At 39.4% G+C, this 72089-nt stretch overlaps 1 protein-coding gene across 1 annotated transcript; it reads right to left on the reverse strand.

Moving 5' to 3' along the window:
• Positions 1-10460: 10460 nt before the first annotated feature.
• On the reverse strand, positions 10461-54601 carry LOC150091353 (uncharacterized). The gene is made up of 5 exons (XM_090390082.1): positions 54540-54601; positions 32708-32751; positions 22578-23174; positions 16592-16813; positions 10461-10658 (listed from the first exon to the last, which is right to left on the reverse strand). Exons 1-5 carry the CDS (start codon positions 54598-54600, stop codon positions 10461-10463), a joined length of 1122 nt encoding a protein of 373 aa, XP_090246208.1. The 5' UTR covers position 54601.
• Positions 54602-72089: the final 17488 nt, after the last annotated feature.

A 72089-nucleotide genomic window follows, 5' to 3' on the forward strand; every position in this document is an offset into this window, starting at 1 on the left:
TGATTCAACAAGATGTCGGAAGCGTTCGGGAGGAATGGCGAACCAAGCTGTGTGTAATGCAGTCAGCAATGCAGGTATGGAGGTGATTGGTGTACCCAGACGCCTGATATGCCTTTCCATAGTGTCCCACAAGTGCTCTATGGGATTGATATCGGCGGAGTTCGGAGGTCAATCGATATGCTGAAAGTCAGAACTGTGTTCCTCAAACTATTCCTGCACAAGTGCCCGATGGCTCGGCGCATTGTCATCTTGGAACACACCATCACCATTCGGGAAAAAGTGTAACATATCGGGTTGTACACAGTCAGCAAGCAGTTGACGATAGCGGAGACCACTAATACGTTGTTCCACATGCACGAGGGGTTCAAGTTCCTGCCAGTGAAACATGCCCCACACCATACAACCGCCTCCACCGGCCTGTACTTTTGATACCATGCATGATGGATGAAGAGCCTCATGTTGTTGACGCCAAATCCGTACACGACCATCCACGGTGTGGAGTAAATAATATGACTCATCCGACCGGAATACCTTTTTCCAGTTTTCTAACGTCCAACTTGCATGCTCTTTGCACCAGGCGAGTGTTTCACGCCGATGAACCTTGGTTAGCAGAGGATGCCGTAGGGGTCATCTGCTGGTATGGCCCATACGTGCGAGTGTGCGACGCATGGTCATGCTAGATGTTGTTTCGGGTTGGTCCACGTTGTTATTGGGTAGTCAACTCTTCAACAGTGCTGCGCCTGTACGAGTCGTCGGACCCGGCGCTCATCTCTAACATCAACCTTTCGCTGACCTTTGCAGTTTTGCCGTCGGGTCGTTGTTTGACCATTTTGACGCCAGTCCTGGTACACGTTGACTACGGCGGCTCTCGAACACACCAGCAGTTCAGCCGTTTGGAAAATCGAGGCGCCACCCTCGTCGAACACCCACAATCTGTCCTTTATCAAAGGCCGATAAATCCTTCCTTTTACCCATTACCTCGGAATTTTACTACCTACTGAACCACTGACACCTTATCTATGTTACTTAGGTCGACTAACTCCGCACTTTCGTACCTCACGTGGTCAACGGATCGCATTCAGTTTTCATAGGAGTGGTCATAATTCAGTGATCACTCAGAGTATATGCTTCATCATGTGTTGCCCTGAAGTGTTGTTTTCTGCACTGCTCTTTGTCTCGGATAATCGCAGTTACGTCTGTCGTGAACCAATGAGGGAATCTGTTCCTGTAATTTTTATTGAGAGTTACGAAGTCTTGGATGATAGAGGAGATTGTGCTATTAAGATGATCGGTGATTGCGTCAAGATCATTACTCTGTTGGTAGGAAAACCAATCGGTGCAATCAAGTTCACGTCCTAATAATTGCCAGTCTGCTCTCCTAAAGTTCAGCTTGGCTGGAACGAGAGTAGTGCATCTACTTTTCTGTAATGTGTTTATTTGGCAGCTTAAAGCCTAGTGATTAGACTCCCATTCACAGAGCTCCCATTAGAAAACTCCGATTCACATACTGCGTTCCTAGAAGAGTATCCTTCATGTTTCTAAAGTAAGTAGTCTGGAGGAGCCAAATTTTAAGAGTGCATGGGTAGGGAAGTACTATAAAATAAAGTTCGTGCCACATTTTGTGTTTTTTTTTTCAAATGCAAGGTAGATTTCATTGCCGACGAGGGTTGAATTTTCACACCCATTTGGTGTTTTTAAAAGTTTTCTTCCACGAACATAACCTTTATGAGCAAACGATTATGTTTGTGAAAATTACGGTTTCGGCAGTTAAAAAAAATGGGAAAAAAAAACACGAGTTTCCTAACTCGCTTTCGAACAGCAACTAACGGGTGAACGATCATTAGACGTATACACTGTTTTTTTACAAGAGGTAATAAAATGGAAAAGGAATCGCTTGATACTCACTTTTGTTACAGCGAGTGAGTGAACTTACTTTTGGACTGCACTTCGATCTTTCAATTTAAAGCTGCCATAGCCGAGTGGTCAACCTAGAGGGTACAGACGTGCACTCACTTGAGTGCCCATGGTTCAGGCTCACTTGTCTGATAAATACGATGATATTCTTGTATTCTCTATTTCTTTTGAACTCCTCTGACCTTATGTGGTCGTCCTGGAGTATGAAAATTTTTTTATTTATAATTTTGGTTGTTTCTTCTGGGAATTCTTATACAGAGTGTTAGAAAAGTTCTCAACTGCACCCGTTATTCGGAATCGGATCTGTACAGCAGGAAGTTTCCTTTTTTAAATAGCGGAATTTACATGCAACATGTGACCACTTAGCTGATTTTTTTAAAATCAGGATGTTCAACAATTGTATGGGGAGACATTATAGGATTGATGTTTCTGTAGGTATCCTCCAACAGCAGTTAATACTTCTCATGTCACATATGCGCAAAAACCACGGCTTCTTCGAACATCTTTGCATGGTCGAAATGTCTTAATTATATCTTAATCTTAATTTATTAATTTTAATAAATATCTTAATTTTAATAATCAGATATGTACATGGCATTACTGATTGGTGTGACGAACCGTAACGATGTTCCAGTGAATTCTGAGCCCTGCACCTCTGTCCTTTTTTTTCCGAATTGCTTCCTTCGAAGGATACCGTAGTGTATGTGAATAATAATAACCAGTCACCATTTGTTTCTGTCATTTTTTATAAACTAAATCTTCTGTTCCACGTTCCAATCAACTCTAACAGCTGCCCTTGGTTTTGAATTTTTATATTTAGCCTTGACCATAATCATGCCATTCTTAAAGTTCTTCAACCATCTGGAAAACGATGCTCTGCGTAATGCACCCATTCCATAACACTTGCTGGATACGCTTAGGCATCTCAGGGCAGCTTTTTACTCAAGCTTCGCTTAAAATTCAGTCGCACATCACCTTAAAAATATCTTTTGCATGGTTAAACATACTTTTCTTTCCGCATAGTTGCTAGCACAAAAATTAAGTTTAACGATAACACCTACACTACTAATGCAGTACCCCTGTTACTGCCACATGTTATTGCAGTGTCTTCCGCGCTGAAATGTAGCCAGTGTCAGAAAATTTCAAACGAACCTTATAGAGACAAGATATAGTCTTCTTGTATAATGAAACAAAGTTGTAAATTCCGATCTCTGTGAAGTGTTTTCACAGAGGCAGAAAAACGCACAATTTTTTAAGCAAGGAATTTTTTTTTTTTTTCTTTTTCTATGATGATACTTCTAAAATGCAAAGCCAAACTTAAGACTTGGGTTGAATTATATATTATATTCTTAATTGAACTGAACCTTTCGAAGCTTAAATGCTTCGCGAGCCTCTGCTCTTCAGTTGGATAATTAAATGTTTTTAAAATGAAAAACTGATCAAAAATGAATTATGATGTTAGTTTTTGGTTTTTTAGCCCAATAGTTTAATTGCAAAGTTTTTTTTTTTTATTTTTTGCGAAAGTTTTCTTCATTCTTTCTTTCTTTTTTTTTTTTTTGAAAACTTTTTTTGCATATTTGCTTGTTTTCTTGCAATAAATGTCAGTTCGTGATAAAAAAAAAAAAAAAAAAACAAGGAATACCCTGGAGTCAAAGAAATTCCGAGTAATATTCGTGATGACCTCATCAAACCAGAATAAAAGAAAGACTGAAGGAGATAAAAATCGAACGAGCAAATTACAAAACAAGGACAATGTTTTCAGCAGTAAAATAAATGCACCTTTTGAATTGTAACAAATGGCTTCTCTCCCATGACGAAACAGAATTGTGATTTTGATAAAGCAAAGGAATAATTTTAAAATTTCCTTATAGATAAAAAGTAGTTCTCGTAAACTGTTTTTGACAGGTCAACTAATCAAAGTTTTAACTAAATTATATAGCAACAGTAAACAAAATGCAAGCAGGATATACACTTATTTAGAAGTTCAGAATTTAGGAGACAGTTGAAAGAGGTAGCTGTAAATAATATATACAGGGAAACTGAAGGCATCTTTATAAATTCCTTCCTAAATTCAAGAAAAACCGAATGAGGCAGAGATATAATTATTTGGAGAAACTATTTTTCTCTACATTATTTTTAGCAATGAGAATAAGTTGCATTCCCGTGCACGTAAGCTTACAAGTTATAACGATAAGAGGCGTACCACTTTATTTATGTTTTAAGTTGTTTGTGTATTTGTATCATTGCTGAGCCAAGTCTAAAATAGCACTTTGAGATGAACGTCTAATATAGTTATATGAATAAGATGCCATGAAAATATTCAGGATCTGATTTATTCAGGAAGAGAAACAAATGGCATGTGTGTCGCACTGTCAATTCAGTTATGTATATAATGATACTTAATATGTATTCAAAGTATCAAAACCCAATACGCCTTCTGCTAATGATTTTTTCAATTTTTATATGGCAGTGGTGGTGTACACAAATATAATTTTCGAGCTTTGACATCGTTCCCTTGCATAAAGGCTTAATTTAAAGGTAATTATTAAAAATTAAATTCCATTACTACAAAGTTTAGTTACCCTTTAATCAAAAACATAGCAGGAAGTAATTAGCATCACTTTAATACTTAATTAAACGAGTAAATCAAACTACGTAAATAAAAATTGCAAACCGGATGAAGAAAAATGTAGCGCAGACAAAAATAAAAGTGTAAATTGAAGAATAAAAAAGCCTGGCATCGTAATAACATCCGATAACCTGGAGAACCATCTCAGAGTGGAATGTAAATGAGATGTTGACAGTAAGAACTGGTGATTGTAATGCGTACTTTTATCCGAGCCTTGGGAATGTGGAAAGTTTGAGATAGGTCCGTAAATTCTTAAAGGATGAAATTTTAATTATTTGAATAATTTTAAACTAGTTTGTGTCCTTATTTCAACTCCATTTTTTAGTTTCACGCTCTATTGCGGATTTCTTCCTCCCTCTTTTATAGCAATCTCAAACGAATGCCGTCTGCCTTTAAAATGCTTGCCATCAAAATTTTCTCTTGCTTTTTCCTTTTACACCTACTTCCTACTTAACTCTTTTTTAAAAATCATTTTTAGTTTTCATTTTGTGTTTCCTTTATAGTCTTTCCATTGTTCGTGGATTTTTTTTTTTATTTACTCTCATTATCTCTAAAAGGTTCTCTGGCTTGTTTGGTTTCCTGTCATTTTCTCTCTTTTTATTTTATCATAAAACTTCACTTCCATAAAGCTTTTTAAAATTCGTATCAGACTTCCTGTTTGTTTTACACTTTTTCGAACACACACCTGATTTGGTCTCACTTCGAACTTAAACCTTTGTTTTTCAATAACGCTATTAAACAACCAGTGACTTATCAGTTTTCATGTGAAGCAAGAATACACGAACCTTTATTTAGGACGAAACAGTTTATATACTTTTTTTTGATGCATTTGCGACTCGCAAGATTGTAATTAAGTTTTAACATGTATTAAGAAATGAAATGATCAAAATGGCTTTTCAAAACTGGGTAGAAGCTGTATTTACATATTATTTTCCCAGAACTGACTCTCAGCAATATCAAGTACAGGTGTTCACAATTGCTCTGGAAGGTAGAGGGGGGTCTGTGCGCCGAACCGCGTTCCCTCCATTTATACGGTATATTAATAATAATTACATTATTTTTTTGCACCATATATTAATAATAATTTTAAAAAATGAATTGAATAAATTTCTAAAATTAGACGTGTGGCCTATTTTATTATATAGCTTTAGTGGGCCGAATAAACATTCAGTGGCATCATTGAGCTCACAGACTATTGTTTGGGCATTATTGTTATACTGTATATTGTCCTACGAAAAGTTTGCACATCACTAGTGCGTGCGCGCGCGCACACACACACACACACACACACACACGTTTTCTTTGCCCCTTCTTTAATTTGATCCAAAATTAATGAAAAAGTGGAATGTATCGATATAGCTTGCCTCAGCATTTCAGGATGTTTAAGAAAATTACATATATTTTTTCAGCATTCTGAAAGCTAGTGATTAGTGGAGTGAATTTGAACTGAACGTTTAACTTTTTTTATACAGTTCACCACAAATTGCCTCGGTATTGCACTGCTCCAGTGGACCGATATAGTATATTCCAATTTATTTAAAGTGTATACCATTACATCAGTTGCGACCCTTTTTGAGGTATTTTCGGTAGGTAAGTAGGCACTGTGAAGACGTGAACAGTCCACCATTTGGCGTAGTATTTTTATTTAGAGAAGTGCAGTACCGAGGGAACTCATGGTGAAGTGCCAACACAATATGAGATCAATGTACTGAATAGCAAACCTTCTTTGCTCATTGCTACGTAAAGAATGAGGCTGTGTACAGTAGTTCTCGTCGCATGAGGCTTTTGCCCTAAATTTGCTTAACTTTCTTAAAGGCAATCTATCATGTATCTCACATTCTGTGAATATATCGCATCACTGGATCATTCAGGTTTTCACAGTACTTTCTCACTGGTGGGATTCCAAAACCGATCGAAATCGCCGTAGTAGATCATGTGAGGTTTATAGTGTTAAATGTGGATTCATTTTTTTCCAACTGCCCACTTTACTCTTCTTTTGTTCTTGAATTTATTCAATCTCTCTATTCTTCTACTGTTTGAAAACCTAGGGTTGAAATGAGTGTTTCATTCCTGAATGAAACTGGTCAAAATACTGATGAGATACATACCTTTAGAAGATACGCTGAAATTGGTTTATTGTTTCATGTCTGTCTCTCTTTCCTATCTGCGAACTGTTTTTGCTTTCTGTTAGAGACTTTTTTTTTTTTTTTTTGATTTAAAGTTCTTTTTATCCCTAAATTAAAATCGCAGTATGAATAAAATGGCATACACTTTAAATAAATAGCGATATACTTTTCCATTGGAGCAGCGTTTTTTATTTAGAGTATTGCAATATCTGGACAACTGGTGAAGTGCCTCCACAATATGAGATTGATGCACTAAATAACAAAGCTTCTCACCACTACGTACAAAATGAGGCTATGCCCTACTTGTACGATAATGTTAAGTGTCTAATTTAATATAGTCACAAAAACGCTCCAAAACGCTAGCCCTTATCAACCACCAGTAAGGAATCAAAAGGTATCGAGGCTAAAAGTTAAAGAGGTACATTCCTAATGTTAGAAACAAAATAAGACGAATTTGATTTAATGCGTCTTCGGGGATGGGGAACGTAACCCTATAACTCCCCCCCCGCCCTGATGTGGATGAGGTGAGTAACGTTTCATTTCAGCTAGCTAGGAATAAATGCAGAAAGCCTGTGGCTTTATTTGCAGACCCACTACTTGTTTAAGCCCTCCCGTTATGAAAGATTGCTTTATTCCGTTAACAGCAAACAACCTTCACAAAATACAAGTGTGAATGCATAATGCATAGCACCAGGTGGGCCAAACAACAAAAGAGAAATGGCTACTGCAACAGCTTCAGTTTTCCACCTCCCAACGTTTCTCGTCACCTTAGCACGATTCTCATTATCAAAATAAATTCGCTGCAAAAGACAAGCCGACATGGATGAACAATAGTTAGCCAACAGCATTAACGCAGGGGGCCGTGCTTTGCATGGCAATGACCTCACACTGCAATGTCCTAGTTAGGGAAAATAACCAAAGGGAATATTTATTTAGCCATTGTCTTTTAATATTCACACTTTAATGCAACTAGACAGTTCCCCCCACCTAGTTTACATTAGGGTCGTTAGTAATAATGAAAGTTTTTAGTTAATAAGACCAAAATGGGTTTTCGAAGCAGTCTACAAATGCAATCGACGGAACCACTCGGTTAAGCTGATAACGAAAGAAAATTTGAGCTCAAAGGATTAACAAAAGCCCCTTTTTTCTTTTTTTTTTTTTCTATGCCACTTACCATTGTTTCAAAGATAAACAATCACTCTACCTCGTGATTGTCACTGCGTAACACACAGGTTTATATAAACGCTTAGCGTATTAGTGTTAACTATATAAAAGTAACATTATGCTTTAGTTTATTGAACCATTGCTCTGACTGCATGCACTAGCGTAACTTACTCGTGTCAGTAGCGGTCTGCGCTGTATTTAAATTTTTCTAAAAATTAACCATTCAAATACTGTACTGTAATACTGGTTGCTGTTAGCAGCATTTAAAGAAGGGGAAAAAAAGACTTAAATTACACGGATACTTATACAGCACTTAATTTTGTGCACTTTTAATAACCGTGCACGATTGAATCTGCAAAATTTAAGGGTATTATCCTCATGTCTGAGTGTGAAAATGCCTATATGTTACTAGCTGTCGTGTCAGAAAAAGAGAGCTAGGCGAAGTGCAAGACTTATCTTAAAAATGACCGTTGTACCTTAAGAATATTAATACTTAGTTTGCTGTAGGTTTTTAATTACATTACAACAGCAGATATACGGTGTTAAGGGAACTTCACTGACATCTGTCATAAATCATTGCCTTTCGGAAGCCAGTTCTTTAACAAATAGTGCCATAAATATATTAGTCATATGTAATCTGTATAAAATCATTTTCCTCGGGGTTTTTGGTAGCAGCAAGGTGTAATAGTGTGAACAGACATGCATATTTCCCCCCTTCTCAATATAATCCTGTCCTGTTGACCATCGATAAAATCAAGAAAACGAGCCATCACTGATTAGGTACATCCTCCTAAGGGAAGGGTGGTGTAAGGGTCATTATTAGAACTGCAGCTGAAGTCCGTAAATGTCACATCTGAAAAATGAATGGACGAAGTGTCGAAGAAGTCGCCCTCCAAAGTATTCTAAACACATCCTTATTTTCATTATACCCCCCTCCAAGCCGCCTTATGATTAGATAGACGCGAAAGATATATAAAGTAACGAATTATCTAAATGGAAACTTTATATATCTAATCATAAGACTAACAAGAGATTATTATTGCTTTGCATCCCCCTGCTGGTTCTAAATATATTTTCATGCTGCACTTTGTCTTCTCATCCCCTTCCCCCTCTACAAATCAAGAGTTGTTTTCCTGTGAATACAATGTAGTATTGGTATTTATGCATATTCCAACGTAATAAAATTTAGACTAAGCGTGTGAATGAATCTAATAGAGATGGTGGTTTTAAAGTAACGGGTGATAATCCGATATACTGATAAATTTATTTCAGTAGTTAGATTTAACATGTGGTCCACACCGCATCGGGACCAACATTTTGACCAATGCACACTCTAAATTCATAAGTGTTTTATATTCCTACTTTTCCATTTTGATTTGCTTGATTGACAGATGTAAAAAAAGATTACATCCTTAATGGATCTTCATAGTTGTGGTCCCCTAACGAAGTTTACTGTGATGTTCCACTATGCTTTACTTTCTTCCCAGCATTGATATTTTAATTCCTATACGCCATTAAACCCCCATAACAACAACAATATTTTAATTCATTAATGTTCTCCTCTGGCCTTTCATAAGAGGAATTGTTTATTAATTGAATTTTAAAATGTCTGCAATTCTGCCCAAACACGATAGGAGGGAATATATGATGAGTCTTGCCGATCAATTCGGCCCTGGAGAGGTTGTGCAAGGCTCAAGGGGTAGAATTTTTCTCAGCCTGGTCTGTGCTTGTTAAAAGGAGAGATTGCTTCTATAGGGATGGGATACACTTAAATAGAAAAGGTGCGAATAAGTTAGACACGAAATAAATTGTGATAGATATTTTGTGTTTCTCCTTGTATTTATGTTTATAAATGTCCACGTACCTTGTAAAAACCATAATATTATCGCCCACATAACGACAGCAAGCTTTATTAGATACAACAAAAATACAATAGGTGATATAAATTACATTCAATATATAGATCTGTAAACACAACTCACAGAGCTGTCAACACAAATCTGTTAATCTTGGCTGTCTTCCAATGCAGCTATGGAAAAAGATATTTTCTGTCTTCAGTTATCCAGAAAATCACGGAATCTTCAGGTGACCAAAGGTTTCATTGCTAATGAGGGTGTCTATAAATAACTGAATGCATGGCACAAACAGGCTGAGAATAGACCACACGAACCTAAAAATGAATTAGTGTACAAAATGGTGAGTACTGATTCATATATGATCAGTTTTCCTTTGCTTTGACGCCTTAAACTTGTGATTGCACAAGTTTATTTTGAAATAGTTGTTATCGAACGTGTAACTAATAAAAAAGGTAGGCCTTTATTGACCAATAAGGGCTTTTAGTGGCTTATGGTTATTATAAAGAATGGCGTACTGTATGTTTATATTTCGAGAGGAATTAAACGTTTAAATCAGAACTTAGCGTTTTGATTAATTACATGTCCCCTCCCCCCTTTTTTTTTGAAAGTGCTGTGTATAGGGGAAGAAATATATAAAATATCTTATGTGGGAGTGAGTGCAGTATATACGAGGTTGGAAATACTGTTTTATACACCTTCCTAAATATGGAGCATCGATCATTGCTCACTTTCTTAGCTTGTTTGTGCCATCTTTTTGGTATAGTAAACAAGTCAATAAAACGTATAGATATCCTCTAATGACCACGTATCTCTCGATAGCCTTCTTGAGCGTTGATTGATAATTTCATCTTTGTCACATATGACGTTGTACCACCAATCGCAGACTCCTCGCGCTTCGTTGAATATGGTTCCATTGGGACACAGGAAACTGTAGCGATGAGGGCTGTTTCCGGGACACATGTGCCAGATCTGAAATACATCGAATATAGTTTATTACCTGTTTACTAGATTCCAGTACTTAAGCCTAATATTTTTGAACGAGCAATAAATGGATAAAAGTTATTCTGACTGTAGTTCTGCATATGGCTCCAGGTAGAACTTAAGCAGTAAACCCAGATATTCATTAAATGGACTTATTTGCTAAATAAAGATATGAAAACTCCACAGGGAAATTCGTCTCTCTCCCAACACGCATGCTACAGACCAGCACACGTACGTCGACGGTATCTCCCAGTGGACGTCTGTTATGACCTGAGCCGCGGGGAAAACATGCCTGACACAGTAATCGAGAGCAACGTCCTTTAGAACTGCATATCCGTGGGATGAGGGAACAAGATGGCTATGTGGGCGTCAGGTGATGACTGGTTTCCTATGTAATCATAGAATAAAATCTTAAGAATGCATCTGATTTTAGCTAAGTGATTTTAGAGCGATGAGATGGTAGCGAGCACACTCCTTTCGCTCGAGTTTCTGAAGGTCAAAGAGTTCAGTCAAATCCCTTCTGGAGTTTTCATCTTCTCTCTCTCTCTCTCTCTCTCTCTCTCTCTCTCTCTCTCTCTCTCTCTCTCTTTCTCGCTCACACAACGTGTATCACATCAACGAAAAGTTTTTCATTTTCCTTTCTCACAACTCAAGGGAAGGTAACTCCCTCCCGTGTGTAGTGTTCGTAAGGGTCATTCATCATTCCTTGTACTTGTCAGGAACGTGAACTTAACAAATACTTCCTTATGCAGAAGTGCTTGTATAGAAGAATTACACACCGCAGGGAAATAAAAGGTACACTTTGCTTGGTAGAGGTCACTCCATTTCTCTTATCTTTACATACTGAAGAAATGCATAATCTGTATTTTACTTTTTAATGCTAAAAGGATTTTCTTACTCAACTTTTAAAAAAGCGGATTTCAGATTCAGTGCAAATAATTAACTTCAAAAAAGTTAGGATGTGACGTGAAAAGTTATAATATGTATAAACAAGTTGTGAAACGTGTAAAGGTCTCTGCTCTATTTATAAAAGAATATTTCAGTTTGTTTATTGTGCTGCTAGTGAACATCGTATCGACGCGGGACGTATAACTATCCCATGTTATTCAAAATTGAGTGTTTCGAAAACATATTCAGTGCTTAAATAACATTACATTAATGATGAAATTTATCACTTTCCAGAACTATTAAAGTGGTGTTCTTCCCCTCCTCCCCCATTAAATGTGCGATTTTGAATGTTGAATTTAAACGCGGAAAGTCTGTTAGCAGTGTCAAAGAAAAACTTCTGTGGAAGTTCGGTAAGTGACGTCTTTAGCATTACTCATACAGTACTCCAATGCAAACTACTGCTGTAGTTAATTAATTTGGCGAAATGTGTGTTTTGATTACAAACAGTTTATTTTATTTACTTTCGAGTAGGCTGTAGCCCTGTGGTTGTAATACGAAAAGGAACTTTTCGTATTACAACCACAACCATACGAAAAGGAACTTTTCGTATTACAACTTTCAAATTTTCCTTGCAAATAATATGCACCACCCATTTAAAATTTTTCTTTACATTTCAAATCAATTTATATGGAGAAAGTTCAAGACTAACTTCAAGATGGCATTTTTATTTCGATTAGCCATCTTGAAACAAGATTGAAATCAGCTTCACTATTCATCAGGTGGAAGTAGGCTTGATTAGTTCTACTTGGAACATGTTCTTTTATTACGTTGATATTTATAACTTAAATTGTTACGCTTGTATATCAGCTCTCAAGTAACACATAAAAGGATATTTTTGCTGTGTCTCATAGAACAAATATATATGAAAATAAATCTTAAATAACTAGTAAAACACATTTAACAAATTGATTTGAATTTTGATTTTTAACTAAAATTAGTTAATTATAAGCCCACTTTTCATTTGGAAAAGAAGGCCGTCATTAGGCACACTTAACTAAAGCGAGTAGCCTTCAGAACAGCCTAGATTCGTCGGGGAATGGACTCAACGAGGTTTCGAAAGCGTGCTACAGGGATGCTGGTCCATCGTGATTAATTCGCTTGCGAACTTGGATGGTTGCGTCTCTCTACTCCTAAGAACTCGTTCCACCTCATTCCACCGAGACTCAAATGAGATCTGGTGGCTGTGAATGCCATTGCAGTAGGCTGAATTCACCCTCATGTTCCTCGAACCAATTCTTTACAATTATGCACTTGTGACATGGCGTATTATCCTGTTTAAAAACCATCTGCAGATGGATATCTGCAGATGGGAAAGAATGTGCCTCTTCAGAGAAAGCGTGCAGAACTGTGGCATCCAAATGATGCTCCACTGGTATTAAGGGGCTCAATGTGTGCATCACAAAAACACTTCCGAAACCATTACACAGCTACAAGCACCATCATTGACACTTTGCAGGAAGATCCATCAGTTCATGCTGTTTTCGCCATATGCGGTCCTTGCATCAGTTTTTCCAGTTCTCCCCTGTCCATTGTTGTTGGTGGTGGTGGTCCTGAGCTTGTTATAACCATATTTTCTTATACCTTCTTGTTTTTTGCTGACAGAAGCGAAACGGGGTTCGATTGCGTTGACGGCTGCGATATCCATTCGTGACAAAGTATGACGTGTTGTGCATTCGGAAATAGCTCTTTGATTACCACTGTTATTGTGGGGTGTTATTTGATTGACTGTAGTCTTGTCGGCCTACGTTGGCCTCTCTCATCGATGAGCTATTTCTGACCACAGGATCTCTGCTGGCTGGATGTTATGTGGTTATTAGACCAGTCTCGATAGTGCATATCTGCTTACTTGTTTTATATCACGCGGTATGAACATATGATGCCGTTACGGTAGGAGCGCTCCATTTCATGAAAATGATAGTTGTCCCTTATAAAACGCCCTCCAGGTCCTCTTGGGCGCTCTCCCCATGGACCTGGAGATCGTCCGCTGTGGGTTGCTTTATCAACTATCCAAAGGCAGAGCAATCACCTGCCTAGACTATACAACTGATCCGGTGAACGATCGTAAACTTGAGAAAAAACGCCTTCTCTCCCACCTGCAGCAGGCCTGGCAAACCCGCTGGACGACTTCGACAAAAGGGGGAACTCACCCGAAGATTCATACCGGATAATTAACTAGTGTTTCCCAAATGCTCAAAATGGTTTTCACCGACACTGCTGACATCTTACCTACTCACTGGACACGGCGCAATAAGAGCAAAACGCTCCAGTTTCGGATTGAGTGACACCGCTCTCTGCCACTGTGGACAGCCAGAGACGTGGGAGCAACTCATGCACCACTGCCAACGGCGCCTCCGTAGCCAGGTGGGCAGGAGCAGCAGTGTGTAGCACACGCTTCTTGATTAGACCGGGGTTCGAGCCCGTGACCACCAAATACGGAGGATGCGGAAAGGTTCAGGGAATAACCACCGCATATCCCCGGAGCAATATGGCCTTAACTAGCTAATGCTCCTAAAAAACCAAATAACAAACAACAACAACCACTGCCAACTATACGAAGACCTTCGTTGCCTCTTAATAACCAGAATACGTTTCTCGCCAATAAACCAAGAACAATATCACTTGGAGAGCGAGAACAATTATAAAGCCTTAACGCAGTTTGCGCAGGATCTTTTTACTAGAAGAAGGATATACGCACAACCTTAGCAGGAATTTTCCTACAAACCAACCATACGTCATCCAGAATAAAGATCCTTAGATGCCTCAATCAAACAAAAACCTAACAGCTACAATCTGAAGAACAACAAATCGTTAACTTAACCTGGATGTGACCACTGGCTTAAACTGGAGCCATTATCTGAACTTGACCACTCACACGGATGGGACAACATGTCCCAGGAATGACATAGGAAGACCCGACAAAGACATTGTACAGTTTGCTGCCGAAACGTCATTTGGCGATCTGAACTGGGTACCCTCACCCGGTTCACTTTCCATCCCTTAGCAGGGGGGATGGTTATCTGTACCCTTCCCCCCTGCCACCCCTATCTTCGCCTGGAGAGACATGGGCCTGCCCCACCGACTTTTGGGATTATCTTCACTATTGACCCCATATTTCTGTCTCTCACCGCCCAGTCTTCATCCCCCTTCCCTCTCTAGCTACTCACGACTAGCGTTTGACCCTTGTCAAAACTACACAAGCCCCACACTCAAAAATTTTTACCTCTACCCCGAATAACTTATATCTCTTTCAGCCTGACCCAATTTCTAGCGTTCATCCCTCCTCCCATTTTTTTTGATAGGTCCTAGCCACTGAAATCTCAGGAAATTAGGTGGCAGGACCTGCCAGAGTAAATAGTAAATCTCTAAAATACTGGTGTACCTGGTCTGCCTCCACGAGGTATAGTGTGGGTAACGGTGGGTCCCATTTGGTACCCAACGGCTAAAAGACCAGATGAACAAGGGTACAAAACATTACACACCACAATATCCATACACTTTTAAACATCTGTCCTCTACAGTGTTCTGTATCACACCACAATATATACTACGCGGAGATGGGGGAAACCCCTGGTGCCGTTAGACCCTAAACCCACTATATAATATGTCCCTTATAAAGTGGCCACTCAGTGTAATACTGCATTTACCTGTTACCCATATTCACTTAATTGTTTTCTTCATTTAAAAAATATAAATGAACTTTAATAATTTAAATGATTGCTTATTTCTGAAATCAATGAATCATTGAATTGTTCGGTGATTTTACTATTTGATGCTTTCCGACGATTGTTGTCGATGGACTTACTAAAGAGATGCCAGTCTGGTTTAAAACATACTTGACAAGAGAACTGAAATGAATAAAAATCATGGTTTTTTATAGATTATTTTGTAAACCAATTAAAATAGATACCGATTGAATGATTAAATTCGTAATTTTTTTTTTTTTTTGTTACTGCTCCATACCTGCAATTTAATTGTACCTCATATAATATTTTAAGATTTAATAACGTTAAAACAATGTCTAATATTACCAGAATTGTAATGAAATAATAAAAGAATACGAAAATTGAAAATTATTACAAGTAGTTTGTACAAGTGCTATCACCAGCTCATAAATCTACAATGCTAGTCCATCCCTGTGTAAACTGACTGTAGAAAAAGTATTTGTAAAACAAATTATTTAACAAGTTAAATAATATAGTTAAGTTATATGATTATAAAATGGATTTAGGCAAATGCATGATACTGCAGGTTAATGTTACTAGCTTTTAAAACTTCACGTAAATTTATTCTTTGTGAAATATGCAACTAGCTATGAGTGTATTACAATGAAACAACAACATCCACCATAACAACATACATCAACGTTTTTCTGGAGAGGAAAAAAAAAAAAACATTCTAGAATTGTTAGGTCCAGCTGATGCCAGAATGCGTTTTCTCTAATATTACATCGCTGTTATAAAGTTCTATTGATTGTTACAATAGTATTAAATATTTCCTTCAATAACGTGAATTATAAAATGCGCATGCGCAGTACACTCCAAAAGTAATTCCTATAATTTTTTTTACATATTTTTTACTATATTTACTTTATAGCATTATTACTTATATACTGTGCGGTTATATCCTTTCTAACATGTTATTATGCTGATATCGTCTTCCAACAGGTGGTGCTGCTGTAATAGTTAGCAAACATGGCTGCGTCCATGATGTTCTTCGGAAACAGCTGTAGCCTCATTATTATTGGTATGTAAGAAGACTACAGAAGGCGTGCAAAGCTGATGCTGTCGACTGCAGCGCAGTTGGACGCTGGATAAAGCAGATAATTTCAGCATGCACAGGTAATAGTGCTATAGAATAATTATATTTTTGTTAAAAAAAAAAAAAAGACAGTTTAAATACATACTTTTGGGGGCGTTCGTACTATGGCTACAAATCGCATGTTGAAACTGACTTTAAGACTTGCTCTCCCTTACCTGACACCCTGTTTCCGGATCTGCATACATCCCCGCACCAGGTCTTGTTGCACATTCGAAGTTAGTTGATGGAATGCTGTTATGAACAGGATAATCTTTTCCTGGTTCTCCTTTCCTTGCCGAAGCAAACTTACTAATGGATTTTGATTGACTTTCTTGCCTCTTAGAGTCCCGGAAATTTTTGTACAGTTTCTGTTGTTGTTGTTGGGACTGTTGAGTAGGCTAAAGAATAAACAGAATGCAATTACTCGAATTGGTGAGACAATGTATTTTTAATTAATACCTGTACGTACAATTGATTCCCTAACTTCATAAGAATTTCTTAATGTCTTGATTTTGCAGAATATAAGGTAGAGTCAAGAAAATTTTCAACAAGCAATGCTCGCTGTATATATGTACCCATGTAGAAAAGGTTCTTCTCTCGGGATTCACTTTTATCTCCATGAAGCTGAAAGTTTTGTGCCAGACCAACCCTTCAGGAGTGATGCTGAAGGTATCTGTTAAGTCAGTGTATCGTAAAAGACCAGTCGTTTTTATAAGACATTTATGCTACTATCCACGGATTCAGAAAAACTGCCACAATCAGGAAAGTGTTTAGGTACCATAACAATTCCCCGGCTCGTGAATCCCTTCTTACAACTGTCTGGCAAAGCATGCAGTTTCTGTTTTTTCGCTAATCACTCTTGTCCCTAGACTTTGCCTTGACTAATTCTTTGTTTTTGTTAGGATGAAACATTGATTTAACTTTGGAGAGGTGGTGCAGCTTGTTGGGACAACGGAACTCAAAGCGATCGCAGGCTGAGGTCTCCTTTCAGCTCGGGCTGAACTGTATAGTAACAGAAAGAAATACAGAAATACGATGAACGAGGGGTGCTGTGGTGCAAAACACTATCATTTAAAGTAAATGAATACGTGGCGAAGTTTGAAAATACTGTATTTTGAAAGAGTTTTAAGATAGGCTGCCGTAGCCTAGTGGTCAGGCGCGTAGGTGCATAAGTACACGTGCCTTGAGTGACCGGGGTTCAAGCCCGTGGCCGACCGGGCTAGCCGAGTGGGTAAAAAGTACCTGCCTGGCAACCCAAAGGTCGCGGGTTCGATTCCCGCCTCGGGCTTGGATCAAAGTACTGCAAAAACCTTGGGAGGTGCAATATGGCCACAGAAGCCGATGCGCCAACAACTACCAAAATCAAAAAAAATCAATCAAAATCAAGCCCGTGACTGCTGAATACGGTGCTGTTTATTGTATTCTGTCTATATTATGAACTCCTCTGACCGTTTGGTCGTCCCGGAGTATAAACAGAAAATTTATTTATAAGATAAAATAAAAAAGGCATGTGCTGAGTTGAAGTACAACAATATACTTGTATTACTTCAACAATATAGGCTCTGCGGCCAAAAGCCAGAACCCAACATAACACACACAGACAATACTTTTTTCTGGTTTTTACAGAGTAATGTATGCTTCACAAGAGTACTTATGGCTCGTGGGAAACCGCCGGTGGCGCCCCCTTCCCAAACAATATATTACCGTTGTGGGTCGTGTCCAGCACATATAATTTATATTTTTAAGCTCTTCAGAATTGTTCAACATTAGTCCAATGTCTAGTTGCAAAGGATCCCTGAGGCAATATTATCATTCAAGAGTCAGGGCTGCAGTTTTTTTTTTTTTTTTTTCACCAGTGCAGAAAAAGTGTGGCTTCCTTCCACTATATGGCGAATACTATTACTATCGTTAATCTTCAGGTAATACGGCCCACATTTAAAATACTGAAAACAAGTAATTATCTGTGACCTAAATGGAAGCAGTAAGCAACATAAGATTTAGTGACCACAGTCCCGCTAAGTGGATTAAAAAAAAAAAAAAAAAAAAAATTAAACTATATATCCACAGGAAGGATAAAGTTATAATTCTTAATAACATTCGGATTTTCGTATTAATGCCTTTTAGCTCAATGCTTCTTAACCGTTTTAATATACCCGTACTTTTTCTGCCATTGATCTCTCTATCTGCTCCCCTTCTCTACTCCCTTCACTCACTTGGGAAGTGGAGGAGAATCCGTACGGAAGCGATCACTTCCCCGTGATAACCTTGTTACACAATGGGAGACCATGTCTTCCTTTTAGGTTGCCACGGTGGAAGATTGATCAGGCTGACTGGACTGCCTTCCAACATCAGGCACATTTTGATCTTAGCACAGTCAGTCAAGAGTCTATCAATGTTGCAGTTAAGTACATCACAGAAAATATTGTCCAAGCAGCTGCGAATGCTGTTCCAAAAACATCTGCCCGGTTTCCACCATTTCCTAAACCTTGGTGGAATTCCCAATGCACAGCGGCAAAAAAGGCTCAAAACAAAGCGTGGGGGATATTCCGCCGCTATCCCACCACAACGAACCTTATAACCTTTAAACGTGCACGAGCCAAAGCCCGATATATCCGTCGTCAGAGTCAAAAGGAATCGTGGATCCGTTTTACATCATCTATTAACCAGTCTACCAACTCTAAGGTAGTCTGGGATAAAATCCGGAAAATGAAGGGAAAATATACATCCCACCCTTCTTCAATCCTAGATTATAATGGATGCGCTATTGCAGATCCAACTGCAATAGCCAATGCTCTTGGGGAAACATTCTCTAACATCTCCGCAACATCCTCGTACTCCCCAGAGTTCCTGGTCCTGAAAAATAAAATGGAAAAACAAGCACTTAATTTTAAGACCAAGGGCCTCTATCCCTACAATGGGGCATTCACTATAGAGGAACTGAAAAGAGCCCTCACTCTTTCCAAAGCCAGTGCTGTTGGACCAGATGGCATCCACTATGAAATGATTAAACATCTTTCACCAAAATCTATGGATTGTCTGCTCCTTCTGTATAACAGAATCTTTACTGAGGGGCAGTTTCCGGATTCCTGGCGAAAGGCAATCGTTCTTGCCTTTCCTAAGCCAGGAAAGGATCCGAAAATTACCACCAGTTATCGTCCTATTGCTCTGACTAGCTGTCTGTGCAAAATCCTGGAGAGAATGGTCAATTCTCGTTTAATATGGTATTTAGAAACAAATGACCTTCTCTCCAGCATCCAATGCGGCTTCCGAAAGAATCGGTCCACTTTGGACCATCTCATCAGATTGGAAGCATCCGTCCGGGATGCTTTCCTAAAACGCGAACACTTGGTGTCGGTGTTCTTTGACATGGAGAAAGCGTATGACACAACTTGGAGATTTGGCATTTTAAAAGATTTACATAGCCTAGGCCTAAGAGGGCATCTGCCCTTTTTTATTCAAAACTTTTTAGCCAATCGATCGTTCCAAGTTCGTGTGGGATCCTCACTCTCTCGCTCCTTTAGACAAGAGGAGGGAGTACCACAAGGATCAGTATTAAGTGTCACGCTTTTTGCCATCAAAATTAATTCCATCACAGAACAACTTCCTCCAACTGTAAACAGTGCCCTCTATGTTGATGACTTTAGCATTTTTTGCCAGTCGTGCAACATGAGGGTTATTGAAAGACAACTGCAGAAAGCCATTGATAGTCTGAATTCCTGGGCACTTGCTAATGGCTTCAGGTTCTCGCCGGAGAAGACCGTTTGCGTACACTTTTGTCGCAAGCGTAATCTTCATCCTGAACCTGAATTAAGGCTCGGACAAAATGCTATTCCAGTAGTAGCGAACGCAAAATTCTTGGGACTCATCTTCGATAAAAAATTAACATTTTTGGATCATATTCGTCAACTCCGCACAAGGTGCACAAGAGGCCTTAATATGCTCCGCTCGCTCTCTTCTTTATCTTGGGGTGCAGACCGTTGCACCCTGCTACGGCTTTACCGTGCACTTGTGCGATCCAAATTAGATTATGGGTCCCAAGTATATAGTTCAGCCAGAGACAGTGCCCTCCGATGGCTGGACCCTGTCCATCATCAGGCTCTACGTATCGCTACTGGAGCATTTCGAACATCTCCTGTCCAGAGCTTATACGTCGAAGCAAACGAACCACAGTTATCGCTTCGTCGTAAGCAGTTGTCTCTAAAGTACGCCTTAAAACTAAAATCCCTGCCAGACCATCCTACGTGGCCATTCGTTTTTGAGCCACGATGGGAAAATTTATACAATACTCGAAAGACTGCCAATCGTCCTTTTGGTATTCGTTTCCAAGAGCTACTCAAAGAACTTAATATCAAGGTAGACAAGGTTGCCCAAACATCAAAGCAACCCTTTCCACCCTGGCATGCTCGTGTCCCGGCATGCGACTTGTCGCTTAGAAACTGGGGAAAGTTGGACACGCCATCATGTGTCTACCTGCAGCTTCATTCAGCACACCGAACTGAATATTCCGAATTCGCGCCAGTCTACACAGACGGTTCGAAGTCGGAATCATATGTGGGATCTGCTGCTGTCTTCACAGACACCACTATATCAGAGCAGATTCCATCTGATTGCAGCATATTTACTGCAGAGCTGCACGCTGTAGAGTTAGCCTTGGATCATATTAGTAAATGCGAATACCAACGGTTCATTTTATACTCCGACTCTCTCAGCATGTTACAGGCTTTAATATCTGTCAGGTATAATCCTCATCCAGTTCTGTCTAGCATTCAGCAGAAGATTCACGTTCTCCATGAACGTGAATATGACATCCGCTTCTGCTGGATTCCCAGCCACATTGGGATTAGGGGAAATGATTTGGCTGACGCCGCAGCCAAATCAGCAATTCCCAATAATAACCGCTGCCTGTTAGTCCCCTATACAGACTACAGGCAAATAGTTCATCAAAAGGTACATTCCCAATGGCAGGATTCGTGGAATAGACAGACTGCGAATAAATTATATCGTATAAAGCCTGTTATTGAACCGTGGCAGTCTAGTCTGCGCAGGAATCGTAAGGAGGAAGTTGTTCTAGCTCGCCTCCGAATAGGACATAGTCATCTTACACATTCTTTTCTGCTGAGGGCAGATGACTGTCCTATGTGCGAGAACTGTGGCACCATTTTATCTATTCATCATATTTTAATTGAATGTCGAGATTTTAGCAATATCCGTTGTACCGCTTTTAACCATCTGACTGAGCCATATACACTCAGTCAGATTTTATCCGACAATGACCATGTGTCTGCTATTTTTAATTTTCTAAAATTAGTTAACCTTTTTACTCATATTTAAAAAATCTTATTATTTTTTAAGATTTACTACTGTTACAGTTTATACTTGTTTTTATAATGTGACGTAGTGACCTAATTCACTAGGTCACTGACATTTACTTTTTATAACTAGGGTTTGGCGCATTATAGCCATAGCTGCTGATGCGCCAAAAAAAAAACTCAATCAATCAATCAATCAATCAACCGTTTTAATAATATGGCCCAGCTGAACTTCAAGAAATTTATTGCCACCTATAAATTATATATTCGTATAAAGTAACTTTTGAAAAAAATTACTTCCGTATTTGAATTAACAGTTACCGTAGAACAGCAGTATTTTTAACTAATCTGAAAACATTCCGGACCTTTCCAGTTGAGAGACATTGCTCCAGCTAGTGTTCTACACCTACTGTCGTCTGAATAATATTTTTTTGGTTTGTAGTAGGTCTGCAGCATTGTATACCCACAATATTAGGCCTAACTCTGTCCATTGTTCTAAAGAGAAGTTTAAATAGAAGGAAGTGGTAGGAAATCACAGCCGGAGAATTACTAGGTTGACAGTTTTGGGACACCAGGTGACGTAAGAGGAGCAGGGACGGGACATAAAGAAATTGGATTAGGTATAATACCGGAGGTATCTTAGAAATAATTGTAGAAGTTTGAGAAAGTGATCAGATTGAATATTAATTAGCGATAGAGGAAGTGTACAGTGGCGGCCAAATTTTTTCCCCTTTCTTCTCTTAAAAGAATAAAATTGGGTGAATCTAAAAATATATATTTTTATTAGCAAAATGTTTACACCTTTTCATAGTTAACTATCTGATTATCATTTGCATTATTTGAAAAGTCTTACCTCTCTTTTTCTGGGTTCTTTAGAGATGGTGTTGGAATATTTTCTTTTTATGTGTAATGGCGCTTCTGTGGTTGTGATCCTCACTATAGATGGTTTCGGAACAAACCCGTCGAGGCTGTACATAGCTGGTCGAGTAGGTTTTGGCAACAACAATTTAGGGAGAGGTCGTGACGTTGGCCTGATTGGAGAGTTGGACCATACTCTTCTCAGAATCGGTCTCCTAGGTAGGGGCCAGGAAACTGAAGGTGCATTTTCGCTTGGAGACAGTTGAATTATGTCCACTAGTTGTTTGACCAATGGAAAATCTTCTTCAGATGGGAGTTTAGGTGTTGTGCCTGCAGGAGATGGCTCTGGAAGGGGCTTAGTTCCAATGTTTAAGACAACATTAGGTTTATCGACCTCTTTCATCAGTGGAGTCACTGTAGTCCTCTTCGTAGGAGGAACGATTCGAGATCCGTTTGTAGACCTCGTCGTGTGAGATGTCACATTTTTTAACCTTAGTCTTGGTGGGATGATTGGATATTTAGATTCCCGTAAGTGGAATACAATTCTCCCGCTAGGTGTCCTGCTTCTTGAAGACGAATCCGTTTCATTTTCCTGGGGCAGAAAATAAGATAAATTATTGAAAATACATCAAGAAGAGACAAAGTTTAGTGGAAAATATAGTGTACATTGTGGGAATGTTACTGTATTGTACGGATATCTATCAAGATGATGGTACAATTTCTCATGCGAAGTCATATTCTGTTTAAAATTAAGCATTTCGTGTCAAAATGAAAGGCAACCTCACAATTGGACAGTAGGTCGTTCGTGAGGTACATAGCGCGATCTAACACTACATATTACGTACTTGGTAATGGTACTGGTTAAATGAGACATGCCTGCTTTGTCTCACTGCAGGGTAACTTAGAATGACGCTCTAAATACACGGCAGTCATTGAAGTAAACTGCCTCCCATTTCCTGTAATTAGAACCATTGTTTTTGCGGGGCGGAGAACATAAGTTTTAAAATTAGGCATTAAATTAAAGAAATCGGCATTGTATAGAAGGAAATTAGCCCACTCATAAATCGGAGCAGTTAAGAAATCTGTGACAGTACATAAAGGTTAAAAAATATTGGATCAACCGCAGTATAACTACCTTAAATTACTTGTGTGTGTGTGTGTGTGTGTGTGTGTGTGTGTGTGTGTGTGTGAGGATCTAAGTTCTAAGGCTCAAATTCGGAAGCACCCTATTCAAGGCATATTTGATTCTGAAGAATTTTATTTCTTCTTCTTGCAGTATTTATATATTAAGAAAAAGTGAAGTATTTATATAGTGCCTTCTTTCCCAAGTGCGACGAACCTTTAAGACGACCTCGAGTGGTGGTAACGGACGGCACTCCTTGCATGTCCTTAAAACTACCGGTCCTCTGGCACTGTGAGCACGGCGAGGATGTTATGTAAAGCAAGCGCAGTCGCAGTTTCATTCTCGTAGCACAGGTCCACAAGGTCAGTTCAAGGCATGCTGTCAGCGCGACTCTTGAATGACAGAGCACCCGATCTTCCAGAGACACTAGCAAAGGAGTAAGGGGAGGCTTCATTTCCACATCGGTTTCCGCATTTTATGTTAACCTCCCATCGTTTCGTTTCGCTTTCTGTGCATTCGACGAATCGGAACGTGTGTGTGTGTGGGGGGGGGGGGTTGAGATCACGTGGTATGTATAAAAAGTAGTGGGATACTTGTAGTTATGAACAAAACATGCATTTATTCAAATAAATTCGTAGTGTGTTGGTCCACTGGCAGTAATGCCTGATTCAATGTGTCATGGAAAACCTTTTTGCTCATTCTGTTACAAATCTGATGTCACTGTGCTCCGCTCCTCCTTTAAAGCATTTGTTAGCTCCACTAACGCTGAGGGCCGCCTTAGCCTTATTTTTTTTAATACTTCTTTCACTTTTCTTGTTCTTTCAGAAACGCCAATTTTAGGTTTCTCTCTACAACAGCAATAGAAGGACTTATTTCCTTTTCCTACATTTGGCTTCTAAAATAAAATTCTTATTAGAAAAAAAAAAAAAAACTTCTAATACGACGTTTATTTGAAATAGGCGCACAATCTTAACTATATTAGAAACTCGCTCATGCTGCGTTCTTGAAACTCTATGCGAATCTTTAACCATATGTATCCCAGATTGTGGAGTTCAGTGACATTTCAATTGTGGGTCATGTCCAGTACATATACTGTAATTTATATTTTTTTAGTTGTTCAGAATTGTCCAACATTAGTGCACTGTCTAATTGCAAAGGATCCCTGAGGCAATATTATCATTCAAGAGTCTGCAGTTGTTCATCGATTAAGACAATACTAGTTTAAAAAAAAAGGCAATAATCACCAGACAAGAAAAGGCGTGGCAAATGACCTGTCTTGTTTGTGGTAACGACATGGGCGTATCTTCTAATTATAGCCTTGTCTTAGACAGGACCTTTCCGATGAGGTCATGTCGAATGCATACAGCTGTATTTGCACTAACAAATGAACAAAGCTGTCACGATTCGCACCTTGAGTAGTCAATAGGAAAAGGATTGGCTTTCTGTTCAGTGAATGGTATTCGCATAACTGAAAATTAAGATAATTTCATTTGCATACCATTTATATACTTGCATCATAAATTACTGTCATGTAAAACACGCATACTCTGTACGATAACCCCCCTTCCCTCTACTAGCCAGTGGCTACGACTGCTAATATTCCACCGCTGTGTGGAAAATATCTATGCCCGATTCCCGTCAGGACAGGAAGATTTTTTTTTTTTTCATATAATGACTGTTAGTTGATTTCAAACGAGGGTTGCATGTATTTTTCCCCCCTCAAAACAGTTTGTTTTTAATTTTTATCTGCCTTCACTGTTTTGGCCTTTATTTTAAATAGTCCAAAACCCGAATCCTTTTAAATATATACAAGCAGTAGTTTAACGATCATACTTCTCATTTCCTTCGAGAACGCACAGCTGCGGTCGAATTTCCTTAGTTCCGGTTCATCACTTGTCACTCATTTGGAGATGTCTGTGTTCGATAGGAAAATTGAAACTTTGAAGAGATCTTTAAGAAAGCCTCTTTAATCGGGACTTTAGTTAGTAGATCTCGGGTGGAAGGAATAAGAATTTTCCGTGTGAAGGCTTTTGAGCAGTACAACGTTCAGACTGGCTGTTGAACATATGAATCCCCAAAACAATTAACCAAACTGACATCACAAAGCTTGTTCTAGCCTATATTTTCTTAATATAGTGACAAATGTTACAAATAGTCTTTTTTTTTCGCGGTACTCACTTCCTTCAGCAACTCGAGCTATTAGCCAACTTCTAGAGTAAACAGTTCAAACACTGTTTCCACTTGAAGGGAAATCAGAACATCATAATTGATGTACAACAACCTCTAATGGCTCTACCCACATGAATGTTGCCCTCCCTAATTTGGGTACAGTCACTAGGAAATGACTTACAAAACTGTAGCAGGAAGAAACTGGCTGGATACCTATGATTTACATTTCTTATAATAGATCTTTGTTGCCTAATCGGGTTTACACTGATGAGCGGTTTCATATATTTTTCTCACTCCTTGAAGTCGTGCAAAGAACAGCAAAACCTTTTTACTGATGAATTACGAAGTATATGAACAAACTTGCTTTCATCTGCTAGGCACTCTGTAGCCATCGGGTTCTCAATTCCCTGAGGATTCCTTAAATCATAAATGTTACTAAAGTAGGACAGCAAGCACTTCCTTAGTTTGGGACAATTTATGAACTTCTTGAACAGCCATGCTATCATTTACAACTGTCCTAAAATATTACTTCCCTTCGTTCAAAAGACAGTCTGTTATTGCTACAAACTGTTCCCCTTAACTGTTCATTCAAATGCGTATTATTGCTTTTTATTTCAATTCTTCCGATATCGGGAAAGAGATTTTATCAAGTTAAACTAATATAGAAAATAAAGATGGGCTTGGTGGTGTCTACTTATCGGGAACAACTATGACTGCTTCTTAAAAGTAACAATTGCTTTTATCAGTGACAATCTTAAGCTTAAAAGTGACAAAATTACCATTAAGCTTAAGAATGACAATTTTAAATTTAAAAGTGAACTAAGAGTGACAGTTACTCTTAAGTACTTGATGTCTACGGAATGTAAGGCATATTACATGTTATCATTACACGTTTCATGCGTGTAACTGGTATTCAGAGGAACCGAATCTTCATCAGTTAACACTTCCCGTAAACGCTGCTGAATATAGTATCCACAAAATCCGTTGTAAAAAAAAAAAAAGCATATAACATCGATCTCTAAACGATTAACCAGTGTGGTTATTAGCGATGATAATTCTGGTAACTGGAAACGCATGCTAACAAATAATAATAAATATTTGTTAGTGTGCACTCATAATAAATACCGAGATGCACGGTATTCGTTACGAGTATGATGATTTAGTAGTAGATACTTTCAAAGATAACATTAACTGTGATTGTGACTTAGTGGTATCAGTGACAAAGTACGATACGTAATTTTTGAGCTATCTCTAATAGAATCCCCCTTTTTTATTAATAACACTGAAGTCCTCTTTGTATCCTTGTCACGCGCGTCTAATAGGCACAGGACATTAAGTACGCCATTAGTAGGCTGCTATGCAACGCAGAATCCTGACATCTTTCAGGAAATCCACTTTCTTCCTGAGTCAAATAGACAGACGACATCACACTTGGCATTTTCCTCGTGTATCTTTTTCTTTCTCTCTTTCAGCGCCGCGAAGCATGACAACACAAACGGTGAAGGCAAGGCGCTTACAGGTAGAGAGCAAAGTCTTCTGAAACCCGCATGTGTTTGTCCGCGTGACGATGCTTGAACAAGAGACTTAATTAGGGCAGCTATCACGACGTCTTAACACTTGATTGCCACCTTGCTTTAATATGTGCGACGCTTACAAAAGAACAAACTCCCTTCCAAGGCGAGTCCGTGCAGGCGACAGTTCCAGAAGCGAATCTGTAAAAGTGAAATCATGTGCACTGCCTCTCACAAAGTATGGGCACCATTAAAGTTATCATTATACACCAGGATCTACAAAAGCCTCTGTACAATCTGTTAGCATTTTTTTTTTATTGTTAGGCCTACTTCAATCTTTTACAACGACAGTTACGTCCAATTTTTATGATCAACTAGATTTCATTGCATAGAAATGGCAAGGGTGACATAACACATTGTTTATTACTACTCTAACCTCATTTCCCACTTATAAATCACTCTGTCCGCTTACTAAATAATCACTCTGTGAATGTGTTATTCTTTCTTTCAGCTCATGTTTATTCTTGTTATCTCTCATCATCGAATGAAACTTGTCATTATTCCTAACCTAATTTTGTTCCAGTTGGAGACGCGTACTGTATGTAATACAAACTCATTAACACTTAATACGCTAATGTTTTTTTACCAGACTTTTTCCTACCAGATGGCAAGATGTGCACCGTTCAATACAACATTCATCAGACTACCCGATATACTACAAGTTGATGCGATCAAACTCTTGCAGTTCACTTCAGATTACAACACAGATCAGCAAAGTATTTCCTTTTGGGACCTGATTGACTTGCTCCTTTGCTGCTCCTTTTACTGTGTATTTGGCCCAGTGATCATAGTTACGCACTATATTTTTCCCGAAAAAAAGTTGATCTTCTCAATACATACAGTCTTTCGTTCCTCCAGGCATTTGAAGGCCTCTTGACATCACTCACAAGAAGATAATTAAAACTGATGTAAAGTAAGTAGGCCGAACTTACCAGAAAAGACTACCAAAACCTGTTTAACATGCATTATTCCTAAATGGAGCGAACACAGTGTTTGATACTAGTCCGAAAGTTACAGAAATATCCAGCCGACGCGGATTTCAGAATCATGGTGTCAGCTGTCCATTCCAAAATTAAAAATAAGGTCAGGACTCTGACTTAAAAAAAAAAATAATAATAAAATAAAATAAATATTAATCACCCAAAACACTACAACGATAGGAGGGGCCTCAATCTAAATCCCCTTTATAATGATTCCGAAAATAGTTGAAATTCCATGTGATACTGTCCACATTCCATTTTCTTGCTAAACGTCTTCCCGCAAGTAAGACAGGGCTGGAATTTTTAATATCATGTGCTTCACGATTAACACGCTGAACCAAAAGACAAGCATTGATAATGAAGGATTTCTTAGACAAAAATTATTCTATTATGTACTTATAATCCCCCTGTATAATATTTTAATCGGTATTGTCGGCATGGAAACCCTCTCATTTTGCAACCCTTGACCTTAATCATTACTTGGAGATGGTTCCATTACTATGATTAAAGCTGTGGTTGGTTGGCAGTTAGAATACGCTAGTATACTGGTAGTGACTCGCGATTAGCATAACTTTGATGACTTCATCAGCGCTGGTTCCAGAGACCGTGTATGCACGTTATGAATAGCATACTAACAGATGATTACTGCTCTATCTGGCCTTGATTCTTGTTTAAATTTCGATGATCTAGAGTTGTAAGTAATATGATAATAAGTTGAAAGTAATACTGTAGTAATATAATAAGTTGGAAGTAATATACAATTTGATGATCTAGAGACGGGAGTAATATGAGAGTTTGCCCCTAGAGGGGGGGGACTCTCTCATATTAATCTAATCATCAAAAATTGCCTGTACAATTCTTTCTTAAATTTTGCCAAACTCTCCACCTCAGCCAACCTTGTAGGCAACTTATTAAAACGTTCCCCAACGCTGCCTGAAGGTAAACTTCATATCATCTAATCTACTGTTCTTTCCCAGAGTTATATAGCTGTGCCCTCTGGTTCTTATCTTACTCACCAGTGAGAATATTTTTCCATCATTGAATTTACTATTTCTCTTCAGGGCTTTATGCCCTCTTGGGTAACACAGTTGATATAATCACCGTCATCTCCACACCGGGCGAAAAAGACCCGAGTTAGAATCCTGTCAATAACGCGAGGAATTTTTATGGGCCTTTTTCGCAACGTCCCTGAGTTAGTAGGTCTCAGAAGAGTGTAACACGGCTTTTTCTCCTGAATACTCGGGTTTTTCGTCCAAGCTATTCGACCGCAGAACACACGAACTTATAGACATACTGTGCAATAATGTCTAAGTCGCGATTTAAAACCTGATTACCCTAACAACAGGTCTTTATACTCTTCAGTCAAATCCCCCCCCCCCCAACAACGTATCTATTGCAAAGCTCTGTAGACCACATCTTTTAAGCGTTTCCTCATAGGAATAATGATTAGTGCTTTTCACTAATCTAATTGTCTTACTTTGCATCTTCTTTAGTTCTATGAGTATATCTTTCTTTAGCTGCTGCTTCCAGACCTGGATACAATATATTCCAAGTGTGGTTGCACTACCGTTTTATGGAGAGGAGTAATGACCTCCTCGTCTATTCTAAAAAAATTGTGATAAATCATAGACAGAATGAGTTCGTCTTGCCGTCTGCTGACACTGCTAGTTGAACTTCATGTTTTCCGTATCGTAATCCCCAAGCCTTTCTCGTCCATTACATCATTTAATTCTTCTCCTCAAATTTTTAACCACCCCTGAGTTTCTCTCCCTAATGTGCAATACCTTGCATTTGGTAGCATTAATCTTTAGTTTTCATTTTTTTTTTCCTGCAGTTGATCCAAATCCTTTTAAAGCAGCATAACTCGGTTCTGATCGTTAACCGCTCCCAATCTTTAAGTCCATTAAGCCTGAAGAGTATTCGTTTATGATCACCCTCTGTCTTCTGTCCTCCAACAGATCCCTAATCCATCGATGGATCTTCCCTCTGATCCCAACCAACTTTAACTTATTAAAGGGAACTCTCATGAGGAACTGTATTAAAAGCCTTAATAAAATACAGATATATAAAGTTAAAGTTGCGTATTGCATCCAACTACTCCATAACGTCGTCATAGCAATCTAGCAGATTAGTAAGGCAAGATTTTACCTTCACGGAACTATGCTGAAACCCATTTAGGATACCATTCTTGTGGAGATGGTCCTGTAATTGGCCATCACTTCTTTGGCTCCTCCGTTATGGATCGAGGATACATTGGCACTTCTCTAAGAGAAGCGCCAATGTCTTCTCTTACCATGAAGGAGGAGCCAAAGAAGTGATTATTCCCAGTATTAGGGAAAAATCCCTGAATCTAATGTTGAATTAGATTCAGGAATGAATCTAATCCAACATTAGATCTCATGAACATTATTAATGGTTACTTGCAATCACCTGTCGCATTTTTCCTTATATTTGAATATACACCATTCTTCCCTGATCTGTATAATCTTTCAGCTTTAATAGCACTGATAAATTTCAGATAAACTTCTCTGATATCATTATGTCACTTATTCTTCAAAGCTTCAACTCGGCTATTCTATTCCCCTCAGCACTAATGTAGTTTCAATAGTAAAGACTTGTAAAATACCTGTTAAACTCAGCTGCTGTTTCAGCTGAATTGTCGATTATACCAACTTTGATCGTACAAGAGACCTGTCGTATTTACTTTCTGCTTTGCATTCATACAAGGTTCAAAAAGATTTGCCAGAAGTAGTTGTGAGAGAAAGGTCAAATTGTTTTTGATACCTTGAAATCTATATAACGAACAAATTTTGGTTTCGATCTGACAATTCATTTTTTTCATTTGCAGCGCTATATGAAGTGGAATACAGATCAGTGATTCCGTTCCTCTTTCTGCAAGGGAAAAACACCCAAAACAATCTATGAAGAAATAGTCGCTGTTTATGGAGAAGGCTGCTGAGGTTACAGTGTTGTTGCACATTGATACAAATAATTCAAATGTGGAAGAACCTCATTGCATGATGAATAAATTCCAGGAAGCCTAGCAATTGCTGTAACAGAAGAGAGAGTGTTGCGAAAAATGAGGCATTAATTCTGGAAGATCTATATTAGCGTCAGAGAACTAGCTGTAGAGCTCCAAAGTAGCTTAGAGTCTGCGGAGAACATCATCTATCAACAGCTGCATGTGAGTAAAATGTCTGCTAGATAGGTTCCTGGACTTCTGACCTCTCACCAGAAGAAGGAAAGGGCACAATGTACACATGAAATTTTGTCAATGTTCCAGGAAAAACTAAAATATTACCGCATTCTGCTTATTCCCTGGACTTTGCACTCTCGGATTTCTTCCATTTTCCTGCCCTGAAGTCCTTTCTTCTTGGAAAACACTTTGCTGCTGATGATGAAGTGATTTCTGTTGCCGAGTCATGGTTTGAAGGACAATCAGAAGACTTCTACAAAACTGGCCTGAAGAAATGTATTGAGAGGCTGCAAAAATGTGTCATTTTGTCTGGTGACTATGTTGAAAAAGTGTAATGTATGATATTTGTTTCAACCTTCTATCATTTGTATTGGTGACTACCAAGTTTTTTCGAACCTCTAGCCCCCACTCCTATATGAGTAGAACCCCTGAAAAGGAGTTATCTCTCTCTCTCTCTCTCTCTCTCTCTCTCTCTCTCTCTCTCTCTCTCTCTTCACCAACGATTTTTCATATTCGACTTTTGAAATCTCATCCTTTGTGGTTTTGTTAGATATCTGCTTATAGTTATCGTATAAAGCGGTGTCACAGGAAAGCCTATAACTGAACCATGTGTTTTGCCTTTTTGCCCAATTAAGTCTTTCAGTTCTGTTGTCGTCCATTTTGGCATCTTTCTTTTGCAGTACTTCTGAACTGGAACGAATGTGTTTGTGGCCTCCAGTTAATCTCTTAATCACTTCCCCTAATGTATTAGTATCAAATAGCATATAGTAATAACTCCTATACTGATTAAATGTATACCAAACTGGGTTGGTGGGGGGGGCGACTTTTATGGTTGACCTTCAGATCAGACCAATGAAAAACTGACTCTTAATCATGGAAGACTTCGTGTGTCTTAGGGAAGTGGGTCAAAATTTTACCAATTATGGGTGTCCAATATTCGAGCACAGTTTCTAGTCTAAACTATTGAACTTTGACAACCAAGTCACGTATTAGTATAACTGCCAGTTTGATACTACACAAACACATGGCGAGCCAAATAAAAGCGGTACTTGTTACTGTAAAAGAAATTGAGAACCAATTACTTACCTCTGAGAGGTTCCTGGGAGAGGCACTGCTAGTAGCTGCCACACCTAGAAACAGAGGGAAGAAAAAAAAAGTTCGTGTCAATGGCCGACAGTCATCTCATTAGGTGCTCATTTTAGAATTACCGGAAGGCATCTCTTTGTACCACTCGTGTGGCCTACTCATATACTCAGAAATTACCCAAATAATTAATCACCAGTTTTCCAGCATTATTTTCTGGGCTGCCAATTTCCTCACCTTACAGCCACAAGTAACAATTCTATGTTCCATTTGTTTATAATATATATATATATATATATATATATATATATATATATATATATATATATATATTTAAAGGGATTCAGTATGGTTAGGAGAGAGGCTTTCTTTTCTATGTTGTACATACACATTGTATGGAGGTAGTTATGTCAGCGAAATTTCGTACTTATCAAATATAAAAGGCCTTGTTACTCGGTGAATTAAAAATTGTGATAATCAGCTATTGTCAACATGGATGGGTGGATGGACTGTAACATGTTTCTGGCCCTCTATTGTCATCTTGACAATAAAGGGCTAGAAACTAAATTTCACATACATGCAAATGTTTCGAGAATGGATAATGACAGCATTATAGCATTGAAACTTATAGTTACTCACAGCAGAGTACTGTGAGCAGTTTATTACTAATGCAATGCCTCTGCTATGAATAGATTTTCCCTTCCGGCCGAGTTTTATGATACATTAACACGGAATCTGCAGAACCTAGAATGAGAGCCTTCAATCCTTTAACCGAAAAGCTATGCTCGTTAGCTATTCTATCTAACTTTAAAAAGCTTACATACGGTGCAGCCCTCAGCAAAGGATGAAAATTTCTGACCTAGAATAGCATATTATTTCAGCGTGTAAAACCACTGACGCAGGGTTTTACACGCTGCATCAGTGGTTTTACACGGATGCTGACAACCATCGGAGCAGCCATAGTCTTGTGTATCGGGGCTGAGAGTTACAAGCATTCATACTTTAATATGGAATATGAATGTTGGTAACTGATTGCCAGTTGATATTTCAGAATCCCCTTCTTGTTTTTCTGTCCTTGTAGTAATTGAAATTTAATACTAGTGGCACTACAATAGCGGGGCACTGCAAAACATGTAAACTGCCCACTAAGATTTGCTGCGTTGACAAACATCTCGATTCTCGAGATGTTTATCAACTTAGACTTTATTTTCCACCATCAAAACAGGAAATGCAATTGGCCCAGTCGGAGAGTGGTAACCTACTGTAATTATAAGGTAGACATATTAACCAAGAGACTTTACAAATATTGTCATAAATTATTTTAGATTAATAAATTAAATAATGAAGATTGTTTATAGTACACACACGTATGTGAATATGAAGGGAAATTAAAGCTTGAATTAAATGCCATAAGTTGCTATCTTATATAAGGGAGGATTTTATTTATAAACAGTACTTACTACATTAATGTTATGTTTGTATTATTAATACCATTGACTGCGAGCCTTTTTCATTCCTTTTTTATGCTTGTTGTATTTAATTTGACTCCAAAGGATTTGAAATCTTGGAGTTTCAGCACTCTAACTCACAAGTAAAGTGCTGAAAATATTGCCGACTGTAATTGACTATTGTGTAAAACCATTGCCGAAGCGGTCCTCAAAGCTATTCTTCCACACTATATGGAAATAGCCTGGGTTCGTATCCCATCTTGACGGGAGAAATTTATACGCCTCGTGGAAGAAGATTTCAATGTTCCAGCTCTTTCGATTCAGCTGCCCACACAATTCTTTAATTAGATATTTTATATTACATAGATGAGCACTGCCTTATTTCATTTTAAATGTGTACTAGATTCTCTACATTCTTCGATATAACTTTCATACATGTATTCCACTTGGCATCCCAAAGAATATTTTTGGCTATTTGGGACAATCCGATTGGCATAAATAACCTCAAGAGTTGATCTGAGTGAGTGTGATAGAAATTTGTTTGGTTAGACATGTAATTATGTCCAATTGATTAGATACCATTTTCAAAACAACTTTCTTTAATCGATAATTACAATAACAGCACGCATGAAACCTTTCATGAATATTGTTTTTTTGTTTTTTTTTTAATTTTTTTTTTATTTTAGCAATTTTTTGTTGTCTTCATCAAAATCTCATCCACTAGGTTTAAAAGCGACTTCGCCCGCTGCATCTCCTAAAGTCAGTTTAATCTAATTGTCGCAGGATTTATTATTTTATTTTTTTTTCATATAACATATGTCGCTACCAAAACTGCAATTTGATATGTTTTTGATTCTCCGAGACGTAAAGACAAAAAATCGCCCATGGGGCTGTTTGAAGAAATTAATCGGTATTTCAGCAATTGAATATTTTTTCACAGTGGTTCTTACTTTGAGTTCGCTGAAGTGTTTTGTAACCTTAACAGCTCCGCTCAGTCGGGATTCTTTACTCGAGAATTTAAACCAATCTCCCTAGTAGTGGGAGGAGTGATGATTTTGATCTGAAGGTTTTTATTTTGCATTTTGTCTAACATCTTTGTTAGAAAGCCCAAAATGTTTTTCCTTCCCAATGGCATATATTTTTTAAAAATCGGCCTGCGATGGAAATCGTACCCAGAAAATCGATTTCCAAGGTGTTAATTAAATTTCTTCACTCCTGCTTTTATTCATATATTAATAATCATCATAGTTTTTTTTAATGAAAACCCCAACCCACGCACGGTACTAAGTTTTTTTTTTTTTTTTTTTTTTTTTGGTAGTTGTTGGCGCATCGGCTTCTGTGGCCATAATGCATCTCCCAAGGTTTTTTTGCAGTACTTTGATTCGAACCCGCGACCTTTGGGTTGCATCTCTCTGGCAACAAGAAATCTTGCTGGGATCGTGACTGATTGGAGGGTCGAAGATTCGTGGACCACTTCGGGCCACCGGGTCATAACCTACAAGATAACAAGAGTCCTAACAAGAACATCACTAGCCAAGCAGATGACAAACAGATACGCTATCACCAGTGTCAACTGGGAGCTCTTCAGAAACCTACCGAATGAAGCGGTGGAACACAATTCAGGAAGTTTAGACCCGCAAGCCGACCCGGACGTACTGCAAGATAAGACAACTAAAATAATCACAGATACAAGCAACGAAGCTATCCAAAAGAAGAACCCGAAACCTGGAGCCAACCCCTGGTGGACTCCGGAAATCAGTGCCCTCCGCAAAGTGGTAACCAAAAGAAGAAAGGAGTTCCAACGAGCGCGCAGGACGTGGCCAGAAGCCGAAGTAGAAGCCCTCAGGCAACATTATAGAGAAGCCAGAAACCGATACACGGACGGCATCCGGAAAAGTAAGGAACGAACCTGGGAACGCTTAGTGACAACAACTGGAAATGATGACCCTTGGGGAACAGTCTACAGGGTTATTACCAACAAACTCCCTAGGGGGGAGGTAGTGACTACCACACGAACCCCACAAGGTCAAATGACAAAAACCTGGGAACAATCGGGGGACAACATCTTGAATGCCATATTCAAGGAACCGGCAGTCCCACCTCTACAGGAACAAAATCATCTTTGTCAAGAAAACCTGAACTACAATACACAAATCATGGAGTCCCCCTTTACCATGGACGAGCTCAGTACTGCTGCCGCCCGGATAAGAAAGAGAAAATGTGCCGGCCTAGACATGATAGAACCCGAAATACTTAAAAAAGTAATAGAATATACACCACAACTTCTATTGACCCTGTTCAACAGATGCCTAGAGGTAGGGAAATTCCCAACAAAATGGAAAACGGCCAACATTAAACTTATCATCAAGAGTCCGACTAAGAAATCAGAGTGCCCGAAATCCTACAGGCCCATCGCACTTCTTTCAGTAGTTAGCAAATTATTTGAAAGGCTACTGCACAAACGAATCCTTCAACACTACGAAGCAGCTGGCCTCCTAGCTGGGAATCAGTTTGGATTTAAACCGGGATCCTCCACAACAGAAGCCCTCAGAAACCTAACTAACAAAGTCAAAGAATGTGACAACAAATATTTCCTCGTAATAGCGATTGATTTTGCCGGGGCGTTCGACTCACTCTGGTGGCCGAGCGTCTTGGGCAGACTCAGGAAAGCTAAAGTACCCATAAACCTCTATAAAGTCATAGAAACCTATCTCTCACAAAGAAAAATTGAGATAAACACTCCATACAAAAAGATCGCAAGAACAGTACACAGAGGATGTCCACAGGGGTCTGTATTGGGCCCACTCCTCTGGAACTTGATATTTGATGAGTTCTTGAGAATGGACCTAGGCGTAGTGGGAGTGCAGGCCTTCGCAGATAACCTGATTTTGACAGTGCAAGCAAACTCCAGAGCCCAATTGGAAATCCTAGCTAATCAAGCCCTGCAGATACTCCAACAGTGGGCCAAGAAGAATTTCTTAACAATTTCACCGACAAAGACATTGTCGGCGCTGCTCAAAGGAACCCTGCAACTGAGACGGCCACCCCAGATTAAGATTGATGGGACAGCTATCAAGTTTGCTAGTCGACTAAAACACCTGGGTGTCATACTAGACAATAACTTATCCTTCCAACCACATCTCAAATTCCTAAGACAAAAGATCAGAAACTACTCTGCCATGGTAGCTAGGGTCACAAGGCGAGACTGGGGTCTCAAAAAACGTACCCTAGCCTTATACTACAAGACAACCTTCCTTCCAATAATTACATACGCTTCAGCAATCTGGTATGACAAAACTGCCTTGGTCGTAAATAAGAGAACCCTGGATGCAATTCAACGCACCATCCTCCTCACTACCACCCGCGCCTGCAGAACGAGGAGTAACCCAGCGCTTCAGGTGATAGCGGCAGTACTTCCACTTGATCTTGAAATCGCAAGAACAGGACTCCTCTACTACTTATCTAAGGGAATAACCACCACTTTCTTGGAATTTACAATAGACCCAACAAACAACCACAAGGCAGAAAAGATCCAGCTTCAGTCTCACCTGCTGCAGGTGTGGCAGGACAGGTGGGCAGAAACAACAAAAGGAGCAATCACCCACAAGTTCTTACCGCAACTTGAAAAAATCTATCCAAAATCGCCTACTTGGTTCTTTCCGGGGTTGCAAACAACATACTTGCTAACTGGACACGGCCCCTTTAACGCGAAGTTAATGGACTCCGCCCTTGTAGAGGACCCATGCTGTACATGTGGAGAGATCGAAACCTGGGAACACCTCATGTACGACTGTCCGCAATACGTGGATCTCAGGTGCATTCTAATCACGAGTATAAGATACCTCCCCAGAGGGCAAGAGTTTCACCTATTGGATTCAGAGGAGGAATACAGAGCCCTGACCAACTTCGCTCAAGAACTCTTCTCAAGGAGAACCCTATATGCAATACACCAGGAGTGAAAGGCGACCAGCCAGATAACAAAAAAAAAAACATCCTTTAGGACACACCCCAGAATGAAAATTATGTGGAAGCTACTATCTGTCTACCAAGAAACCCTGCCTATGTACCAACAAATATGAGACCTAAATGAAACTGACAAATATACTGAATGAAGATAGAGAACCAAAACAAAGACATTCAACTTGGACGGGACACTATCCCACGAGTGACTCTGCTACCGGACTTATGACTATACTACGACTGCTAGCCGACCGGGCTAGCCGAGTGGGTAAAGTACCTGCCCGGCAACCCAAAGGTCGCGGGTTCGATTCCCGCCTCGGGCTTGGATCAAAGCACTGCAAAAACCTTGGGAGGTGCAATATGACCACAGAAGCCGATGCGCCAACAACTACCAAATCAAAAAAAAAAAAAAAAAACTACGACTGATGCAGCCTTACTGCACATGTAGCCAAATGGCGATCTCTACCAGCTCCCTTGCCTGGTACCTTTTTTCCCTACCCCTGGTAGGGGGGGGGAGGAGCAGATGGTCTTCCTGTTTCCTCCCTCCCCTACCATCCCACATATTTCGCCTGGTGAGTCATGGGCATGCCTTACTGACCATCTGGGGTTGCCTTCCCTATCGACCCCATACTTCTGTCTTTCCCCCCAGTCTTCAGTCTCTTCCCCCTACTCTGACTAATACGACAGCGTAAACCCCACATAACTAATCAAAATTAACGATTTCTAAACTGAAAACTGAACTACATTAACCCCTCTTGGCTTTTCTAAACTTAAGTGCCCCCGTTTTTTTTTTTTTTTTTTTTTTTTTTTTTTTTTAGATCCTAGCCACCGAAATCTCAGGAAATTAGGTGGCAGGACCTGCCAGAGTGCATATAAGCTACTGAGTTCCTGGTCTGCCTCCACGGGGCGTAAGTGGGGCAACGTTGGGCCCCAATTGTGGTTTAGCAGCTAAACGACCAGAAGAACAACGGTACACGACACTAAACGATCCAAGACCCACACACTTTTAAATCTCTGGCATTTACAGAGTACTGTAACACACCACAATGTAAACTACGCGGAGATAGGGGAAATCCCTGGTGCCGCTTGACCCTAAACACACTTACACTTACCTTTGGGTTGCTAGGCCAGCATTTTACCCACCCGGCTAGCCCGGTCGGCGCGGTACTAAGTACTATAGGTATTAGAACCTATAGTAGTTAGTACCGTGCATGGGTTGGAGGATGAGAAAATGAAAGAAGATATTTGTTAACATTAGACTTGAACTTCTGTAGACTGTAATTTTCAGGAAATATGTATGTATGAAGGAAGGTTGTTCCAGAAACCGGCAGTTGAATGAATAAACGAGGAAGATAAAAAGTTGGTTCTGTGAGATTGAAGTTGGACAGTAAGTGGATGTTGGCTGGTGGCGGCACGTGTTCAGATTGTTTTGAAAGAGAGAGTGGGAATTATAGAAGCCAATTCAGAAGAACAGTGCCCATGGAAGTATCTGTAGAAAAGGCATGCAGCAGAAACAGTACATCTATGAAACAGCGAGTGGAGAGACTCTGTTAGAGATGAGTCATTAATTAACCTAGCTGCCCTCTTCTAAATGGAATCTAGAAGCCTCAGAGAGGTTTTGGGGGCACCGTCCCAGATCTGGGAACAATATTCCATGGTAGTACGGATTTGCGATTTGTAAAGAGTCAACAACTGTTTGGTAGAAAAGTAACGCCGAGAGCGAAAGAGAAAACTCAGTTTTTTAGATGCAGAGGGAGCATATTTGTAATGTGCTTGTACCAATAGAGATATTAGAAGTCAGGGTAATCCCCAAAAGACGCATCCGTAGCCAGGTGGGCAGGAGCGGCAGTGCATAGCACATGCTTCTTGATACACTGGGTTTCGAGCCCGTGACTACCAAATACGGAGGATGCGGAAAGGTCAGGGAATGACCATCGGATATCCCTGAGCAATATGGCCTTAGTTGCTAATGCTCCTAAAAACCAAATAACTAACTAACAATCCCCAAAAGAGATATATCATCATGCCTAGAAATCGGAGTGTCACCAAAGATAAGCATAGGAGCAGAAGAATTCTTTTTGCGAGATATAAGACAGGACTGAGTTTTAGAAGGATTAAAATCAACTAAGTTGTCTTTGACCCACTGGAGAATTACCTGGAGATCGGCGTTTAAGGAAGAAATTCTATATGAGAATTTGAAGCTGATTGAGCAGGGCGAGGTTTCTCAAACTTGAAAGTGGAATGCAATGTGCTATCATCTGCAAAACTATGGATAGGATTTCCGGTCAATGAAAGAAGGTTATTAATAAAGAAAAAGAAAAGAGTGGGGGAAAGAACTGAACCTTGGGAGACACCAGCATTAGTGGAAAAGTTAGAAGACAGAGAGCCTTCACCCTGAGTGAGTGGTCAGAGAGAAAACTAGATTACCAATTACAAAAAACAGTTGGCAAACCGTATGATGGAATTTGTTTAGGACCTCTATGCCAAACGCAATCTAAAGCCTTTGAGATGTAAAGAGAAACTGCTTCTGTTTCACCGAACTTTTCCGCTGAATTTGTACATAAATGGGTTATATAAGCCAGAATATCACCAGTGGATCGACACTGACGGAACTAGCGATCGTTGATCAGATGGAAGGTTTCTAGGTAGCTTAAGAGTTGGCGGTTAATTAATTTCTCCATTACTTCAGAAAGAGTAGAAGTAATTGCAGTGGAACGATAATTGGATGGGAGGGATTTGTTACCCTTTTTAAGAGCTGTCTGGATATCAGTAAATTTCCAATCAGAAGGAAAAACACGACTTTTGGAATAAGAAAGTGAAAAAAGGCGGCAAAGAATAGGAGTAAGTTAAGGAGCACAGGTTTTGAGAACAAGTGGAGAAATACCATCAGGACCTGGAGCTTTCTTAGCATGAAGGTTCGTCAAAATCTTTCTGACGGAAGACCACAGGAGGCATTGAATGGAGCGTGTTGGGAATGGTGGGAGGTGTTTTCCCAAGATTATTAATACATGAGTTGGAAGAAAAATGGGATACTAGCAGGTCAGCTTTATCCCTGGCTGAAGTGACAATAGAACCATCTGGTTTTAACAGAGGTGAGAGTAGAGATGGGCAAAAGTTGTGGCCAATAGCTTTGGCAAGAGACCAGAATGCTCGGCTACCATTAGGGCAAGAAGCAAGTTTTCTACTCTTAGCCTGTTCAAAATCTAGTTTGGACTGATTAAAACTACTTTACAATTGTTGCGCGCTTTGGTGTAGGCAGAAAATGAAACCGAAGAATTGGAAACAAGCCAATTACGATATGCAACATTCTTCTCTTGGACAGTCTTATCCCATTTATTGGAAAACCAAGGTTTAGATAGAGGGTGAGATTTTAAGGCGGCATGTAGAATAGAGGATTCCATTCCTACAAGAATAATTTCACTGACACTATATGAGCAAACGTTGACATCAGAAGTTTTAAAATAGTAATCCGACGAAGGAAAAGAAGAAAAGAAATCTTGCAGTCATCCCATTTGCATTTTTGTAATGCCAAACAACACGAGGTTGGGAATAGCCATGAGATAAAGTCTCCATTGGAGAAGAGACAATCACCAAGTTGTGATCGGTGGTACCAAAAGGACCACTCACTTCGACCGTGTACTTAGAAGGGTTGTTTGTGAGAAAAGGTCAAGCGTGTTGGCTGTATGATTAGGATTGTCCGGTATTCTTGTAGGTAAATGAACAATCTGTGCAAAGTCATTAGGAATTGCAAAAGCCTCAGCATCTCTACCAGCTGGGTCGGTGTGACTAGAAAACGGAAGCCAGCTGGAGTTGTGAACATTAAAATCACCAAGGAAAATTACCTCACTGCTAGGAAATTTTGGCTGGAGAAATTCAAGTTGCAAAGAGAGGAAGTCAAAGAGCTCCAAGTGATTAGTGGATTGGGATAACGGTACATACAACAGATGAATTTGAAAGAATGAGGTAGAGAGATTTTAAGCCAGAAAAGATCAAAAAGAGGCGAATCCAAATTACCAAGTCTCTGACAGGGAATATCGGAACGACATATGTACAAGTACCATCTTTGAGGCGAAAGGAATCATACAGCGAATATATTGGGTAACTGAGATGAGCGGTGGTTGAATCAACCGATAACTGAGATTCTGTCAGAAAAAGTACATGGGGTTTGGCAGACTGGAAATGGACATCATTGATATTAGAACTGAGACCACGTATATTTGTAAAATGAACGAGGAAGTGTTTAGGAGGTTTAGATCCTTTCGCAGATAAGTTTGACAATTCATTGTGTTTTCAATAGTAAGAAAAAGTGTGGGGGGTGGGACATGCCGTATGAAGTAATGAAATTTTTGGATTTGGTGTACACATGGTAAGGATATACCCAGATCCTTGACATAACGTGGCCTCGACAATGCCCCCTCCCCCCGCATACACACTACTCAGACTTCCTCCAGTCACTGTCTGGCAGACTAGAGGTAGCAAGATTATACACTATCTGATCCGGAAGCCTCCTAGAGAGATACCAATAGGTTCGGTCCAGTGTACTAACTATCGGCCGGCCTGCAAACACCGTTTTAGAGCTGTACCCTCAAATGTAAGGAAATTTGGATCTCACCATGGTGTTCATCATAACCTCAAAAGGCATCATTTCTATTGCATGTTGGAAGAGATGGGGAAGAATTGACCGGAACTTAGCTCTGGAGACTAAACATGGTTTCCACCACTTCAAGTCTCCAATAAGCAAAGTGGTGGTATTGCACCGGTTGATGAGAGTCACATACCAACCTAGTATTGCCTGGTAACACAGAGGGGCGGCATTCCTCCGTGTGGTATGGGCGGCACACTTCAACCTCTGCTTACGTTGGTTCACACCTGGGTGGTCACCCACAGTGTGCTTGCGCATTGGGGTTATACCCAGGATTGCCAAAAGTCCCAACATCGTGAAGGTGCAAGCTGAGGATTTGGCTGTCACAGACTGTCCGGATTTCGCTGAAATTGGGTCCACTTGGCTTGAGTGTCACCCGAATATCAGTTCCATCAGCGTTTTAGACTACAAGTTAGCAAGCACAGCTTGTCTGGCATATCTGAGAGAATGTTGCGCAACCTCAAGGACTAGTTGTTTGCCTTTAAAAAAAAAATCTACTCTGCTTGATCTTGCTCTGTTTATCCATTTTATACCTACCAACCTCAATAAAAAAAAAAAAACGTTATCCTCCTTTCCCTCTCTACAGCTCATGCTTTCAATATATTACGAGCATATGTTCCTTTTGAATGAATATCTTCGAACAGTTTTTAGCAATCATTGTTTAACAGTTGTGGTGGAGGATGACTTCACTCCATTTTACTATATCACAAAGGCGTCCAGCAAGACTCTACTTTACGTCCACTTTTCACATAGGAACCAAAGCTGTCTTCAGTCCGTCCTATACCTGGAATATATACGTTTCTTATTTCTGTTCGCTAACGTCGAATGGCAACTGTTCGTTGATGAGTTAAAGATATACAACGTCACCACCCATCCTCATTTTCGAATGTTTTTTTAGCTAAGCAACGTGCTTCTCACTCTACCAAATATAAATTATTCCAACATATTTTCTTGTTGTGCGGTCAGACTATCATTTTCCAGTGTTTACTTTATTGGTAGTTCATCATAGAAAATACAAATCTTATCAAGGAGTTGGGAGTTACCCTCTGCCCCGACCTGCACCTTCCCCTCATATTAATTCCATCATCTCTGAGGTCTCCGAGCATCTGAGACTGGTTCGTTTGTCATCTGTTTTTGACAGTGATAAAGTGATTATCGCCCTCTTTAAGCAATTATTACTCCCCATCTTTGACTACTGTGACGTGGTTTAGTCGCCCTTGCAATTATTTCTCTAACATAGACTTGGGCGTATTGAAATTAAATTTAAGCTTTTGTTTCTACAGTCGATTCATTTTCCGTCGTACCGACTGTAAATCTTTTCGTCGTTGTTTAAGATTTTCTTTTTGGCGTTCAACAGAAATATACCATGGCACTTCTTTTTTTAATTTTATTTAAGTTACCATCATCATTTTACACTTCAAGATTAGAGTTTTGTGTACTCTGTGGCTGGAAAAAATTTAATAAATAAATGTAAATACATTTGTATTTATTATAAATCAACACGAGGATTATTCGGGAAATTAAAAAATAAATATGATAAATTTTTTTTTTTTTTTTTTTTCCATTGGTATCATTTTCATTTAGTCACCTTAAGTATACTTGGTCATGCAATTCTAATCAAATATACTTAGGGTGCAGCTGAAATAAAATATAAATTATGATATTACATCATATTATAATAACTTAATATCCGATACTTTTTTGAATATTTAATCGTACCTATTGGTGTGAACACCGCCAAAAATGGCATGTTTACAAATGAATAAAATTCTTATTCATGCATTTATTTATTTATATTTATTTGTCTATTTACATATTTTTCCTATTTATTTTCGTGTAGTGAGAGTGTATATAAAAGCATAAACCATTATTTATACCAGTATTATTTACGTCGTAAATAAAGAAGGTATTCCATTCATATTTTCGGATTCAGAATTGAAAACAGACCTAGCCAGTTTTTTTTCTTTATACGCGCCATGTTGGAGCATGTTTATGCAAATAAGCGCAGTTATGTGGCGCATGACGTTAGCAAGAAAGTTTGGTAAAGGTGTCTGAGTACCACGGCCGCATTCCCTTCACTATCAGTGGAAGAAAGAAAATGGTCTTACCAAAGTTTCAAACGAGGTGTTCCTGTAAGGTGTTCCATTTACTCTTTTCGGGTGTTTTAAATTGGCTATTAGAGTACACCTAAAATGGGAAAACATAGGAAAGAAGGGAAAAAAATCACCAACAAATTCGGTCTAAAGTTTTGGGTGAGAGGTACGCGGCGTTCGTAATAGTTTGTTCAGGCGGCTGTCTTCAATGGACAGCTTTTGATGATGTTTTTAATACAGGAACCTTGCAATCCATTAGCATCTCTAAAAGAGTGAATTCAGGATGAAAAGAAGGTCCTGTGGTCTGATGACTGTATCTCTCTCTCTCTCTCTTTACACCATTTTTAAATGATGGAAGAGTTCGTTTTTTGTAAGAAATCAGCTTTCATGGCATTCCCTTTAATCCTACTGGCCAGTAACTTCAAAAAGAGTCGAGAACTATCGAAGATGAACTGCATCCGGCAAGGTTACATTTCTGCGATAATGCGATTAGCCTCAGGCGTCAATGATTACATGAGAGGTTCGATTAACTCTACGGAGATTTTGCACATCTGCTCTGTTCAGCAGAATCCCAGCTGAGTCCAACTGAGCATCTGTGGGATGAACTGGAACATCACGTCTCTATAACAACACGTGTCAGAACAAGCTATTAGGACATAGTCTTAATAAAGTGATGTGATCAGTGCATATTACGACAATCCAGTTAAGATTTAACATAAGATTTTCTGTCATTTGTTTTACATAATTTCTTTCAATATATTTGAATTTTAACAGGATCTTTACCCGGTTGATTAAAACTCTGAAGTTTAACTGAATTAAAATTAAATTTTATCTCAGACAGCCACTCAGTAAAACTATAAATCATAACACAGAGTGAATTTTAGATTGGATTTTACGTTTCATTTTCTGAATATAATTATATACTTTTAAGACTAAAAATCACCGTATGATCTCCACGGGTTATACGAAAGTATTTTACAAAAGAAACCCATCAAGAAAGAAATCGATTAATACTATTTGTTAGAGTGCTTTGCCGAATTGGAGTGATGTAATTTTTTTATTATTTTTTTTTCGCAATAAGTAAAGGCAAATATCTCACCCAAATGACTAGGAGAGTTGCATCAGTGAACGAGTGTCTTGTACTTTTAGTTTACCTTTGTACTAATGTCTTCTTCAATGTTGACAGAAACTACTTTCGATCGCCTTTGAAGAACAATCAGACAAGGAACGTCAATTGCATTGAATTTAGATTTATTAACTAACCCTCAAAAATAATGTCAAAAATAAGCAAGAATACCCATTTGCGCAACAGAAAAAGTACTTTATCCTGTCATCGCTATAACACTGTTTATACAGTTGCGAGACATCATTATAATGGTTAACAATACATGTTTGGTCTGCAGTGCTTCATGCAATGACATACTTTACAATTGTTTGCCATCGCCCCACTAGAACGTGCAGCGTGTTCCTCCGATGTGCCGATATTGTTTGACACATAGTATACAACGCAACTAGCAGTTAATCTGTCAACAGTACAGTTTTGAAAATACGGAAGAGTGCTGTTTATGCAGTACCGGGATGTCAAGATTTTTTTTTTTTTTTTTTTACCACAGTACTCTCCTCGTTTATATCGTATACTCGACCTGTACTACCTATAAGTATACCTTAATTGAGCGTGCAAACACAAGGACAGGCTTGAAAATCGAGTTTAGCAGCCTATCTACGACAAATCTCACAAGTTTCTTAACAAAAGAATAACAGAAAAATTGGAAATGATAGACCAGAATGAAGAATGCGGAAACAACCATTAATACCTATAATTATTAGAGACCAAAGACGAGTAAATTGTATTGCTTACGTTTTCATATATGGAAAAGCATAACATTTTATATTAAATAATACAGTACAAGTATCTCTTTCAAGCTTGCCACTAGGTGGCACCACTGTGTACTATTATAAAAACAAACCGTGATTACGTCTCCAAGCCTATTATGGAAAAATAAACATTAATTACCACGAAACCAATGCAGCAAATTAATGCTACATTTATTTATTTATGTTAATTCTTTATTATGATTTATTTTCAACCTTAATTTTATGTTTGCGTTTAGTTTTGACATGTCGATTAGCTAGGTCGACGTTCAAATTTACATTTTGTTTTTTACGTTTGCTTATTTAACCTATAGAGGGCGGTGGACATGGCATATTTTATTATTCAACTTTAGTTACTTCGTTAATTTCTTTCTGTGTTCGGATCACATATGGACATCCGTTGACAGTTGGCTGGATAGCTATCCACTATGGAAATCATTCTTTTTCAGAATACACAAGTGCTGATGTTCCCGGTGGGTGGTGTTTTGAGTTCTCTGTCTTTATTCGATTAATTTTTATTAGGAAAGTGGCACTTGGTGGATGCCTTTTCTTGGGAATAGTCGTTCGTTGGTTTGTACTGCTAGTTTGTGCTGCTGCTTCTTTTTCGTATTTTATTTTGAATATTAGGATATCTTGGTGCTCAAGTAGTAGAATTGCACCTTGCCAAGTATAACCTCAGTTGTATCAATTTTCTGTAGTGTTTTCGTGGTAATTAGTATTTCTCTTTCCGTAACAGTCTCATCACTGTTGACTTTAGAGAAAATGCTACAGAGTTGTTTATACACTTGGTTAACTTTGTTGTTGTTATTATTATTTTTTTTAATGGAGACCGTGGTCTTTATGGTTCGATGTAGCCTCTTTACTTCCGCCTTGTCAGTTCAATCCCACGAACATTTTCGACATTCTTAAGTTAAATTATGGATGAGTTATCTGACAGTCATAGTCCGTTGATTCGGGTCCTTTGTGTATATACACGTAAAATGCACGCGGCCCACATAAACGCTCTGATCCCTCTCCCTGAAATTGAGGATGCGACTCGTGGTAATAACTCGCAAAACAGTTCCGGAGATGCGATTAGATATTCTCGTCGTTTATTTGAACTGGCCGAATGACAACGATCGGTTGTCGTATTCAAGAACGTCGAGTTAACCAGCCTTGACCTGCTTCCGTCTGCGGGTCGTCGATAATATTAGAGCGTGGAAATGTTTCAGCTTATAGATTATGATGTACACATTGCTATAAGGTAGTTTTGACTTTTTTTATATGAATTGGGGAGGGAAGGAAGATTAATGAGATGAGGGTTAATAACCTTACGAATTCATAGATTCTTCTTAACGATGGGCAGATTGTTTTTGGAAGGATTGTTTCTCTTTTGAAAGCACTTATTTGAAGTCGAAAAAAAAAAAATTCCTGAACTTTGGCTGTCATACTATGTAATATTGAGTTGCTAATTCCGAATCCACATTAGGTAATATAGTACTCGCTTCTTAACAAATATGGTTCTAAATTCATATAACCAAAATTTTAGAAGCTTCACTTAGTACTAGGTTGGGCGATCTAACGTGTTACTGAAAACTCGTATACAGGCGGAATAAATCCTTTTCAGTTTGGAAGATGTTTGGACAGACGTTAGATCTAATGAGGTCGAAGGGAATGAGTTTCAAGATTCCTTTTATTTCGGCTGAAAGTGCCTGGTTAAAAGAAAAATGGCAGATGTGGAGGTGCAGTTTAGCCATTCATAATGTCGAAGTACTACCTGGTGCTTTGCCTTCCATGCAAAAAGTGCGCAGCTGTCTTAGTCTATACCACAAAGGTATCCTCCATACCAGGAATCTCCAACGAGCTTCCAACAATCAGGTGATGTTTTCTTTATGTTCTGAGACCGAAGATTATGAAAACCCCCAAACGCGTGAGGTATTAGAACCTATAGTACTTAGTACGGTACGTTGAAGGTTGAGAAGATGAAAGAAGATATTTGTTGACATTACACTTCAACTTCTGTAGATTGTAATTTTCATGAAATACGTATGAAAGAAGGTTGTTACAGAAAACGGAAGTTGAATGAATAAATGAGGAAGAAGAAAAGTTGGTTCTGTGAGTTTGAAGTTGGAGAGTAAAAGGATGTTGACTACTTGTGACACTATTCGAACTGCTATGGAAGAGCGAGCGGGAATTATAGAAGCCAATTCAGAAGAACAGTGACATGGAAGTATCTAGATAAAAAGCGTGCAGCAGAAACAGAACATCTATGAGACAGAGAATGGAGAAAGAAAAAAAAACTATTATATTAGGGTCACCTGGAAAGTAACTTTTAACTATCCATCTGTATTTGTCTGTAAATTGCGTGCGTTTTCTTGTCGATTTGCCTGCTTTTGCTGGACGAAAAACCCCAATTTTTCCTTGAAAATAACCTTGCTACCTACGCCTGAGACCGGCTAACTCAGCCATGGAGTGAAAAAAGCCCATAAAAGTTCCTCGCGTCATCGACGGGATTGAAACCCTGGCCTTTACCACCCAGTGTGGGGAGGACGGTGACGATACAACTGTGCTATACGCGGAGACACAGAGAGTGGAGAGGCTCTGTTAGAGATGAATCATTAATTAACCCAACTCCTTCTTATGAATGGAATCTAGAAGGCTGAATAAGATTTTCCGGGCATTGTTCCTAGATGTGGGAACAATATTCCATGGCAGGGCGGATTTGCGATTTGTACAGAGTGAACCTGTTTGGAAGAAAGTAATGCCGAGAGAGAAAGAGAAAACCCAGTTTTTTTTTTATATGCAGAGGAAGCAATATTTGTAATGTGCTTTGTAATCCCCAATATAGATATATGATTTTACCTAAAAATTGGAGTTTCAACAAAGATAAGCATAGAGCAGAATAATCCTTTTTGAGAGATATAAGACAGGACTGAGTTTTGGAAGGATTGAAATCAACTACGTTATCTTTGCCCTACTGGAGAATTACCTGGAGATCAGCATTTAAAGAATTGGTAGTGCAGGGAAGCAGTTTCTCAAAATTGGAAGATGGAATGCAATTTGCATTCCATCAGCAAAACTACGGTTATGATTTCCGGTCAATGGAAGAAGGTCATTTATATACAAGAGGAAAAGAGTGGGATTAAAAACCGAACCGTGGGGAACACCATCTTTAGTGTAGAAGTTAGAAGACAGAGCGCCATCTACCATCACCGCAGTGAGCAATAAGAGAGAAAACTGGATATCCATTTACAAAAAACAGTTCGCAAGCCATAAGATTAAAGCTTATTTAGAAGACCTTTATGACAAACACGATCAAAAGCCTTTGAAATGTCAAGAGCAACTGCTTGAGTTTAACCAAACTTTTCCATTGAATTTGTCCATAGATGGGTAACCACATGCTACATAAGCCAGAATATCACCAGTGGATCGACACTGACGGGATCCATACAGGCGATCGTTGATCAGATGGAAGGTTTCTGGATAGTTTAAGGTTTGGCGGTTAATTTATTTCTCCATTACTTTAGAAAGAGTAGAAGTAAGTGCAATTGGACAATAACGGGATGGGAAGGATTTGTCATCCTTTTTAGGAACTGGCTGGATATGAGCAAATTTACAAGCCGAATGAAAAACACCTTTGGAATAAGAAAGTTAAAAAAGGCGACACAGAATAGGAGTAAATTCAGGAGTAAAAATTTTGAGAACGAGAGGAGAAATACCATCAGAACCTGGAGCTTTATTAGCATCAAGATTGATCAAAATTCTTGTGACATTCTTTTTACTGAAGACCACAGGAGGCATTGAATGGAGTGTACTGGGAATGGTGGGAGATGGTTTGTCAAGATCATCAATACACGAGTTGGAAGAAAAATAGGATGCTAGCAGGTCAGCTTTATCTTTGACTGAAGTGGCAATAGAACCATCTGATTTTGAGAGATGTAGGAACAGAGATGAGCAAAAGTTGCGGCCAATAGCTTTGGCAAGAGATCAGAATGCTCGACTACCATTTGGACCAGAAACAAATTTTCTACTCTTAGCCTGTTCGAAATCTTGTTTGGACTGATTAATAACTGGTTTACAATTGTTGCGTGCTTTAGTGTAGGCAGAAAATAAATAAACTTGGAGATTTGGAAAAAAGCCAATTACGATATGCAACATTCTTCTCTTGAACAGCTTTAGCACATTTATTGGAAAACCAAGGTTTAGATAGAGAATGAGATTTTAAGGCGGCATGTAGAATAAAGCATTCCATCCCTACAAAAATAATTTTACTACACCATCTGAGCAAACGTTGACATTAGAAGATTTGAAACAGTAATCCGACTAAGGAAAAGAAGAAGAAAAGAAATCTCGCAGTTCATTCCATTTTGCGTTCTTGTAATGCCAGACAACACGAAGTCGAGAATGGCCACGAGAGAAAGGCTCCATTGGAGAAGAGACCATTACTAAGTTGTGATCTGAGGTACCCAGAGGACTACTCACCTCAATCGTGTTTGTGAGAAAAATGTCAAGCGTGTTGGCTGCTTGGTTAGGATTGTCTGGTATTCTGGTAAGTATATGAACAATCTGTGCGAGGTAATTGCAAAAACCTCAGCATATCGGCCAGCTGGGTTTGTGTGACTAGAAAACGGAAGCATGCCTGAGTTGTGAACATTAAAATCACCAAGGAAAATTATTCCAGTATAAGGAAAGTTGTATTGGAGAAAGTCAAGTTGCAAAGAGTTCCAAGTGATTAGTGGAGTTGGAAGAACAATAGAGGAATGGGACAGAATGTGGTAGAGAGATTTTAAGCCAGAGAACATCGAAAAGAGGAGATTCCAAATTACTGTCTGACAGGGAATATCAGAAAGGACATATGCACAATTATCACCTTTGAAACGAAAGGAATCATGCAGCGAATCCAGTCAATATCTGGCACCGCTTCTCGGCCTTTTAGCTAAGATCAAAGTGTAGTCACTATCTAGCAGAGTAGAGGCAGCGAGATTATACACTAACTGGTCCGGTGGGCTGTCTAGCGGCCGGCCTGCGAACACCGTTTTAGAACTGTACCCTCGATATGTAAGAAAGAATGGATCTCACCATGATGTCAATCATAACCTCAAAAAACATCAATCATACTCATGATGGCCCGAGCTTTGCTCTGGAGACTAAACATGGGTTCCGTCACTATAAGCTTCTAATAAACAAAGTGGTGGTATTTCACCGGTTGATAAGAGACGTATACCAGCTAGTATTGCCTGGTAACACAGAGGGGCGGCATTCCTCCGTGTGATGTGGTCGCTACACCTCGACCCCTGCTTACGTTAGTTTCTCACCTGGGTTGTCACCTCCAGTGTGCTAGGTGCCACATTTCAGGACTTGCACATGAGGGTTATACTCAGTGTTACTAACAGTACCGGCACCTCTGTAGCCAGGTGGGAAGGAGCAGCAGTGCGTAGCACACGCTTCTTGATTAGACCGGGGTTCGAGCCCGTCACCACCAAATACGTAGGATGCGGAAAGATCAGGGAATGTCCACCGTATATTCCCGGAGCGTTGCTAATGCTCCTAAAAACCAAATAACAAACAACAGTCCCATCATCGTGAAGCTGTAAGCAGAGGATTTAGCTGTCACAAACCGACCAGACTTTGTCGAAATTAGGCCCACTTGACTTGACTGTCACCCGAATATCAGTTCCATTGGCGTTTTAGGATGTCTAGAATATCTGCGCGAGCTTGAAGGACCAAATAGTTATGAAGCAACGGCCACAGGGGAAAGGGAGTCCCTTACCCCTGTGGCGCTCGATTCTTTATTCCTATCTTTAAATTGTAGTCCATGTCTCTTTTATCAAAGAGCGTTTCAAAAATGCATAATATTTGTACAACTGCAGAAGGCGCCTCTGTAGCCAGTGGGCAGGAGCAGCAGTGCGTTGCACACGCTTCTTGATTAGACCGGCGTTCGAGCCCGTGACCACCAAATGCGGAAAAGTTCAGGGAATGACCACCGCATATCCCCGGAGCAATATGGCCTTACTTGCTAATGCTCCTAAAAACCAAATAACAAACAAACAACTGCAGAAAAAAAAGCAACCTATGGAAAAGGTTTTAAATGCGTTGAGCGTATAGTATTCTTCTTTATTAATGCATGCCTTTTCTTTCGTGGCTTTGACGATATAAACTCTTCGCCTTGATGTATTTCAAAATCAAATCATCTTCTCTGCATCAATCGGATTATTTTAAATGTAATCGTGGGTTCATTTTTAATAAACACACTCAAGAGATAGTTTTCCTGGTGGAGGAGAAATGCTATCATTCTAACGCGCTGTTGATGACCTACAAACTAACACAACAAAGGGCCAATTAAGGGCTTAAAGTAGGAGTGGACGTCGTTTGAAACATTTTGTTGTATTTTTCTTTCGCTGATGTTTATGGTTTTATTAGCCTCTGCATGCACAAACCGATATAATTCGAGTTATGATTGGTCATTTGGATAAAATCGTTCTGGCCAGTCATTACTAAGGGTTCTTACCCTAATATCAAATCACCCTACGGGTATGATTTTAATCCTAGGCTAACTTTCATAAGAGGCTACTGTGGAGAAGTTGGAAGTTGGTGGGGGGGGGGAGCAAGTATCACTTAAGTATAGCTAAACACCACTGTAAGTGACCTACAAACAGCTCACAGCAGTGTTTTCTGGAGCAAACCTTTCTTTCATCTGCCCCCTTCCTTAAACTGCCTTGCCAACAGGGAGAAAGCGTTCGCTTAGACCTCATTCGAGAATCGAATCCGAGCCTATTTTCCTCGTGCGATTTCTCTTCCTTCATCTGTCTGTATGTTGATAATAAAACTAGATAGAATATTCTATCTCGTTTACCTTGGTTTGGATTCATTCTTTCAATTAATTAGGCGCAAAAGGATCCCAAACTAGTCTTAGCATACAACGATGTAATATAAATAGAATAGTATCACTGATTTTGGATTTCTCCTGCTTTCAGATTCCTAACTGCTATCAGGAAATGCTCATTATAATCCCACATCTTGCAGGTGTCTTTTCTTAATATCCTTAGGCTAAACTTTCTTCTCATAAAAAAGAGGTTAAGCGATTCTTCTCGGAAGATATAAACTAGATTAGTTCCCCCTTTCCTTTCCTCCTCCTCTTGCATTAAATACATTCAGCTGATGAGAGAGAGAGAGAGTGGTCAATTTTCGTTGGAATATTTTAGAATACGGGACAGCACACGCTTTCTCTCTAACAACTGCAAAGATGGAGAGTAGAGGCACCTATAAATCATTCAGAGAATAAGCCATCAGTAATGCATTTCACATGTTCCTCGAACAAATACACGAGGTGACGTTCCCTCCCCTGTTTCATAATGAGGAAAACTAGTTCACATCACTCGGACAATCCCGACACCTCTGTGTATATCGAGTGCAGGCAAAGATTAATGAAGCGGTTATATTCTTTACCGCTAGGCGGAATACGAATAAGGTTCAACCTTCGACACCATCAGAATTCTAAAACACACGCGCAGTGAGTTGTTTTATAAGAGTGATTCTATAAATTGAAATATGACCACCATTTTTTTACATTTAATTATATAGTAACTGTCTACTGATATTTAACTGAAAGCTTTGAAAACCCGTACTCTGACTTCTGCAGAATCTGTCAACGTGTTACGAGGATTAATTAAGGATTTATAACACCACAAAGGAATGAAGGCTGCATCTGGTACGAGAGTGAGGAGGCATATCCATCCAGGGTGTAAGATGAATAATTGAAGAAACAAAACAGGACAGAAATAAAGCCCAGTTGCATTTCAAGAGTGTTATCACTACAGAGAAAGAAATTAATCAACACTTACCGATTATAATTGGTAAAGCCAGGATCCAAAAGACAGCTCGTGACACAGATACATCCTCCATAATGTAGAGGTTATCCTGCTACCATAAGCCCACCTGGAATTTTGTAATTCAATAGAATGCAACAGTCAATAGAATGCAACCAATAGAATGTAACCAAAATTCAATAGAATTTTGGTTGCATTCAATAGAATGCAACCAAATTTAAGAATTTGGTTTCACTATTTCACTATTGTTTAGATAAATTCTTAAAGCACATTTTAATAATATTTAATATAACTTCTTTATTACTGCTAAGTACGATATAAGTACTAGAAACAATAGTTCTCATCACGGCGATGTGGCCAGGAGTTTTACATTAAGGAATGATACATGTGATTAAACTGGAAAAATTAATAGTTACATGAGATATTATAAATTACACAAAAATAAAACATGTAAATTGAAATTATAATAAATAGGAAAATATAACAGAAACAGAATTGAATATCTTAACACAATTTGGAAGAATTTATCCCAGTTCAACAGATTCGATCCACTCGAGGAGAATGCGACGGAATTTGTAGTCGGTAACCATTTTCTGCATGTTAATTCCGAGACGGAGCAGTACCTGAGCAGGTAGGAAACGATTACGCAGTTTCAGCTGGTTGTATTTGAGGATTAGTGTGGGGTCTGACCTCAAGGATGACATGTGTTGTGTCTTATGTACGGCGGCACCTAAACGTTAGTTCAACTCCGCCATGGTACACTGTGATCAGTACAGAACTTTGTGAAATGGCCAGATACAAGTATGGTGCTAAGTCTGCGAAGTGTGTGTCTTGTTCTGTTGTTTTGTTGCATTTGGCCACTTAGCTACTAGAGAGTAGCGATCACAAGGATGGCTGCTCCCTATTACCTGTCCGCGCCACGAGGAGGCGGGCCACAACAATAGCGTACTGTCAAACGAAAGTGACAAGGTAAGAATCCCGCATCCACTGTAGGAAAAATAAATTCCAGTGGACGCTAGCAAATCCCGTACCACTGGGAGCCCAGTGGTACCAGCAGATAAAAAAATAAATAAATAAAATGAAATGACCTCAAGGATGGCAGAGGATTATGCCACTGATAGAAATCCCAGATGTTTGGGGCGTTTATCACTCCTGTGTACATTTTTACTGTAGTCATTAAGCGCCTGCTGTCAATTAACCTCAGCAGCCTGGGTACATTTAGTTGCTCAGCCATGTCAGTTGTTCTCAATTGAGGGGGTCGGTGATGCTTATTTGTGGCCCATTTCAGGGTCCAGTATTCACACGTAAACACCGGTTTTTGAAGGTTTTTGATGCCCAAATTTCAACAGCGTATAAAATAACCGGATAAACAGTGGCTTGCGGCATCATTGGAATGCGTAGGGTGTTAAATCGCTTCCGGAGGTATTCCGTGGGAACATCGAATCTGAGCTTCGGATCAAAATTGACATCGAGGTCCTTATAGCAGGTAACCACTGTGATGAGAGTGCCAGAAACTGATGGTTGAATAACTTTTGGTTGCTGTTTCACTGAGTAAAATCATTATTGCAGATTTTAAAGGGTTAAGGTTTAACCCAAATATCTTCAAGTAAGTTGAAAGAGCGGTCAAGTTATTAGTGATTGAAGACGTAATTGCCTTTGGGTTTGCAGACGGTGAGATTAAAGTAAGGAACTTTATATCATCAGCGTATATTAGAGCATCATCACGGGGACGCATGAACGGAATTAGAATGGCTGAGAAAAGGAGGTCAGACAGGACGCCACCTTGTGGGACTCTTGCATTAATTTTCCTTGTAAAGTGGGTCTTCTTCATTGTGAGGTGGACACTTCTATTCCTTAGTAAAGCGTTGAAGAAAGCTAGAAGATCTCCATTTATCCTGAAGAAGAATTGCAGAAGGCTGAGAAGGACTGTGATGTCTAAGCTGTCAAAAACAGCTTCAATATCGGCGTACACAATAGCTAATTTGGATTTAGTTTCGAAGGCCTGAAGAATTTATGTCTGTGCCACCATGAGGTTTGTTATGGTGGGTCTATTTGCGACTGCGAAGTGGAACTATTTCGGTTTCTGTGGCATCAGCTGTTTGTTTAATGCTGGAAGGGGAGTACCTTTTCAAGGAGTTTGAGGAGGTTGGAACAAGTTGAGATTGGTCTCTGAAATCTTTTGGGCTTGTTGGCGCTTGAACCTTAGGCAGTGGACTCACAGAGTATTCATTCCTTTTAACTTAATTGCGAAAAGGACATGCTCATCCGGAAGCTCACTGAATTCCCAGAACGGACGTACAATAATAGAGTATGCCTGTATTTGATTACTTTCTGTTAATCATAATTTATTTTCCGTTGTTTGTATAACCCCACATGACCAGCTGAAACACAATTCCAGTTGGAAATGCAAAACGAAGGAATTTAAACTAGTGGCGAAACTACCACATCCCCAGTTCCACCACTGTGGGGGAGGGGGCGGACGATTCACTTGGCCTGGTTGTTAAATAGCAGCCCGGGGTGGGGGAGAGTTGTGAACCTCTCGGTGGGGAGATAACAGAATTTGAAGTTCAGCCATTTAATTGAAGCATACCTTACAGTCTTTCTCGAAGGATCTCATGGAATCGCTATACGAATTAAGTACCAAGTTCCTATGTGCATGCCTAGAATGCATATAGGAACTTGGTGCGTAATGCGTATTCATGCCCAGCATGAATAGAATATTTTAGCATTTTTTTTATAATATGCTCATTAGGCAATTAAATTGACTCTCTTCTCCCTCATACGGATGCACATTGATGAAAGATTATTCCTTCTTGCGAAATAAAAGCCGAGCTTGGCTACTGCTAAAAATATTTATGACATACTAATTCGTGTAGAATTTGTGAGCAGATAATTGCACCAAGCAGGAGAAAACGCCGTCAGTTATTGGAATTTGAATGAGGGATGATTATTGATGACGGAGTTTCTTTTCTTCGTGAAACAGCACGCATGATTAGCTTATGGGCTTTTTCATAGCTGTATTGTAAAGGTATAGATGAAATGGCACGATAACCATCCATCACAAGCAACATGGTGGAGGTATGGGTGACATGTTTAGTGTGTGCCATTGACATTGAAGGCAATTACCTGGGATACAACGATACGGAAACACGCCTATTTCCTGCAGGATAATGCGATGTATTTTCACTAGTGGTTACAGTTGCTGTTCTTACACACCATGTTCCCTCGTGGGTAGCACGCAAGTGCTACCCGCGAGGGAACATGGTGTGTACCGGCCCTCCCACACTAGGTGGAAAAGACCAGGGTTCAAATTCTGTTAATGATGCGAGATTTGAGGAATTTTTATGGGCATTTATTAGAACGTAGCTGAAGTAGTCGGTCTCAGGTGAGGTCACAGTTTTTTTTTTCTCCCGGAAACGCGAGTGTATTCCGTTATTGATTTTCCAAGCAAATAGGAAAATCTACCACAGAAGCTCTTGTGGGTAGCATAGTTGGTAGCATCGCTGTCCTTCCCACACCGGGTGGAAAAGACCTGAGTTCGCGCCCCTTCGATGACGGAAATAATCTTTACGGCCTTTTTCACAATGTGACTGAGTTAATCGGTCTCAGGCAAGAGTAGCAAGGTTTTTCGTCCAGCAAACAGAAAATCGACCTCAGACCACACGCAATTTATGTACACGGGGCAATATGACCTTAGTCGCTGATGCTCCTTAACCTCTATTTCAACAACAACCAGAGAATACATACAACTTACAGACATAATATACGTGATACAATATGTTTAAGTCTTTGATTCACCTAAAACCTTACAACAACATCCACACTTTGGGTTTTTTATTCCACAAAGCAAGCAAACCAACTATGGTTAGGTGAAGTGCGTGGGTTAGGCGCCAATGAAACTAAGCCCGTGAGGCGTCAGCATATTGTTACTGTAGTCGTGTGTATTCTCGGTCGGTTTAGTGTTTACTTGATGAAAAGCCCACCTGAAACAGTAATTTATTTTTTATTTAACTCAGCTAGTTTGGAAAAAAACTGATAAAAATCCCTCGCATCATTCACGGAATTGGAACTCAGGTATTTTACACCTAGTGTGGAGGGACGGTGAATATATCCGCAGTGATATCCACGAGGGCACCAATCATGGAATACGTACATTTTTCTACTGATGCTGTAATGGTCAGAGTTGTCTCAGAAAAATCTAAAACAGCCAACCAACTTGTTCCAGTTGATATAACAGTAGATTTCCAGTACCATAACTCCAGCTAAGTTTATGGACATGTACAACTTACACAGATAATCAGTGACTAGGAAAAGATGTGTTGGTCTGGTGATGACGTCCTTTTTCATCATCCTGATGGTGGATACTCGTTTAGGAGTCTTTGGTTTCTCTGATACAATTTCGGCCACTGGCAGGCTGTCTAAACATTGTGAAGATTTAAATACACCCTTCGGTGTTCTTCTTGTTTCCCAAGGGCGTTAACAACTTACGACAGGCGCTTTTCCATGTCAGAGGACTGGATGTATGACGATTTGATTTTCAGAATATTCAGATGACGATCCATTCCCCACTGTTAATAGCACGATCTCTAGTAGGTGCAGGAGTTCACCTTTTAGGGAAGACAATGATTTTAGTGCCCGAGGTCCCCACAATTCGCGCTTAGTTGTGGCTCGCAGCCTCGTGGCGTGGGCAAGTTTTCCAGGTGATCGCCTTCCTGGTGAGAAAGTGGCCAGAAATGACTAAACACACACACACACTGCACACAAACATAACATTATACACATTTCTGTCTATTTTACAGAATTTTGTGTGTCATCACAGTGTACCAAGGCGGACAACTAACGTTCTGGAGCGGCTGCACATAAGATACTATACGTTCACACAACGCCTCCCGGCCCATCGCTTCTCCAGATTCAAACCTCCAGTAACTATTGAACGGGCAACTGCCGACATTTGGTTTCATCAACGGCCACTGTGACGCAATTGTATTACATGTTCAAGCCGTTATCAAAGCGTGGAGGAGGTTGCTCAACAGGTTATTAGGTGGATGATCATATTCTACTGCATGTATATTATGCTATGATGATTATTTACCACAGGGCCGTGCAAAAAGGTACTTGGGGGCCCGGATGCAAAAGGAGTTAAGGGGCCTCATTTATTTATGTTGAGAATTTGATGGCTCCCTCAATTGGGGCCCCCTAGATCGGTGGCCCTGGTGCGGCGCATCCAATGCATTCCTCATTTGCATGGCTCTGATTTATCATAATTAATCGAAGTTTTGCCAAAACTATGTGGTAAACTACCAGAAGCCAACCTCCGCAGTGCATTCATCACCAAAATACAGTATCTACCATACGACCAGGAGCACCACATCTTGGACACTAGGGAGAAATATCAGGCTTTCTTCAACTATGCACTGGCCCTGTTCACAAGACGGAGAGCTCTTATCGCAGCGAACCGCAACCAACCACTGACCCAATAAGGAAATTAACAAACCTCGAAGGCAATCGTCCCACACAAAACGCCTGGAACCCAATGGCCTCTGATGATCAAGGCACAAAACCCTGAAGTGCATCTAAATTCGAATCAATGAGAAATGACTCTATAAACAACACTGACGCAAATACCACATGGATGGGAAATGATACAAGAAAGATCCCACAAACGCCGACAAGCGAACCTGGACCTTTTGACTGTAAGGACTGCAGAATGGATAGGAACCATCGCATGAACGATCCCACTCCGGTCTGATATCTGCTGGGAACGGACTAGGACCAGCAGCAGCTCCGCTGCCAAATGCTATATGGCGATCTGAATGGGGTTCCCTAACCCTATTCATCCTTAATTTCCTATCCATGGCAGGAGGGAGAGGAGACAGATGCTCTATTTCCTCCCGCCCCTGCCGACCCATCTCTTCGCCTGGTAAGGCCTGGGCCTGCCTCACTGACCACCTGGGGTCGCCTTCTCTATCGTCCCCATACTTCTGCCTTTCATCCCCCCTGTCTTCAGCCTCTCCCCACTCTACCTGTATATCCTATCCATGGCAGGGGGAAGTAACTTTTCTTCGTCCCCTCCACCTGCCACCCAAGCTTCCCTCTGGTGTGGCATGGGCATGCCACACTGCCTAGCAGGGGTCATCTCCTCTATCGATCCCTTACTTCTACTTCTACCCCCCCCCCCCCCCCCGAGTCTTCAGTCCGCTCCATCCCACTATTATCTTTCATCTAGCGTATAGCCCACACGTCAAAATTTAATGACAACAAAATTTTGCACGACCTGTTAGGCCTTTTAACACATCTAACAGCAATCTCATTAAGAATTAACGTAAAAAGCGTGGAATTTTTTTTTTTTAGGTCCTAGCCACTGAAATCCCAGGAAGCTAGCCGGGTGTGCCCAGAATCACAACAAGTTGCCCTGGCAGGACCTGCCAGAGCAACTTGTTGTGATTCTGGACGAGGTATGGGCAACGTCGGACCCCACTAGTGGCCTGGCGGCCAATAAGCCGGACAAACAATGAGCACAACACATCACACTGCACAGCCATGGCCTACACACTTTCAAGTCTCTGGCTCGACAGTGTACAGTCCTCGATACAGCGAACACACGCAGAGATGGGAGAAATCCCAGGTGCTGTCTGACACGAACATGCCAACCTTACAGTTAATTGTTGCATGGTTCAGTATAACGTTGAGTTTTTATTATTTGTTTAATTATCGATAGAACAATTCACCTTTCCAAGTTTTTTTTTTTTTCTTTCTGACGCTAGCTACCTCTATCCGGAGCTCCCTTCTGAAAAATGCATTAATTAAATACTCAAATCAAAACGTTGTAAATGATTGGACAATGTTTTTAATGCATATGCTCCAATAATTCATCAGTAATCCCTCAGAGTTTTCTAGTAAGCTCATTTTCAAAATTTGAACAACGGCAATCGCCGTAGTTCAAATGTAATAAAGCTTCTCTAAAAATGTGGTTGTTGTTGTTGGATTTTAGGAGCATCGGTGACTAAGACCCATACTGCTTGTATATTTTCTGTAAATTGCGTGCCTTCTGAGGTCGATTTTATGTTTGATGGACGAAAAACCCGAGTTTCCGGGAGAAAAAACCATGCTACCCTCGCCAGAGACCGACTAACTCAGCCACGTTGTGAAAAAACCCATAAAAATTCCCCCTGTCATCGAAGGGATTCGAACTCAGGTCTTTTCCACCCGGTGTGGGGAGGACGGCCATCCCGAATTTGTGCTGTCCACGAGGTCTAAAAATTTGGAAATGTATTTCATTCAAAACTGAATGGAGTAGAAGCACAATAATTGATCACAAAATCATATTGGCAGCGAGGGGGAAGATACTCGAAGATACACTTCTCTGCTCATAACCCAAAGTAATAAGAGATTTTAATACCCTCGAAGTATAAGCTGTGGAATGTAATTGCTGGTAATAATAAAAAATAATCAGATTTTCTTGGGAGACGCTTTCTTTGCAGTTTTGTTTTGAGGAAATTATTAGTAACCTAGTTCCTGAAGTTTACATGCAGAAACGTAGCAAAATGACGCAGTTTGGTACTGTAAAAAAAATAGTTCGCTCACGAAATTGTAGACTGGATGATATGATGTGATGATAAACTTTTGACTGCAACTGTAGGATAGTGTCCATTCTATCATGCAATGTATGCACAAATAATGTCAAATATATACCATTAATCCATTATATCTGAATAGAGATATATTTATATTCTCCATTAATATTAAGTTTTAATTAATTATTGAATTAATAAATTTAGTGTTAATAAATGTAGCTTTGTCACATAAAGAAATTTTAAATAGGCAGGCGTTGTCATCAACAAGCAAATCCATTATTCGACAACAAAATTCCTAATGCTCCACTTGGTAGTCTGCTGTAATAATAATTGCGATTTGGACGATTGACGGGATTATATACCACTTAAGGTTTTCGGTCCTCTAATTAAGGGAGCTGAATCCGTTGCTGAAAAACGCATGCGCTGTTATAAGTTTTTTCTGTAGAAATGCGCCTAAGGGCCGATTTGCATTTTGCACTGCCTGAAAAACCTACCTCCTCCCGAGATCGGCTGACTACAGCTTCGATTGCAGAGGACTTTAGAAATTCCTGTAGTTATCGATGGGAATCGGACCCAGATGTCTCCATTGAGTGGAAGAATGCAAAGTGCAATTTCTGCGGAGGATGTGGTCTGCTCTAACGTGGTGCAACAGTTTCAATTTTTAAGAACGAAAACTTGTGGCAGGACCACAAAGTTTTCGTTCTTAAAAATTGTGTTAAAACCAACCAGTTATTTGAGCGACAGTTTCTCAAATAATCACAGTTACTTCAGGGATTGCCAATTCACTGACGCAATACGTTGATCTCTCGTACTACGACCAAAATAATCACGACGCTCAATTCTTGCCACACTAACAACAAGCCATCCTCTGCTTTTTCCTTTACAGATAAACCCAGTATCCATAAATGATCGATACCATGGTGAAGTATAGTGTCCACTTTCCTGTACTTAAGAAAATTTCGTTGCACACTGACCATTGCATTTCATTGTGAAATGCCAGTGCACTGTACGCTTTCCCATTTCGATACATCCATCATCTTGAAGAATTGTTACTCAGCGCCTCCCATACGGAAATAAATTTACTAGCGTGAATGACCACACGTTTTCGAAATGAGAAGATTGTTTGAATTAGCCTTTATAACATTAATCTTTTGAATATTTTCATTAGTGTTATATTTTAAGAATAAGTTTAATAGAAAATTAATAAAACGTCCCTATTTGTTCAGTACATTAAAGAAAGTATATTAAAATATTTAAGTTATTTTTTTTTTTCAGTCAAAAAACTTAACAAACCTTAACTTACTGATATTTATTTTCCTATTTCTTTAAAACTGCTTAAGGATCCAGATAATAATTTAAGTAACGCAAAGTGGCAAATACACGCGTATTTTTCAGCAGGCAGCAAAAACATAAATGAAAAACTGGTATGTATAAGGCCGAAAATTACAAGCTTACAAGCATTATTTCTGTTTCACATATGTTGGACTCTAAATTAGATTGAGTAAGGGAAAATTTCAGGAACAACTACGTATCTTCCATCTGATAAAAAAAAATAATAATAAATAAATAAAATAAAAAAACTCCCCTATAATGATCCTTGTATATATTCAAACAGTAAGTCTTCCATATAATTCCATAATGATGATGATTCTTATATCGATTCAAATTAAAATGTTCTTGCTAGATAGCTGACGACTAGAAAAAATGTACAGAAAAACCTTAAAAAACTACCATCAAGAAATGTTTGTCTTAATTGACAAAAAGAGCCTTGTTTTAATATATGCTAATTACCGAAGGAATTAAAATTTTGTATAATTGCAATGTTTTTATCAGTCTAGCTGATTATGCTGGAGACATCATTCTAACCACACTCCACAGCCACTATCCACTTAACGCAAAAATGAAATCGCTCCTATTGTATTCGTAGCCACATAGGATGGATTTCTTCCCTCTACGCATATTCTTTTTGAGTATTAGCTCTCCTTTGAAACTTTAAGACGTGTTTTACTCTAAAGGAGGTGACTTATCGAAAAAACTCTGGAATACAAAAGAATAGTAATGTGTGATTTTTTTTTTTATATGCGCTATTTAAAAATCAAATACTCTAGTCCCCGCTATTTTCGGTAATGTTTTTTACTGGCATTTTTGAAACAATTCTCCATGCATTAAATCTTTTCAAGTCAAAAAGCCTATATCAAAATTTGTCATAGTAATTATGAGCCCGCTTGTTGTGGTACAGCACTCTTACCGGAGTGATGGATTAAAAATAAATAAAAGCAAGAAAAATAATAGAGAATAACTTCTTTATAACGAAACGGCAACTTGCAACTGATAAATATGAGCACTATATTTACAAATATATATATATATTTTTTCCCCATAATAACAACAGCAAAAAAAAAAAAAAAAAAAAAAGCTGAAGATGTCAACTTACTGGAATCCTGTTATCCTCCCGTCGGTCTCCAAGGGGTGCTCACCCACTACACATCGGTCGACAGTCAATTAAACAAGTACCACTTTCACTGCCGCACATATATATCGTAAGCCGCGGCCTACTTTTTCATACGCACCCCCCTCCAGTGTCTCCTATTATTTATTTTTTTTCCCTACCCCTTAGCTAACCACGCGCCTTACCTGCCTGTCTGTCCTGCTGTAAAGCCCCTAATCTAACACAGGGCCGACTGTTTGTCGCTGCACACAGCTCCGACAATAAAGACCGGCGTTCTCGCTCGAGTCAGGCTTAAAACGCAGACTGAACGAAAACTGACCGCGTTGAACTTACCATGGCTCGTTACGATTAGTGGTGTCCTATTTACTCGAGGGATATCTCTGGCGTGATCGTCGGGCATCGGCTCTGGTACGTGTTTCGGTGTGAGTGTGTGTTTGTGCGTGTGTGTGTGTGTGCGCAAGCGTGAAAACTTTTTCAAGAACGTTCCGTGGCTGGGTCGAGTACGCTGTTCGGAAATGTATCTTTCCTGACATATTTCTGAAGTTCGCTAATAGCCCACAGCTTTATTACCGTGTCTTCAGCATCAATTGTGCCTTACGGGAAAGTGGCCTCGAAAATTACAGCAAAATCAACGAAGAATACAAATCTGAGAGGTCAAGATAAAGAAAAATATATATATATTCTTAGCGCAGATATATTGCTTCTCCTCTCTCAGTAATATCAGTTCCTCTCCTCCGGAACTGATATTACTGAAAAGAAAGGATTAACCATAAAAAGGGCTAAAGAATAAAGTTGTCCGCTTTCCTATTGACGAGATTTGAATGCAAGAGAGCGATTTATAGAACGCTTCTTCCACAGCTTCCTTGTAGCTAGGCTCATAGTCAAGGTCGTGATCACTTACGGCATCGTGTCATTCTAGTCATTGATTCATTGAACTTGAGTCACGTTTATGACGTCATCACGCCCATTGTAATTTGAACACTCATCATTTTTATATGCTGTGTCTAGTGAATTCTTTTCTTTTTACGACCCATAAGAAAGGAAACATTACTAAATTGATGGATTCCAATGAACCGTTCCCTTCCCACCAAAGGTCTTTGCTAAGACCTTTACTCCATTGATGCCCTTTTTTGAAGTTGGGGTTAGCGACAACACTTGTGTGTTTTACCGATTGTTAGCATCCCACTAAAGACAAACAGTTTTGAGGTCAGAGGGCGGGGTTTTAATGGCTGAAAATAGAGTGACCCCATTTTGAATACTCCCGTTTTTTGTCATATATTACATAAACAGTTCTCATTCTATGCTTTCTTGACTTCATTCAGCACTTTGCGATTATGTTTCTCAATTAAACCTTGCAGAGTTACGGCTTTTTTCTTTTTTTTTTTTACCTCAGAATGGTTTCGGTCATTTCAATTGAGACAAGAGTGACGATTGAGTTCTAAACAAAACGTTCTCGGAACGAATTAATAACGCTTTTTCGGGACCCACATACACTTAGTAATAAAAGGTACTACTCGATTATATTAGAAGTTAGGTTAACCTTGGTTCATTTGAGGGTAACTTTCTTGAATGAAATAAGAAAATAATAATAATAATAATAATAATAACAATAATAATAATAATAATAATAGAGACTACTAAAACGCAGTTAGCTGAAGTGATAGAACAGATTTAATAATATAAAATTTAAGGCTACTATCACTTTAAACATTAAATTATTTTGAAAGCGTTTTGCCGCTTATCTCTCAATAATGATATCGCCTACCTATATATGCTTGGCCTATCGCTGACAAAAACAGTTGCGACTGTATAATTGATAATTATCATGCATAATCGCAATTAACGACAGGCTTACGTACGTATAAAACACAACGTTCAGGGGAAACATTTCCATTCTTCTTCAAATTTTGTTGGTTGGAAAAGTTCGCGGTGCATTTACATTTAATTTTTAAATGGATAAACATATAAATATAAGTTACAACTTTTAGCGTAACTTATAATAGCAATATAATGTTCCTAATATTTTGTGATGCATATTTTTATTCTTTCGAAGAGTAAAGGATCACTGTTAGTATGCTTAATTGGGTAAAAGGTGGATCTGAAGTAAAAACTTATCTGTAATTTAATCCCATTGTCTAAAAGCACAAGCCGACCGGACTAGCCGAGTGGGTAAAGTACCTGCCCGGCAACCCAAAAGGTCGCGGGTTCGATTCTCGCCTCGGGCTTGGATCAAAGTACTGCAAAAACCTTGGGAGGTGCAATATGGCCACAGAAGCTGATGCGCCAACAACTAACAAATAAAAAAAAAAAAAAAAAAAAAAAGCACAAGGGATGGTTTAACTCTAGTATTCCTTGAGGAAACGCCATCCGATACTGGTCCAAATAGATGAAGGTCAATCATCGTTGTATAATTTAGCAAAGCAGTATTTATACAATGGGATTAAATTATGGATAGCTTTTTATAAACACGATCTCTAGGTTCTTAGGACATTTGTATTTTGCGGATCGTATAATCTAAGCCTGATGTACGATTTGCCATTTCAGAGATACCCTGCGCCTAGAAGGTTCAGATTAAAATGAGCAGCTTCAGAACAAACTATTTAATGCGATTTAGGATGATAATCAAATTATTTATATGAACAAGGAATTATTTTTCTTTTTTTTTTTTAAGAGAGAAATTTTTAAGCTTTGAATATATGAACTGAGGAGAAATTTCTCACTTGTAGCCTTTGGAATTACTTGGCCTTCGACTAGGGTAAAAATTTTGACTTCTTTTTTGAGCTTGTGAGAAGTAGCTTTTTTGTAATTTCAAGATAATGATTAAGTGATTGATTGCAGATAACATATTCTAGAGTCTTTGAAATGGCCCAGACCTAGTGATTTAGGGAAGAATTAAAGCGAAACGTAAGGACTTCCTCTTTGTGGAATACCATTTGAAATAATTTTATGAGGAGAGTCTAGTATGATAGATACTAGCAGCTACCACTCAAGAAAATGAGCCTCAATAAATTGGAAGAGGTCACCTGATATCCCATAGAATTGGTTAAGGCGGGGGATACGTTGGCGAACATTAACAAAATCAAAAGCGACAACAAGATCGAGGTAGATAACGTTGGTTCAAGATCAAGTTGGTTCTTTTGGTCGAGCGCTTTGGTGGAAAAAAAGATGTTTCCAACAGAATGGTAACAGTGGAGATAATTTCTTCCCATAATTGACATTAGGAAACTTCCAAAAGAATCAGTCCGGTTTAGTACCGGAAACAAGACGTTTTGGTATTAACTTTAAAAGAGAGAGAAAATGAAATAAAGAAGACGGAAATCTTTAAGACTAGAAGGACAATTTTGGGAACAGAAAAAACCTTATAGCCAAGACAAAGGAGAAAAAACTAATATGTATTATTTTATTAAAAACGGAGGTAACAGTTTTCAAGATGCAAACGCTGTCAAGTTTGATTACATAGTTGGGAATGGTCCCAACTATGCAATCAAACTCAAGCCCGACAGCCCAGAATAAGAGGAGCTAATTGATTATCTTCTTTTCGAGTTTTTAAAGGCAAAGGAAGTAATCGGGGGAATTTGGTGGTTATTTTGTTGCTAACTTGGGGGGGGGGGGCTTGTGGGGAGATATGAGCTCTACAGATGCGTCTGTAGAATTAAGTGATTGAGAAAGTGACTGGCTTTATTTTTGATAGGACACTGTTATGAGTTAAAAGAAAGGAAATTTTAGCCCTTTCAAAGTGTATCAAACTTTATTGAAAATTTCAACACTGAAAGGAGGGGATAGTTTCATTTTTGTTCTAAAAGTTTGTTTACATTTGAGTCCTGTGAACTATATATCACACTGTAATTTTACAGTGTGATATATAGAGATTTTCCTCTAAAAGAGATTCATCCTCTAAAATAGAGATTTTAGAGGATAAATTTTTAACTATGCGGGAAAGCCATGCGGAACACGGTTTTGTTTTTATTGCAAAAAGAAGAGTGACAGTAAATAAGGTCAGGAATCAGAAGATGCCAAGGAAAGATAGCTTAAACTGAAGTGCATAACTAATATTAAGTAGTTTAAGGTAAAATACACGAGTAGTTATTGTTTCATCCCTATTTCAAGAAAGAAACGATGCGTGAATTTTTGGTACATTAATTGTGACTCTAAGATTACAGATGAGGATGACGAAAATTAAAAAAAATATATCAAAAATCAACAAATGTAGCCCGTATGCTTTAAGACTATCTGAAGGTAAGTGATTTTTCTGTGATATACATATATAATTGCTTCAGCATTTGTTTGTTCGGAAGAACCCTTATATATATACATTTGTGAGTTGAAATTGCAGCACCCTGAAGGAACAGGAATACAGAAAGGAAACTTAAAGTAATGATAGCCAAAGAGTTAATGACATAAAAGGATGCTTACAATGTTAAGATCAATATGACGTAAATCCGCCATGATTTCGGTTACATTGAGCTAAGCGTCTCGGCATCGAGTCGTAAACGTGTCGAATAGCCTCTTACGGTATTTCCCACCAAGCACCTGGTCCCGTAGAACATCCGTGATCTGTGCTGGTTGCTCCTTCATTCTCACTGGCCGTAGCTCCCTAAACGCCAAACTTGTTGAACTTGGCACCACTGAGGATCTCCACTGCTCCTGTGGGCTCCCAGAAACTGGTAGCATATTTTGTATCACGAGAGGGTTTTCATTTGGACAAGAGCACTTTTTACTCACTGATCAGGACAGTTTCATCGCGTTCTCACAGTTCGCCCATTCCATTTTTCCCCCATTTATTTAAACACAATTTTATATACATTCATTTATATAAAAAGCTTACAGAGATATACAATTCTATATACATTTACAGTCTCGTTATATATATATACTGTAATCTCGTTAAACATATACAGTATATACTGTAATCTCGTTATACATATACAGTGTATACTGTATATCATGTCATGTTACATGTGACCTCCTGGTGCATTGTGTGCGTGTTTCCTGGTATCAAGGGTAGCTCCTAGGCAAAAGCCCATCTCCACCTAGTTCATCTTTTATGGCGTAGACCCTCTACGAAACTGGCCCGAAAAAGTGTTACTGTAAGGGCACTTCGCTACCATGAAGCAGCCAATGCAAAGGCAGCCGCTGCCTGGCGCCCACCCCCAGACACGAGGAGCCGGGATCTCTGCCTCTGCCCAGGAATGTTTCACCCAACGTAGGAACAACCTGAGAATCCAGTCCAACTTGATTCCAGCTCAATCTGAAGATTAATACCAAAACTCGCCAATCTACATGGACTTAATCATCTAACCCACACAGGGTAGAACTCCACCTGTATACTTTGTTGTGGGCTGTTGTTGTTTGGTTTTTTAAGGAGCATTAGCAACTAAGGCCATATTGCTCCGGGATATGCGGTGGTCATTCCCTGACCTTTCCGCATCCTCCGTATTTGGTGGTGACGGGCTCGAACCCCGGTCTAATCAAGAAGCGTGTGCTGTGCACTGCTGCTGCTCCTTCCCACCTGGCTACGCAGGCGCCACTTTGTTGTGGGACAGGTGGAACTATCTTTGGACGACCCATACCATTGTGGCACTCATCTTTTTGCGGCACCCTAGCGGTGCATCACTCATCTGGAGGATGCCTACTTTCTTCGTCTTCCTTTCTTCTCATCTACCTTTACTCCCCACTCACAAACTATCTCCCGCACTCACACTTTAATTTTTTTTTTTTTTAGGCCACTCATGCGGTTAAAATTCAAATTATTATATTAGGGCCACCCATTATTTTTTACGTATACCCGTTTATATACAGTATTATGTCTGTAAATTTCTTGTGTTCTCTGGTCGATTTGCCTGTTTTGCTGGACGAAAAAACCCCAGTTTCTGCGGTTTTTTTCGTCCAGCAAAACTGGCAAAGGCAATCTACGCTATCTACGCCTGAGATCGACTAACTCAGTCACGGAGTAAAAAAGGCCCATTAAAGTTCCTCGACTCATCGACGGGATTCGAACCCGGGCCTTTTCCACCCAGTGTGGAGAGGATGGTCACGATACCGCTGTGCTACACGCACAGACTGACTCACGGGGTTGCCTAGCCAGAGTTCTTTCCCTCTATTGCACTGCCTGGCCAACCTCCACGGGGTCAGTGACAGGCTACGTGGGGTCCCACAGAGGGCCCCACGGCTAAACGGCCAGAAGAACACAATCCAGCATTACATTGCACAACCTACATTTACACATACATATTCTGGCATTGCATTGCATTGCACAACCTACATTTACACATACATATTCTGGCCTTTAACTATATGCATCACAAAGTACTACGCCGAGTTGGGGGAGACCGCTGGTGCCGCCAGACAATAAACACTAAGTCGCTCGGTGTACATCTGTTGACGGTCTTCCCGTTATGTAGTCCTCCGTCGTGCTCCACTACCGATTCGACGAGCAGTCGTACCTTTTCGCTGCCACTGTTGCTAACATTTGTGCACTGCGGTATTGTCACGGCCCACACGTTCCGTTACACGACGAAGCGACCACCAGCCTCTCGAAGGCCGATAATCTGCCCTCTGTCGAAATTACTGATTAGTGATGTCATTGTCGAACTTGACGTTTCGGCATTCTCTGCAATCTACATTCTGAAGTCGGTTCTTGCGAGACAGAAGCCTGTTAACTGCATCACACACGCGTTGCTTTAAACTCCACGATTTCTACGTTAGTTTCTGTATCAGCCAAGACTTCCAACCGATTGGGCCCATATTTTAATCATTTGTACAAAGGGCGTTCAAAAAGTTCGTATTCTAACCAACTTCTAGTAAATATTTTTATTATGCAGTATATTTTTCAGCAAGTAGTACATCTTTTTGTACATCACTGTACCAAATTTCAGTTTAATAGATCCAGTCCTTTTTTTTTTTGCCGCCGATTTTGTGAGCTAAGGAGTAGAAAATTTTCGAAATGGCGATAAAATACCTGTCTTTAAAAGGAGTGAATTCCACAGGCATGCTGAATGGTGCAGACACTGAGGGAATAAGACTTCTGCATATTCTACAGTTGTAATTGGCACAGAGAATTTCGTTGTAGCAGGGAATCGTGCAATGATGCAGATCGTTCTGGACTATCCACCACTGAGGAAAATATCAACTGCGAGCATGACCTAGTAATGCAAGACAGACAAATGACTGTTAGGTGTATAGCTGAGCCTGTAGGCATTTCAAATAGGCAGTGTCCATTAAGTCCTGACGAAACCTTTAAAGATGAAAAAGGTCCGTGCTCGATGGGTCCCACGAAGTTGGTAGATGAGTAAAAGGCATGCCGAAAACGAGTATGCATTATAAACTGAACAAGCTTCAGGAGGATCCACGAAATTTCTGGTCCCGGATTGTTACAATGGATGAAACATGAGTTCACCACTTTGACCTAGAGACTAAAAAATAAGCTAATGTGGAAACATCCATGTGAAGTTCTGTGTTGCTCTGTCATCTGGCAAGATGGTATCAGCTTTTTGGGATGCATCGTCATGATCTACTACCTGGAAAAGGGCACCACTGTCACTG

The sequence above is a fragment of the Mastigoproctus giganteus genome, chromosome 1, assembly GCF_048544385.1.
Source record: "Mastigoproctus giganteus isolate SK-2022 chromosome 1, ASM4854438v1, whole genome shotgun sequence".
NCBI classification, from domain to species: Eukaryota; Metazoa; Arthropoda; class Arachnida; order Uropygi; family Thelyphonidae; genus Mastigoproctus; species Mastigoproctus giganteus.

What these genes read in the sequence shown, in the direction of transcription:
- LOC150091353 (XM_090390082.1), bottom strand. Translation starts at nt 54,600, where the DNA reads ATGGAGGATGTATCTGTGTCACGAGCTGTCTTTTGGATCCTGGCTTTA. An exon ending in GGCTTTACCAATTATAATCG is followed by an intron (nt 32,752 to 54,539) that starts GTAAGTGTTGAT and finishes CTCTGTTTCTAG; the next exon opens with GTGTGGCAGCTACTAGCAGT. An exon ending in ATCCGGAAACAGGGTGTCAG is followed by an intron (nt 10,659 to 16,591) that starts GTAAGGGAGAGC and finishes GATGTATTTCAG; the next exon opens with ATCTGGCACATGTGTCCCGG.